Source organism: Indicator indicator, chromosome 18, assembly GCF_027791375.1.
Source record: "Indicator indicator isolate 239-I01 chromosome 18, UM_Iind_1.1, whole genome shotgun sequence".
Classification (NCBI taxonomy): Eukaryota; Metazoa; Chordata; class Aves; order Piciformes; family Indicatoridae; genus Indicator; species Indicator indicator.
This window is the reverse complement of record NC_072027.1, coordinates 10,342,667-10,401,506: the sequence shown is the minus strand read 5'-3', so window position 1 is coordinate 10,401,506 and position 58,840 is coordinate 10,342,667. Positions and strand designations below refer to the sequence as shown.

General features: G+C 37.2%; 1 protein-coding gene across 1 annotated transcript; it reads right to left on the bottom strand.

Moving 5' to 3' along the window:
- Window positions 1-35,280: 35,280 nt before the first annotated feature.
- GABRA6 (gamma-aminobutyric acid type A receptor subunit alpha6) lies at window positions 35,281-56,173 on the bottom strand. The gene is made up of 10 exons (XM_054389390.1): window positions 56,136-56,173; window positions 55,749-55,867; window positions 55,375-55,442; window positions 53,889-54,109; window positions 53,699-53,781; window positions 52,967-53,110; window positions 52,372-52,524; window positions 47,817-48,076; window positions 38,746-39,000; window positions 35,281-35,331 (listed from the first exon to the last, which is right to left on the bottom strand). Exons 1-10 carry the CDS (start codon window positions 56,171-56,173, stop codon window positions 35,281-35,283), a joined length of 1,392 nt encoding a protein of 463 aa, XP_054245365.1.
- Window positions 56,174-58,840: the final 2,667 nt, after the last annotated feature.

The following is a 58,840-nucleotide window of genomic DNA, read 5'->3' as shown; positions in this document are numbered from 1 at the left end:
AGTGCTAGCTGTGCTGGCAGGGACACCTAAGCAGGCCCTGGAGGGGGACCAAACCTTGTTGTGCTCCTGTGTTTCTTGGTGGCTGAGATGGGTTCATTTCTGTGCAGTCTGCTTGGAGATAACACATCCTCTGGGGCTTATGAAGCCCTCTGGCTTACCTCAATATTGAGCTGAGGCCAGAAAGTGAAGTCTTTCCAAACTAATTATCAATATAGCCACAGTCTTCTGTGGCCTTCAGCCTTGAAGCATGTGACTTATTTAAAGTATATAAATAGTTCCTGTCAAATCAGAGGAGCTGGCAGTTGTGTTTTACTAAACTGAAGTACAAATGTGGACATTTTCTCTCTTTCATTGTCTTCTATTTTTCTGTTTATAAAATATATAATTATAATTAGTTAGATCCCCTGTGCAATGTGAAAGATAAATGACAAATATAAAATTCATAGGAATTGTGCAAAGGATTTTAAATATTTCAAACTGTAGTTAAGATCTGACGGTATATAATCCATACTGTATGACAAAGTGAGAAATGGTTATTTCTGCTGGGACGAGATTTCAGTATCTCCAATCCAGTTGTGTTATTAAACAAAATCAGACATTCTGTTCTACCATTGAGCATAAGAGAAATTATATTCACAATAGTCTTGATCAGTATCTGTTCACTGAAGTACCTGTGGGCTTGTGGTGTGTATGTGTTTAGCAACATATATGCATGCATATTGGTCTCATTTTTTATCTTTGATTAATTCAAAGTAAAAACATGACTATCTGGTCTGTAGTCATGAATAACTATAACTTTATATGGTTCAATAGTCATAGGTACAGGTCAGAGCGGTTTAACTTTAGCTAGAAGAAAAGCCTTGGCTGCAGAGCCTCTGGGACTAATTGTGAAGAAAGTTTCTTCTTAGTGGAATAGAAGGGTGGCCACTATGACAACCTTTGATATGCTAGTAAAGTAAAGAGCTGTGGTTTTAGTACCCTTCTGAAAACTATAGTTCATGTGGAGAAATCTGAAAAGATTTGTCAAATTATTTTGGCACTTTAACGTTGCTAATTAGCAGGTAAAATACACAGAGCCAATAGGTTCTCTCCCACTAATTCTTCCAAGTAAAACGTAGCATATGATGGAATGCTGAAGCCTAGTCCAATGTCATCTGTAACCATCAGATCACCAGAATCTTCTGTACTGATTTTGAGATAATAGTAGCTATCTGCTTCCCAGGATTTACCTTTGCCTACAGAGCAGAGGAGGGAGTAGTTCTTCAGTGAAGTGCTGCTAGTGCATCAGCAAAGTGCAGGCACAGGGCAGTCACCTCAGCCTGTAATAAGATCTTTTCTCCATAAAAAGATGGAGAAGCTGGATGCAAACTCACAAGAGTTAATAGAAAGGGTCTAAAGATGTCCTGGCTCTGAATACATTCCACAGGGAAAGGAATAACAGGGAATCTATTTTGCTGAGAACTGCTTTATTTTAAGCATATCTTAAGGGGAAGGCAAAACCACTTAGCAGACAAACTTGCACGGAGTGCCCTTGCTGAAAATGTTTATGCTTTTTCATAAAGGGATGCTGTGCATGCTAATATGCCGGTGCAGTGCTCAGCTGGTGGAGCTGAGTGAAGTGAAAGAGTGAAAGACCTTGTAGGGAGGTTATCCTCCTTTGGGAACATCTCCTTTCAAAATGCCTGCCATTTTGGGCAGCCTGATACATTCTGAAAGCAAAAGATTTTTTCTTCAGAAGTCTTTCCGTAAGCTCCAGGGAAAAGTTATTTCTAGCAGGGATGATTAAGCAGTATCCATCAGAGAGAGGGAAATCAATCCTACCTTCAATTTGGTGGTGATATTTTAACACAGGGCTTGTAAAAGCCCCTGAGAGAGCCCTCTGGTAGAGACAGTGTTCCCGTGCAGAGTGTGTAAGAGCTGGACTACAGGATAGTCACATAGCTTATGCCTGCTCACACCAGTAGAGGAAATTTCTGTTTCTCTCAGTTAGGAAGGTGTTTAAATTCACTTGGCAGTCTAAGCACATGAGTTCTTTTTGAAAGAGATTTACTGCTGAAGGTTATGCTGTGCTTTTTATTAAGTCATAGAGTTTTAAGCGATAAAGAATTCCAGACAGTAATACTACAAGTAATTTCTACTGACCATGGTCCACTAGAAAATGTAAACCTGATCCTCCTTTTCAGACAGGGTTAGTTTACAGCAATTCTGTTAATCTGTTCTATAAAGGGGGAAAAATACTGCAGCTCTCTAATCGCCACATATCAAATATTTCCTACCACATCTATTTATTATTATTTTTATATTAGTTATTATATTATTTTTATATTATCTTCAATCTCCACTCTCAATTCTGAAATACTTTGTATGAAATGAGAAAGAACAGAGGAAACTATGAATATTATTATAGTAAATGTTTTGCTAGGTGTATCATTTCAAGATTGAAGCTACTTTGACAAGCAAGAATATAGGTTTATAGTGCTTATAATTAATTAATTTAATCAATTTCTGAAGAGTATTCATTCTGTACAGTAACAGCCTGGTCTGCCTTGAAATACGCAAAGGAAGAGAAACAACAAAGAATCTCCACATTAACAGTTGGAAAGCAAGTGTTATTAATATGCATTTGAGTTTTATTTGAGAGTTTTCAATGTTGGGGAAGAGTATTTCTACAGGCTTTAAGAGGGTATTAAAGCAAACAAGGAAGATGGAATCTTGAAATGGAAAATTAGTCACCTCTAAGAATGAAACTTCCTTTTGAAAATGGGAATGTTAATTATTAATCACCTCCAGACACTGGCTCCCAGAGTTTCTATGCATTTTTCTTTATTTGGTTATATACATTTTGTCTGATTAATCAAGTATATTTTTCTATTATTCTCACTCTGAGAGAGAGACAGCAGCTGATTAAAGGGGAATTTATCGGGTGTAGGACAGCCGCTTTTGACAAAGCAGTTTAAAGAGCACCAAAATAACAGTAACTGTTGCATTTAAAAATGTCCAAAACATAGTTCAGAGATTTTTTTTTTTTTTCCTCCTTGGTCTCATGTGCATATTTATTGAAGACTGAAAATTTCCAGGCAGAATCAGATCCCCTTTTTCATTTTTCCTTGTTTTGGTTAAAGAAACTGAAAATAAATAGAGGGAAGAATTTTTTACACTCCAATTCAAGTTTCAAGAGTCTTTTAATTTTCTAGTCAATAACATTGTCCTGCCCAGCAAGCAATACCCTTCCTTCCAGCCAAAAATGACATCACTGATTTTTTCTTTCTATTTTTTCATATCCAACATAAGCATCACAATGGGCTACGAATGACCACGCAAGCTGTCTCCAGGTAACTACAGCTAGTGCCAAAGGAATGCAGATGAAAATGTATTCTCTCATCTCCCTCTTTCCTTTGTATATCAAATTTTTATGTTATGCTCCAAGTCTGACTCAACTCAGGCAGGAGGGTTTTCTAATAGTGAAAATATTTAAGTGCATTGATCTGTGGACTGATACTTGATTAGTGTTTGAGATTTTTTTAGTAGGAACCTAAGAGACCCCTTATGACAGAAGACCTACATGTTTTTGTTTCTTTCTTTTTAAATTTTCACACTTAATTTGTTTGAGTCTGTGTATGAGAGGGGAGATTTCTTTAGGTCTGTTGTTAATTCAGTAGCTGATGGCTGGTGAGGAAGTGTGCTTATACAGAGGGAGGTACAACTACTTTTGGAAGCAATCCCCCTCAATTACCCTGTCCTTTGAATTTGTGGAATTCTGCACTAATGTTAGGATTGTTTGTTTAATCATCTGGGATTTTGAGAGTTGATTGTCTGTCCCTGTCATTGCCATAAAGGATCACATGTAAGAGATTCAGTGAAAGATTTAGTTGTTATTTGGTTCATAAGAGCCATCAGGACCACATCAGTCAGGGTTGCCTCTAATACACTGGAAGCTGGAGTAAGGTCTGACATGACACTGTCCCAAGTCTTCCTTATGGATTGGGAAATCATAAGGATTCTCACTAGAAACAGATTATTAGAAAGGAACAACTTTAAAATGGGAAATGCATTTAGCTCCTTAACTTGACATAGGATTTTGGCTTTTTATTGTGCTATGAGACTAAGATCAGATAACTTGATCTGATTTCTACAAAAACACTAGGAAATGATTCAATAAAAATACCACATCTCCGTTTGGTAGTTATATCAGCGTAACAAGCAGTAGCAGTCAGTGCTAAACATAATATGAAAAATGACTATGGTTCAACTCACTCTTGCTGTATTTCTATTATACTGTTGGCTCTGTATTTATTGCATGCAGTGGCACGGAGTGGCACAGCAAGAACTTGTCTTTTTACTGCAGCAGACCTTCATTTGCTTTGAATGTTAAATCATTTCAGAATAAACAGCAACTGAAATGACTGAAGTGAATGTAGTCTGCTAAAGAATTTTGCACTAATGATTTCTACAAAGGGAATTTGGCCTTGTTAAAAAGTATGTAAACAGTAAGAAGCAATTTTAAAGCCCTCTGATGTCAATTGAAGCCTTCCTATCTCAGAAACTCATATATGTTTGCTTTAGAAAAGCAGCTTCTCTACAGTGGAATGCTCACAGCAATTTCTAAAACAGCAAAGCAATTAGTTTTCTTAGTCTGAGGTTGCTGAGGCTACATAAAAGGAAAACATACAAGACATACCTAAGCAATGGGTGGGGAGGAGGTCTTTTATAGCAGAAAATCAGCTTTAGCTTTCAAATCTCTCAATGAATCTTAGCAAGCTACAGTCTAATAGCAAAATCATAAAAAGAATATTAAATTTGCCATGTCATCATAATGATTTCTATAGTCTTTTATCTAACTAATGATAATAATTCACTTTAATTGCTACAAGAAATGAAAAACTGAACAAATATTTAAATAAATACAGCTTATCATGCTGAACCTTTTAGTGAAGATAGAGTAATCTTTCCTCACTCTTGCAGGGGACCATCTTACAACTTCATGCCTAGACTTGTAGGATTTTCATATTGTGCTTCTAGGAATGACACTGAAGACAAATTCATGTATTCATCACATACAATATGCAATAAAAGACCTGAGGGCAGTGCTTTAAATTTCAGGCCAGACTAATTTAATTTTTTCAAACTCCCCTAGATGAGCACAAGTTTATCCAGGCAAGGAAGAGGTGCTCTTCTGAAAGGAACTGAGTAACTCACTCTTCACTTGGAACACTATTCATTCTCAAAACCAAAGAAGACTGTTTGGTTATAATACTCCACACAGGATGTTCCTCTCCTTACCTTTTGTCTTGTAACCTATTTTGATGGACCCGTTAGCAAAAGACATTTTGTGTTCAGCTCTGAAGCATGCCATACCTGAAAGGCACAAGGGTAGAGAAGCTCTACAGAGGGACTTGGACAGGTTGGATTGATGGGCCAACTTTAGTGGAATGAGCTTCAACAAGGCCAAATGCCAGGTCCTGAACTTGGGTCACAACAACCCCAAGCAACACAACAGGCATTGGGAAGTGTGGGTGGAAACCTGTCTAGGAGAAAGAGACCTGGGGGCTCTAATTGACAAGCAACTGAATGTGAGCAAGCAGTGTGCCCAGGTGGCCAAGAAAGCCAATGGCATCCTGGTTTGGATTAGAAATGCTGTGTCCAGCAGGAGTAGGGAGGTGATTGTCCCCTTGTACTCAGCTCTGGTGAGGCCACACCTTGAGTATTGTGTTCAGTTTTGGGCAGCTCAATACAGGAGAGATGGGAAGGTGCTGGATTGAGTGCAGAGGAAGGAAATGAAGCTGGGGAAGGGCCTGGAGAATAAATCTTATGAAGAGCAACTGCAGGAGCTGGGGCTGTTTAGTTTGGAAAAGAGGAGGCTGAGGGGAGACCTCACTGACCTCTACAACTACGTGAAAGGACATTGTAGAGAGGCTGGTGCTGGTCTCTTCTCAAAGGTGATTAGTGATAGAACAAGAGGGAATGGTCTCAAGCTGTGACTGGGTAGATTTAGACTGGATATTAGAAAACTTTTTTCAGGGAAAGAGTGGTCAGGCATTGGAATGGGCTGCCCAGGGAGGTGGTTGAATCACCAACCCTGGATGTGTTTAAAGGTCATTTGGATGTGGCGTTTGGGGTGAACCTTGTGGAGTAGGGTTATCGACTGGACTTGGTGATCCCAAGGGTCTTTTCCAACCTGAATGAATGTTTCTGTGAAAAAGGCTTCAGAGGACTGTGCTTACTCCTAGGTATTCCTCAGTATTCAAAAATAGTTATTAAAATAGTCATTCTGGATCTGCCTGATAACTTTTTGCATAGGCTTTAGAGATGCACAAGAATAAGACTGCAGACTGGAAGTTTGGGAGTTTTTCTTCATCTTACTCTAGCTCACTACCAAACAGGTGCTACATCTGGGCTGGTCAGCTAGACTCCCAATGATTCGTTTCTGTCATGTGATTTTTTGTTTGCTGCTTCAGACAGCTTCCCCAGAATGGAAGTCATTGTACCTAGAATGAACCTGCTATTCCCTAGTGTCTTTGAAAGGTGTCTAAACACCCTGTTGAGATGGAGCTGGTTATAACATGTCTAATGAAAGGTGAGATGATCCATGCATGAAGGAGTAAATATGCCAAGTATTCATGTCAAGTGCAGTACTGCAGCTCTTCTGCCATAGAACATGTTCTTGTGAATAGTCTGATAAAGATTCTCATAGTGCTCAGAGATGATGGAAATACAAATAGAATTTCTTAAATAAAGAAGTTGTTGCCCAAGGCAAGCTTTTATTAGCGTTTTTCTCATCTTAGTTCAGTTCAGTGAGTAAATTCATTCCTAATGGTTCACAAAGAAGTTACTACAATACATGTTATCCCCCTCCCTGCTCCCCAAGCTACCTCTCCAAAAGGCTAGTATGGTGCTCATTGTCACGTCTTCCCAGATGCCCACCTTCTGCAGTTGACACAGAAGGTTAAGCTAGTGCATGGTTCATTTGCTGAGCTGTAGTGTCTTACAGCAGTTGAGGACAGGGGCATTTAAATAGTGAATTTGTTTCTCTTGTACACTACTTAACATAATAATTGAAACCTAGATTATTCTCTTCATAACAAGAAATGTCATTTTTTTGCTGATACACCATTTTTAGCTGAAGAGTCTAGAAGGTCCCAAATGTTATGCTTTCCACTTTTTTTTTTTAATGTAATATATTACATAATGTGTTTGCCTGTTGTGCCCTTGGAAGAGGACTTCTTGTTCATTGATTGTTTACACAAAACAGAAATGTACAATTCTCTGACAATGAGAATCTAACTAATCAGTGTGACATTTGCAAAAATAATCACTGATTACAGAAGGGCACATAGAGACTGAACTCAAACACCACAGTTATACAATAACAGCACGCCCACTAGAGCTATGAAACTATAACTTACAGTGACGTTCTCAGGGAGAGGAAAGTTTGACTTTGCCCTTTTCATGCATGAAGGGAAGGTTGTTCATATTGGGAGCTTTAAAAACATGCTTATGGGTATGATCTCAAACTATTTGTGGTCTATTTTCTTGCTCCAGAGTGAAGATGAAATCTGTAAGAGTAATCTTTATGCGTTTGTATTATCTTCATGGGATTTTTGGAAGCAGAAAGTCTTGACTGAGTATCCAACTATAGCTGTGACTTACTGAGATGCTCAGGCACTGAAACCTTGCTTTAACCAGACTGAAATATAATCAGAACTCAGCCTATAACTAATAGCTATTTCTAAATGGCAGTGATGGCATTAGGTTAGTTCCCAGCTGCCACTCTTGGCAGAACAAGATGTGTTATATAAGATACCTGTGTACAAATGCATAGTAGCACATAATGGAAATTCAACACTTTCAAGAGGTGACCTGGGAAAGATGGTCACTACAAGGGATTTCATTATTACACACTTGCATTGAGTATTGGAAATTAGGGAGTTCAGAATTATTTTATTCCTAGTTCTATTGTGCAGTTCTAACATGCTTCTTTTAACCTAGTCATGGCCTGACGCATGTCTGTACTATGAATGTTAAACTGACTCAAACTTCACAAAGATATTACCAAAGTTAATGCTATGTGGGAGTTAGGCTTTTCTCCGACTTTTCCCTTTATCACTGTCACCAGACAGGAATACTGTTCTCTCTTTCACAAAGGACTGAGCCCTATATGGTAATGGAAGAGTAGAGAAAAAGGCATTTTATCTCTGTTTGGTTGCCCTCTTGTGCAATACAGGGAATATTAGACACCCTCTTTTTCCTGTGTATTATTAAGGAAGTATTAAGATTTCACTACCGATGAGTGATTGGGAAGGACAAGTGGTTCTGTTGATGTAGCTATCAACTTTCAACACATGAAAAGGTTAAGAACTTAAGGTGTCTTACAGAACAGATTTTGAAGAATCTGATATTCCAAATCTCTATCTGGCATCAATCGCAACAGAAACTCTCTGAATAATTTGCATAGCAACTGTTGCTAAGAAAAAAACCTGCAGCCTAACCCAAAATTCTGATAAATTCAAATCCTATCAGCGTTTCCAGCAGCTGGAGAAGACTAAATATACATAGTTCAAATGGCTGGCTTCCTCCAGCAGTGGTATTTTTAGATGTTTCAAAGAAAAATAATGATTCAGAACACACAAATATTCTTGCTATATATAAGCTTGCGGGGAGGGGGGAATGGCCATATCAAAGCAACAGATCATCTAGCTTTCTGATGTGTTATCTGACCATGGGTATAATTGATAGCTGAAGCCAAATGCACTCGTGAAGTAATTGAGCTCGGAGGAAACTTCTCCCTCCCCTAGGCTCAAGCAGCCTTTACAGTTGTGAACTGTGTGTTTTCACAAAAGCTTCTTGATCAGACCAAACTATCCCAAGTTTATGAAGCTTTCCCTGTTAAGAAGTGAGCCCAAGTCACCATGGAAGACAACGCAGAAACTCAGTGTTCTCCTCACACACCTCTCTTGGCTGTTTTGTTGGCAAGTCCTTGAAACAGTATTGTGTCTCCCTTAAGAATTCTTCCAGTGAAGTGGTGGGAAAGTCCATCTCCATACCATCTGGAATGAAATAATGAAAGGTTAAAGAAAAATACAGGGATTCTTTCCTTTGTTGGGTGTGGGGGGGAGGAGGGAGCGTCAAGGGAAATAACAAAAACTGCAAAAAACTGACATCACAACCCACCAACCAAGCATAACCCCCACACACACATTAAAAAAAAGCCCCTTCCTCCTCCTCTCAAAAAAGGAAAAACACAAACACACAAAAACCCCAAGAGCAAAACACACACAGAAAAAATCCCAACAACAAAGCAAACAAGCAAAAAAATCCCAACCAATAAAACCCAACCCAAACAAAAAAATCCTGCCAAAACTAAAGCACACAAAAAGCAAACAAACAAACCAATTCCAAACCAAAACAACCATAAGCAAACATAGCATACAATGCATTGATAAAGTCATATGTGTTGACTAAAAGAAAGGACTAGAGTGGTACAATATGCCAAAAACACTACTGAATGAGTCACAGTATCACAGTATATCAGAGGCTGGAAGGGACTTCAAGAGATCATGGGGTCCAACCCCCCTGCCAAAGCAGGATCACTTAGGGTAGTCCACACAGGAATGCATCCAGATGGGTTTTGAAAGTCTCCAGAGAAGACTCTCTTAAGTCTCTGGCCCTTTGGTGTGACAAACCCATCCTGTACAACATCTAGGATCAGCCTGTAGGCTGGACCAGATAAACTGGTGACTGAGATGCCCCCCAAAAGGGACTAAATATCTCTACAGTAAGTTTCTCTGGTAGAATCTCCTGATAGTTAGAGTCTTCATCTTCCGCTAAACGGCATGTTCTTTTTGTCTCTAGCAGGCATGACCAATCTGTTTGTTTGTAGAAAACGGACAAAGAGATATAAATGATTCGTAGATCTTTTTTTTTTTTTTCTGTCAGAAAATAGTAATCTCTCCTAAATGCATAAAATTACTTTTTTTCTTTTTGCATAAAGCTAAACCTGTATGCACAAATCTATGTGTGACTGAACTCAAGGTTCTTTGCTAGTACTTAATAGACCCATGGCTGAAAATTTTCTAGTTGTTTTTGTACTTCATTGGAAGTTATGGTTTCAGTATAGTAAAAACCCCAATATTTTATTTATAAAGTTCCTGGGCTTTGCCTGGAACATTACAAATAGTCTGATAACCATACCTGCTAACCAAACACAAACTGCTTCAGAGCATATCTGACCTTATAGCCCATCTAGTTTGTCTTATTTTCATGCAAAGTGAGTATAATTTTTCAAAGTACTGAAGGAAGCAGCAGCCACAACTCCATTTTCAAGTCTCTGACAAAAGAGTTTCACATTGCACTCTGTTCAAGGCATCTTTTCAAGAGGGATTTAGCCAGAGTATATTTTTTTTTCTCTTAAAGTTGCTGGGTCTAAAGTCTACAAGAATTCAGAGGCTTTGTGAAGTATCTAAATCTTGGAAATTTACTCAGTGAACTTTATGTATCTTATCTTCAAAATGTCTAGGTTCTCTTTAATTTATCATCTTGCCAAATTTTCTCTAGTTGCTCCTTTTCAGGTTGAACTGTTTTCCTCCATTTAAAAAAAAAAAAAAAGGCCTCACTGACTTGTCTTTCAGGTGTTTCTGCAAAAGTCAGAAGAAACATGTGTGTGGCTAGTCCCCTTTTCAGTGCCATTTTAAATACTGCAGCAGCTGAATGATATCTGTTTGAATGGGTCAAGCAGACTATGCCTGAACTGCAGGACCCAACACCACTATTTAGCTGGGCACAGGTATCTGCAGATCACAGTGAAAACTGACATGCCAATCCTCCAGTCCCTTGTGCTGCAAGGAAGCAGGCTGCACAAGAATGGAGATGAAGGTTGAAGTTCTCCTGAGAGGATGGGCGGAAACCCAGCACTTAGATATGCTCCAAATCACACCTCCTGGTCCTTTCAGATACAGTCAGGAGTCTCCAGCGTTTGCTCACTCCTGCTAAGCACCCAGCAGTCCTCAAAGGTAACATCTTTGTGTGGTGGTGTGGTTTGAATTTATCACACTTGTTACATAAATTCAGATCTTCTGGCACAAGTTGTCAGCCAGTGCAGAAAACTTCTGCAAAAATTTCAGAACTCATCTCTGCATCCATAAAAAATAGAAAATGTTTTTTTTTTCCTTTGCATGAAAACTCCTGATTCCGTGGCACTGGCAATGCCTTATGAAAATGAAGCCACTTAGTTTTTCTTTTTTTTTTTTTTTTTTTCATTTTGCAGCCAATTAACATGTGATGGTGTCTCTAAGGTAAGTATCAGAGGATACAGCCTGGGCTCTGTACTTCCTCAGGAAGCAGGAGATATCACAGTCAAATAGGTATGACAATTGGCAGTTTGGACAAGATCTAGGTAGTCTACAAAGCAGCAAAAGCATGAAGCACAGGGAAAGAACAAGACAGCAGGAATGAAAAGGGAAATTAAATATAGCAGAAAGCAGAGTCTGGTGCATCTGCAATCCCTGACAGGTTTGTCACCATTGTCAGACATAAACTGCTTTCTGAGAAAAGATTTAGGTTTCTCCTCCAACTTCTGTCCTCTACATTTCTGAATGAAATGCACCCCCCGCCCCCCTTTTCCCTGAAGACATACATCCAATACATATTTGCTTTTCAGTTGAAATAACTGTGTAGTCAGAGAATCTCATGGGATATAGATTGGATGCATAACTAAGTTTTATATCAGAGGTTGCAGACTCCCTTAGAGTACTGCATGTCTGAATGATGTGCAAAGCCCATGGAAAAGGGACAGGACTACACCTGTCCCTGGGACTGGGCTGTGTGTGCTTGTGGGCCTGCCAGGGACTCTGCATTCCCTTCTAATTCAAGTGCCAGACTGACCTAACTGGTTTTTGGCTATGATTGTCTCTGCTCTCACAGGTGTAATTCTAGGAATATTTTCATTAAGAGCAGCATGGTGACATATTGAAGAGAATAGAAGCAAAAGAATAAGTAGAAAAAATAAGAACATTATGACCAGCTAGTAGAGGATTCTGCATCTCTTAAGTTCTTGACAAGATCAGACTGATTTAACAAGAATCATTTTCCAGCAAATAAGTTGCTCTTGGGTGCTTTTTCAAGGAGCAGATAGCTCTGTGTGAAAATAGGAGTCATTAGCTGTGGACTGCCTTTAGATAATCTTTTTCCTGCCTTAAGGATATTTATGTCCATTTTTGGAGTAGAGTTTGGAGTGCTTAACCTAAGTGCAAAAATAGAATAATTTTTCTTGTTGTGTTATGAATGAGTGCTTCTCAACCAGCCAGCCTAGAGACTGGGCATTTAGGGAAAATGTGCTGCATCCTGAACATTGTGATGAATTCCCAAATGCAAATACTAGCAGTTATATATTCATATGCAATGACATGATATATAGAGTTGAAGGATTTATGATGTTTTCTCAAAATACTTCTGGAGCTTAGTTTCTACTAAATAAGACCTTGGTGCATCAAAACATGATTTACCCTAAACACCGAATGTGAGTCCTCATCTGCTGTCTTGGTGCTTTCTCATTGGAGAAGTCAAGTTGGTCAGCATCTTATGCAGGATGGGGCACATGCTGAACCAAGCCATTTGAATGTTGTCAACTACTGCCATCCTTAGGATCTGGAGCTGTTCAGCCTCTTCCTGGCCGCAGACTTCCCATTCACTGCTCTCTGGTCCCAACTGCCTTAAGACAACGATCAGGAAGGGCAGCAGGACAGCACAGGCCATTTAATCCTGACCCCTGCAAGCCAAAGCAAGTGGTAATTAAGGGCTAGAGCTTGGCTATTTGTTTGTTTTCCTTTTAGGTGTCTTTGAGGGTAATAAATCCCTCTCTGGAGATAGTCAAGACCTGCCTGGATGCATTCCTGTGTGATTTGATAGAGATTATCCTGCTCTGCAGGGGGGGTTGGACCTGATGATCTTTCCAGGTCCCTTCCAGCTCCTAACACTCTGTGAGTCTGTGAAACTATTATTACTTTCTTAATGCTGTAAATGAGAAGATTTTTGTGCTGTTGGATGAAAATGATTTATTAATGAACATAGTAATTGCAACAATATTCAGCTTTTTCTAAAGCTGAAATAAAGGTGATAATTTTATTCCGAACAACATAAATTCTTGGAGAAAATGGTAGCATGAGTATGGCTTGAAAATGTAGTGCAGCATTAACAGGGAGGACTAACAGTTAGGTTAACACTGTTCTCTTAATACATGTCAACATTGTTCTCCTCAACATTGTTCAAAGTAAAAACCCTACCCTTTCTCCCATAATAAGAATAGATTTTCCTTTTTATTACATCCATCTGGAAAAAAAATTGGGGACGCTGAAATATAACTAATAACCTATTAAGTTCTCAGCACTGCATTTCCTGGCTATTCAAAATGCCAGTGTTTTCTAAAAGGAATATTTTAATATTCTGCAATGCAAACAAGGTCATAATGTCATGCAAATTAACTTCCAGATTGGAGAGGTCTCCCATTCACACGTTCGTTATGCTCCATTTTCATGGATGCTGATGACATCAAAGCATTTAGCTAAACTCAATGTTTTATTGCAATAGCAATGCAGTGAAATGATAATGGGTAATATACCCCCATAATCACGTTGCTTACTGGCATATCAGCAAAAGAAGTTTCTTAGTATGAAGCTGACATCTTACACTTACTGAAATTAATAGTGAAACTTTTGTTAGCTTGGTAGTCTGGAAGAAGTTTCCAATAGTAAAAGCTACATTGAAATGTCTTTGTGGAATTAAACAATGTAATGTTGTAATATTGAGCAATAAAGCACAAAATGTCTTTAATAGTAAACTTTATTAATCAAAGCTACAGGGGGGCAAAATGAATACCAAATAAATTACAGGCGTTTTTTTTTTCTTTGATGTTTTGCTTTATTTCTAATGCTGCATATGATAATGACTTTAAGAATAGGAGATTAGTAGCTGTTGATGAGACTTCTTTTCAGGTTTTAGTAAAGAGTTTTGTGATTTCTCCAACTCACCTGTTTACCAGAATCCATACAAATCACACTGCAGCTGTGAAGAGTAAAAGAAACTTCATAAATATATGAGATGCCAGTGAGATATGTGAAATCTGTGTAGGTTTCCTATAAATTAAGCAGAAAAACACTTAATGAACAAATACAAAATGGTGATAATCCTGTGTAAAAAAAAATCTGCTTGGGAAAGTCATTTTAGAACATTCCTCTCGCTTGTAACCTGAGCATCACGGACTTGGTGCATAGGGAGGTACTTTAAAAGATGAGTGTGTTATTTGAATAGGTCTTGTAATTGTTGTATGCTCTAGTCCCTGATTTTTACCTTAGCTCTGCCTGCTTAAACACATTTGAATGCAGAAGAGGTACTGCTAATTGCTAAACCAATGTCATTAAAGCCCTTCTCAGTCAAAAGGCTTGTAATAGGTTAACTCTGGTTTAAGTGTTTGAAGGATGTCTGCACAAATGAACAAGTCCTACAGTTTGGACTTCTTCATGCAGATTAATTACTTCTGCTCTGTTCTCCCAAGCTCTGTAGTGACCACATGTATTTCAAGAAAACAAAAGAATAATTGCTTTGGAAGATAATTATTCTTGTAAGAAAACATCCCACAGTGTTCCAACACTGAATTAAAAAGCATGAAATAAAATCAGATTTATGTGCTACCCAGAAACTGTTGTGTAAATATTTCTTGAAAGGGTGTTTTTAAACTAACAAATGCTTTTCAATATTAGGATGCAGTTCCTAAGTTTTAGTGACCAAATGTAACTGTTGAACAACTGCAAATATATACATTGCCTGCTCATTGCATTAAAAGTTAGGAAAATAAAATTATTTTCACTTATAGGTGCTGGAAGTATTTGTGTAGAACTGGACTTTGATTCTGATCATTTCATTAGAAAAAAGGTTTCAAAATGGTGAATTTGTTTCTTTGTGTTCCAAGTCTGAGCACTTGTTTGGAAATTCTGACTAGGACTAGGCAATGCCAGCTTTGGATAAATAGCAATATGAAGTCCATAGTGTACAGGACAGTGATTGCCTGATTTTGTCACAAAGAGCAAGAGCTATGTTGTTCCAATGAAAGAAATGGAACTTCTGAATAAATATTTTGTTTGCTAACTTCATCATGTAGTGTCATTGAACCCTTATGGTACTTACAAACTCTCTGCTTTTTATTAACAAATAAAATCTTCATGGAAATTATAATGATTTAGTGTTAGACAAATGCTTTATTCCCTCTGTACTAGATGCAGGATGGCACTAAGTTAGAAAAGTTATAATGAGTATTTCCAACATCAAGGAATTCACTGATGATTCCACTGCTGACGCAGCTGCAAGATATTAATTTCTTTCAAGCCTCAATTTTACAAATCTTAAAGAAATTGGAGGCTAGTAAAATGGCTTCCTAGAACTATGAAAGTGGAAGATTTTGTCACCTCAAAAGAGGGGAAATGCCAAGAATGCATAGAATTTACTGAAAGTTTTAAGTTTGAAAATAAATACAAGAAAATAAAATTGAATAAGTGAAAGAAAGAAAAAAGTAATGCCATAGAACCTCTCTGGGTGATGGCTTTGGCTTACAATGGCAGTCAGCCACAGGGTCTGAGAGGAGATGAAAACCTTCTGAAACTTCTTCAGTGTGACACAGAGCACATTTCATTCTTCACAGCAAATATGGAGAGTTTTTGCCTTTCAAAACCAGCCTTAGTTTGCTTTATTATTTTCTAAATCTTGTCCTCTTCTGATAGCCTTTTTCCTTCCAAAGCTTTTTTCAGGATCTCAACAAGGCAAAAGACTCATTTTATACTTACAAGGCAAGAAATTCTTGACATTGAACCTGTAATGTGTGTGCTGTGAATATTTCCCCAGCACGTATGCAGTTGCATGGGAATTGTATTGTCAGCAATCTTCAGGGAAGGTTTCTACAGTAGTGAGCACCAAGAAAACAACCCTGAAACCTGCTGATGGGGCATTATTTCAGAATGAACAGGACTGTGAGATGATAAGGTTAAATGAAGGTGGAGAGGTCAGGGGAGTTGCACTGCAACCTGGTGCTCAGACTGAAGTATTAATGCGAGCCAGCATGGGGGGATGTATGTAATGAAAGGTTCAGAATATTATGAATAGCATGTTTGTCTTTGGGTCGTACTTTTTGTCCTTCCGAATAATGCAACCCAACTTCCCCTTTCTCCAAGTCCTTTTCATTATCTGAATTGAATCCTAAGTGTTACATTCAGAGGCTCTTCGCCTTTACTTAGAATTCCTGAGAGGGAAGCATCTCTTGCCAGACAATTTTCAACTCCTGCTAGAGCAGGGCAAGTTGTTTATCTGGTTTTTACTTTTCAAATGGTTAATGATAATGAACTGTAATTGAGAATTGCCTTGAGCTCATTAATATGCATGTTGTCCTCCATTTATCTCCCTTCCTTTGAAATCACCTTCTCAAGGTTTTGAAATAATGTTTGGTGTTCTTTTATTTATTTTTTCCTCCCTCTTGCTAATACTTTCAGGTTTTTATTTTTATCCTTTTTTACAGCTGCATTCTTCTAATGCTTTCTCTGAGTAAGTTTCTGATTCTCTCATTTATATATTTTTTCTTTTACTAGAGACTTCTTCATTTCTAATCACTCTGTTCTAGGTTTTTAAATGTATTTCCAATATATGAATAGCAGTAGAAAAAGCTCCTTTACCTAAAATTGTTACAGCTTGCTTAGGTTCTTCTTGCTAATACATCTGCACTTGCTGTCTTAAGACACTACCAACAACAAGTTGTTCTATTCCTAGCTTTTATTTGGTATGCAATAATAAAGTGTCTGCCTGACATGGTCTTGGTTTTATTTTTCAGGAGAGAGGGCTTTGTTATTGTTGTGTGCAAGTGAACTCCTGAAGACTTTCTTAGCCATTCATACTGTCTCCTCATCCTGTTGGAAGTGCTGAGTTCACAGCTAAATTACTTAGGTGTAGCATGGACTTACATTGCTCATCACATCCCTGATTCTGTATAAATTGAGGAGTGCTGTACACCTTTGAGAAACTAATCATTAAGTGCATCTGGGATACTGTTGGCTGCAGGTAGCCCAGACTCATTCCTCAGTCATCCCACCCCACTCCTTGCTTTACGAGTCAGTGGTGCATCCTGAGGATGATCCGCTGGACCTGCCCTGTGATCATTTCTAAAGCTTCTTCCTTTTCTGAGTTTCCATGAATAGCAAATCTGCTTTCTGAAGCAATGCTTAAGGAAAGTGGGAAATAGGAGCTCAGCTCTGAAAGCCTCATTAGTGTGTTTCAATCTGAGTGATCCCACATGAAAGAGTAAGAGGACTGTATCATTAGTAAGAGAAACAAATTTTGTTCGTGTTCATTCACAGTTAAATGGAGAGCTGAAAATAATAATAGATGAAAACTAATATGAAATTGTGTTTATTCTAGTTCTATTCACTCTAATTTTAGTCGCTCTTGTTGAGGACACTTTTGAAACATTGATTTTGGAAAGAGATATTCCCATCTTTAAGAAAGCCAACATAAAGCAACAACAGAACAATCCTGAATAACTATTTTCATATGTTACATGGCTTGTTGTTTCCTGAAAGAAAAGTTTAGTCTTATGGTCTTAATGACACCACTTCATTGTCAGCTGTCCTCTCTTGGAAATAGAGTTCCAAACACTGAGAACCTGAAAATCTGATTCCAAGAGCATTTGACAAGCCCTGCTCCAAAGATGGATTTGACTGTGGATACTCCCTGATTCAAAGGAGGGATCATTCAGAAATGTTAAGTCCTTATCTAATGAATTCTACCTCACTTTTTAAAAACTTGATCCTTCTACTTTCTTTTCTTTTGCACAACATCCAGGCTTTTGATCTACTAGCTATGAGGAAGATAATGGCAGAAAGGGCTATGTGGTGTTCTGTCAAAAAATTACTTTTCCTTACTTTAGTATCTCTGATTTAAAACCTGTTTTTTAAAATACTAGTAGGGTGAAGGAGGTAACTTATGTGACTGTTCTCAATGTGGCATTTTGTTTCATACGAAAACTTTTAGGAATGACCAACTGAGAATATTCAGATGCTATTCAGACAGGAAATCTGAATGCAGAATTACGGTCGAGAAGCCTTGCTGAAGTTGCCCAGTCTTCGTTGTCACAACTGTCTATCCTATTTCATACAGAGAAGTATTTCAGGGTCCCAAACTGCAATAAAGGGTTCTGAATGCCCTGTATATTTGTGGAGAATACCCATGCTGGAAGGACCCAACCCAGGTGTTACATGTTCTACTTTGAGTACCTATTTCAGTACCTAGCCAGTGTCATCACTCGGAAGTGAAGCTGACAAGGATTTTAGGGTATAATTATGCAGAGCACTATGAAATTTCTGTCCAGATTCACTTGTGGCCAGTGAAGGCAACAAATAGTGGTGATTTCCTAATTCATGAACTATCATGAATTGTCATGTACCTTCTGACTGCTGTGGAAAAAAAAGGAAAAAAAAATCTATGTGAATGAATCTAGCCTTTGACTTTAAATATTTCCTGATGTCACTACTTCTCTGTAACAGCACTACGACATTTCTTTGCATCAAATTACTGGATATCATAACCCTTGTCATTACAGTGAGCAGAGGCTGAGAATTGTTTTGACTGTTGTTTCCGCTCTGTAATGCAGACTCCAGTTTAATACACATGTACATTAGTCACACAAAATTTCTAGTTGTGCCAATTGCCCTGCTTTTGCAAATGGAAAACAGGCAGAAAAGTGCAATTGCATAATTAGAAAATATACATTTGTATCGTTCCCCCACTGCTCTGAAAGCAACTTACCACGACTCTTGCAGGTGGAAGAATAGATGTTTCACAGTTGACCTCCATGCTGCCCCTTGGCCAGCTGGCAGGAGAGCTCTGTCATTGCCTCCTACTTGAGTTCACAGATGTCCCTTCTGAGACGTGTCTTTCCACAGAGGGTGATCAAACTGTGCCAAATTTGGCACTGCTATTCAATACAACAGGGCAGTTTCGTGTCTGTGAGCTCCTGTTGATAAAAAACCTGTAACTGTGTCTAAGGAGTCACATACAACGTGACAGAGACTCAAACAAGCAGTTATATGGATTGTGATACATGGTGGAACTCCCATGGGGAGTTGCAAAACACAGAAGACAGTGCTTATGCCATCTCTCAAGTTGCTGCTGCCTGAGTGCTACTCTTTAGCTCCTAACAGCCCTGCACAGGCCAATATCTCACAGGAATCAGCTCCCTTCTATCCCAGCTGACTCAGTTATGCACCCTGTCCAGCTTTGGAGGTGGATTGAAAAGGAAGGGCAAAAGGTTTATGAGAAATTTCAAGAGTGAGAAGGACAATTTGTAAGTACTTGTGATTCAAGGAGGATGTGCATCCTCCCTCTTTTATTTTTTGAGAAGAAAAGGGCAATATTCAAAAGAGGATCAGGTGGAAAATAGCTGTTCTCAGGCATTTATGGCATCACTCTGTGAGCTGCAGATCAACAACGTTGTAAACAATGGTTTCATTTTTCCAACCATGAACACCTGTAATGCTGCTTTTCCTAGATGTCCTATATAATGCTCAATTTTCTACAATTACCTAGTCCTCTGCTTTTACAAAAATCACGCTGAATGGGGTTTGTAAATTGCTAAAACGTCAGCATTCTGTGAAACGTGAAATACTTGTAAGCCAAGGAAATTTTCCATGGAAAATGGACATAGACACCAAAAAATGCCAGACAACGTTTCTCTTTTACAGTCTTTGACTGAAAAGTGGTGTGAAATCAGGCTAATTTATCAAGAATTATCATATAGTGTGAGGAATATTGATTGCCAGAAATACTGGAAGTATTTTAAGAGTAGAATTTAAGCAGAAAATATCTTCTTTTATATATAATCCTGCACTATTTACTCCAGGTGAACAATATACAGAGCAATTCAGGATAGGTGTTGCTTACCAAAGTCATCCTCTTGATTACTGCAGCCCCTCTGTATCTTATAGAAAAGCCTATACTCAGATTCCTCAGTCCTCATCTTTCTGCTTTGCCTTCCTTTTTCTTCTTGTTGCACAGAGGCCACAATGAAGAAAGCCTTTCTTGTTTACAGCAAATATATTCATTTCAAACAGCACAAAGTGGTCAGTCTAAAACAACTACAGGTCATTTTTAAAAATAGCTGGGGAAAAGTTTTTTTCTTTTAGTTACAGAAGGGGGAAGGACTCATGATAAAGCCAGATATGTTCAATGTAGAAAAAGAAATATTGCACTGATCTCTTTCATCTTTCTCTCTGTTAGTGGGTTTTTAAACAAGCACATTTTTTCAATATTTTGGACAGTATAATAAAGAGGGAGTCATTTGAAAACCTTTTGACGTGTCAAGTTAATAATTTGTTCCTTGTTAGCACTGAGACACTTCAGGGTATGTGTTAGTAAGCTATTGATTTGCGATTTTTCCAGGTTGTTAAAAGCATTGCCATTCTGGCCTCTTGTCTCCCACCTGAGGGGTGCTCCAGTAGGGTACTGCAGCAGCCAACTCCTTTAAGGATGAAAACCAGGCTGGCTTGGTACGACTTTGCTTTGTAGGACTTTAAAGGTAATCCTTCTCAGAGTGCTGTTAAAGAAAATCAGCCACCAGATGTTTGGAGGACATTTGGGTCAATCAAAGATTATACCATCATATCAAGCAAATCAAGTGGTTCAATAAGCATACTTTTCAAGATGAAAGGATATTTCTTCTAGTTTGGTTTTGTTTGGTTTGGTTGTTTGGGTTTTAATACTAAATGAAAAGTATATGCCATCCAGTAGAACGACATGAGTAGCCCAGCTGAAATAGGGCTGAGAGACAGAAGGTCAGGCTTGGAAAGATTTCTTTTCATACAGGGTGCAGAACTTAACACAGCAAGTAAATTATGTCTCTTCTATGCAGGTTCAAATCTAAAGCAGCTAGGTCATATATGCAAAATCTTGACTTTGACTACTAATTCTTGCTGTAAGGAAGTTCAACCAGGATCAGTCAGGGCAGAAGCATGTGAAAGAGGAGTAAGCCTTTGCTTTAGCTGAGGAGATGCTACCTCTCCTGCAACAATACCAAGTATTGCACCATTTCAAGGTGGCATTGTTCTGTAGGTTTTCCTGACTCCCCTGAAATTAAATCTTCCTCAGTGTGGCTAGGAACAGAAAGGGTTCCGGAAAAATATAAATAAATCCCTTCACCAACTACTAGAATGGAGGAATCCCAAAGCAACTCATTCCCCTTTCTTTTATCCACTCCTGTGCTACTAAGCACTGCAATGGTGTTTATCTAATAACTCCATTCTCCTTGAGGCATATTTTCTATTAATAGTAATTATCTATGACTTATAATTTGTCTTGAATTCTCCTTACTAGTGCAGCACTTGAACTGATTATGTACTCCCACTATTAGAATAAAAAATGATGTGACTGCATTCTTAATAACAGCTGCATATAAGTGTGTGCATAAAAATATCATATCTTCTGAAAGTGAGAGGTGTTTCTACCCACAGTGAGGTGGATGAATGTTCACCAATTGCAGAATAAGTGGGTTGAAGAGGCTCCTGACATTCTCTTTAATAAGACAGAACGTCTCCTGACATTGACTTCCATGATTTGGAATACTCCGATTATTCGTATTGTATTTACATATTGTGAAAACTCAGACAACAAAGAAGGATTTGGGGATTTTTGCTGTAATAAGCATGTACTAAGGCAGACCTTGTTTTGAATAGTTTACAATATATGTAGAAAAGACAGAAAATATTATTGTGTGGAGTCTACAGATGTAAACTCTAGACAGATCATGAACTTCTCAAGGTCATATGTGAGATTTTTGAAGACAAAAGGAAACAAATTTAAATGCCCACAATCCTCGTAGCATGTACTATTCAATATTTCAGTAGCATGTACTGTTAATGTTCTATATCTTACTGGTTTCCTTTTAGTAACTGAAAATTTGGTCCATATTGCCATACCTGTGTCTGGGTTGTGGTTACAAATTGTGTATTAGATCTTCCCTTTTTTAAATGCTTGAGTAAATCCTTTATTTGGTAGGTGCAATCCTTTGCCTCTTTAAAACAGGAATTTGAGTTTTGCTGAATACACAAAAGTAGGTTGGAAAATTCCAGCTGAAAGAAGAACAGGTGGACCTTACTGTTCTGCAAAAGGTTTTATTTTGCAATTGTATGGCACTTAGAGTTCCTTGTATGGTTATTGTTAGTCTAGGAGTAAGTATAAAACATACTACAGAGGAGGAAATTTACTAATTTTCAGTTTTGTTCTCTCTTGACTCAGTGACCTTGGAAAGTTGCACTGTGATCTTTAAAATCAGTAATTTTGAATGTCTTATGTCAGCTGAGTTGTACATACAACCTTAAAAGAAATTAATGAGAGTTGGAATGTTCCAGTGCATCCAGTGGTGGTTCTCATATTGAGCTGGTAACCCTGCCATCTTAGTTTTCTCAGAAGTTAATAAACCTCTCCCAATTACTGTTGTCAAAAAGGAGAAAGCTAAAACAAAATTAATGTTTTTAAGTGATTGCTGTAATTGTAAGCATTCTTTAAAGATTTATTAGGAAAAAGTATCAGGCACTTTGGGCCTAAATCTTTCAAGGTATATGTTTGTAAAGCTCCTTGTTTCCAAAACAGGTACTAATTTGCATTCCTACATCTGATTTATAGAAATATCAATGCTATTTTTACAAAGGGTATTGTTTTTTCTCATTCATTGCTGCTACAAGAGTGGTAGTGATGGAAGAAATCTCTCAATATTTGAATATGCTGAATGGGGTGAGGGGTGAACCATACAAGCCTATTTGAATATCAATAGGTACAGTATTCCCACAGGGATGGAATTCAGTGATGTTGAGCCCACCCAGCAAATTAAATGAGAAACATAAATTTGCATAAAACTGTCTTGAACAGATGTTCATCAGCAGAATGCAGGCATAGCTTTTTTTTTTTTTTTTAATCAAAAAGTATAGTACAAACATTAGTTTATTGACTTAGGGAGGGGGAAGCTAAAACTACATCTAATAAAAATGTAGAGACCAAAAAAAAAAAAAAAACCAAACAAAAAAAAAAAAAAAAACAAAGAGAAAGCACTTCCATTTTCTTTTAAAACAAAGTGACCAGTATTGCATTTTATTTTGTTAAAGTAAATAGATCACTCATAACTGAAAATGAATTAGTAATACTACCTGTAACTGCACCATCTGGTGCTGTCACTAGAGTATGTTCAAACTGCTGTTATATTTAATACATGTCTAATCTTACATGGAACATTGTATTCTCATTGACAGTCTCATCTTAAAGTTTTAACAGAAATGCACGTTTTCAGAATTGCATAACAAAAGCCATGCCAGGTGGAGAAAGAAACAAAGATTAGAGCTGATTACAAGAGAGATTATAATTACTTAAAAGTAATTCAGGAGCATGCAGAATTTAGATTTGAAAACTTTCACAATTTTCTCTTGTACCATTGGAATCAAGATGTGAACTACATAGCCAGCTTTCTTCAACTCAGTATGGAGTTCTCATGCTCCAGGGAAATCCAACAATGGGACTTGACATTGCTGCAGTCTGGAAAATCCTCTACTTTAAGGATACAGAGAAAGCAGCCTATGTTATATTAGAATTTATTGATGAATATAGAAAATAAATTTGCTTTGTCTAACACTTGAAAAATTTGGCAGTTAAATCTCAGAACTGCTCAGCGGAAGTAGCAGATAGCTGCTCACCTGCCCCCAGTCTTTGCACCTCTGTACTAGTAATAGTAGTACCTAACATTCTTAATAAGGCCACAAAGTGAAAATTCCTCTGAAAGGTATGTTTACATAGGTGTTTCCATTGCTATCTTCTCATCTTGAAAAGCACCTCTGACAAATTCTTATGTTTAGTCAAATGAGTGAAGCCCCCTGAGCTCTGTGAACCTTGTTTACTGGTAATTAAAATAGGACTTTCATACAAACTTCTAGCTTCTAGTAGGCAAATTCAAGTTTTTCACATTTTGCATAGAAGTAATGAGATGGAAATGCAAGACCAACAAGCCTAAAGCAGGAATACTATTCTTGTTACAAAACTCAGCGTAAAGTACGTGCAGCATAGTAACCAGAATTGCTTGCAGTGCTTGGGAAATTGCTTTTCCAAATAGTATTAGTTTGGCTTGGAAATTTTGAACACAGGCTGATTTCCTCCAAAATACTGCATTTTGTACCCTCTTTCTTTGTCTCATTGCAAATGGTAGAACAATACTGCCAAGAGGTCTCCACAGTTAGTTTAGCATTATGATACAGCTCATTACCTGCTCCATTCCTGCAATGGCAGGGAAAGTCACTCTGCAGAAGCATTATGTGAGATGGTAAAAGAAGTTATTCTTCAATGCTATTGAGTAGCTATCAGAATTTTATGAACTTGGCCTGTTTGATTCTGGAAGCTTTTCTGGTTTTTCATTTTGTGTTGATGATGATGCCCACACTCTCCCCCAGTTTCCTTCCTGCCCCCTCCCCACCCTTTTATACTCAATTCCAACGTCAGGAATTAACATGAAAATACTGTTTTCACTGTCCTTATGTCCCCATACTGGGAGTGAAATATCCCATATTTAACTTCTACTTATAGATGTAGAAGATGATGGCTGCAGTAAATTAATTTTCTGTCACATTAGTTAGCACTAAGGAGACATTTTAAGTGTTCCTAACCAGAAGCAAGAAAAAATGTGCCTGATAAGTTTTGCAGTTCAGGTGAATTGAGTGTAAATATGCATAGCTTTAGAAAGTATCCTGTCACCACAAAGGCTACAGCAATTTAACTTCAGCTTAGAAAAGAAACAACTGATTTATTTTTTTAGACAGATTTACTTGCTAGAACTGGTTCTGGTTGGTAATGAACTGCAGGGTTAAGCTGCCATGGTACTAAATAATGTATGATAATAGGTGAAAAAGTTCTGATAAAGAGTAGATACAAAAGGGTTTTTCTCTGGAATGACAGTAAATCCAAAGTATGAAGTGGTTTGGTGAAGAAATGTGCAAAATGGATTCCAAGTAGATTAAAATAAGGTATAAAAGACATGTTTAAGGAAATACTTCCTTGGAACGTTCTCAAAGTGACATTTGCAGCCAGTAAGTTACCCAGGGCTCTTTCTGAAGTAAGCCACTTTGCTCTTAGCAACAGAAAATGACAATTCCATTTTGAAATTTCTCTAAATATTTCCAGTGAGAACATACTGGTCATAAAGAGATCAAATAAAGTTAATGGGTATTATTCAGACCCAATTTATCTCAACCTAATTTGATGGCTGACTGGGAACTCAACAAGACTGCAAATCAGATGATATTTAAGTGCTGAACTTTTGACTCCAATGCTTCATGACATACTTGAATACACTTTTATAGCCTGCATAATAAAACATACAGTCACAGTAGTAAAACTAGATAGCTTTGGTATTTTAAATATTATAAATATGTTTCTGACAATCTTGTAAACAGTTACTTTTACAGTAAAATATTATATGTGTTCAGAGGAGGGCTACAAGGATGATCCCAGGGCTGAAGCACCTCTCCTATGAGGACAGGCTGAGAGAGTTGAGTTTGTTCAGTTTGGAGAAGGCTCTGAGGAGACCTTATTGTGGCCTTCCAATATCTGAAGGGGGCCTACAAGAAAGCTGGTGAAGGACACTGGAACAGGTTGCCCAGAGAGGTGGTGGAAGCCCCATTCCTGGATGTTTTTAAGGCCAGGCTGTCTGTGGCTCTGGGCAACCTGATCTAGTGGAGGGTGTCCCCGCAGGGGGGTTGGAACTACATGGTCCTTGGGGTCCCTTCCAACCCTGACAATTCTGTGATTAAAATCTTTCCTTCATGTTGAAAAATATCCTTTTTTTCCCCTCCCAGGTCTCTTCTCAACCACAGATTAGTTCTCACTTTTTATACATAGAATTCTTAAATAAACAGTATTGGTGAGTTCAATTACAATCCAGCTGTAGCATGTGGAGGTATTTAGAGGCTTCTCAGGATATTTTGCCCATGCAACTGTTCTGACTGGAAACATCTCCTTTAAATACTACATTTTCTGCGTAATTACTTTGTCATAAGGTTAATTAATCTGTGTATTCGCCTGGCACATACGGTACAGAAAACAACTCCAGTTAAGTGCACCAACTCTCTTATTGACCTGAAAGACTGTCTGGGTTCCAGCAAACAACTGGCATTTTCATCAATAAACTCTGCATTATGGGTGCTTAACTGTGTACATTGAAACAACAGATGAACACAAGTGTGTCTATAAGGTAAATAAAAGCTCCATAAATTAAAGGGACATCATAAGTATTTTAAACAAAAAAAGTGAAAAGGTACAAATGAACTGTTGAAGAAACCGTTGTGGAAAAGAACCTTTAAGCCATTTGTGCTGTATTGTAAGACAAAGTGGCAACATCCAGTTGATCTGAGACATGTACAAGGTTATGTAATAGTGAATTAATATTGATTTACTATAAATGTCTGTATTTGGACCTGATCACTGACTTTTACAAACTTCTTTTCTGTGAACATATATGCATTGGATTGGCATTTGTTTAGAATCACGGGATGTGTAAATGGTTTCTTCCTAATCCATGAAAACTTGGAATGTTTTGCCTTTTGTGCTATTTAAAGTTGCTTATCTCCTCTTAAGAACTCGATATGAGATGAAGTAAATATAAGGACAGAAACAGCATGAAAACTGAGGACATGTGGTGCTAATGGAGGAAAGTTCATTGGCAGTATTGCAGGTGCCATATGATACAATTTTTAGTAACAGATAATGCATGTTTTAACAGTTAAGATAGGAATAGATATTACATAAATAATGCCTTTTGTTTTTCTTTTTTCCTTGCTGTGACATTTAAATGCTAAGGACTCATCTTGCTCTCCCCAGGAAAAATAGCACTATATTTAAATAGTATCAAGTATCATTTCTAACATAAACATAAACCACTGTTTGTGGCAAAAATGTACTATTAGAATCCTATTAATAGCCTTGGATGCAAACTAATACTAAATGAGTAGTAGATCTCAAAGTAACTGTTAACTTAGCTTGTGCTGGTATAATGCACCATTGATCACATCCATAGCACTTATAGTAAAAATGTGTGTCCTGCATTTTATCACTAATTCCACTGTGATCTCTGTACAATCATTAGGAAAGAAGTAAATCCCTTGAACGTCACTTCTTTTACTTTCCCAAGTCCCTTTCAAATGGGATACATTACAGAAAACTGATTCTGATAGATTCTCATTTCTTTCTGTTCAAACTGTTTTTCAATGGAAAATTGGTCTCTTCAGCAAACAAAATTTTTATCCACTGTGGAATGTTTTCTGTGGAAAATCATCCACCTTCACTAGAGAAGGTGTGGTAGGGTTGGGGATACAATTCAGATACAGACCTAAACTATATTAGCCAGAAGGACTGATATGAGGAAAAAAAGATGATTTGGAAAACTAACGTTTTAACAAAATCACAAAATAATTTATATGAATGCTCTGGTTTAATCCATGTTGATCAAAATCTCTCAGGAAGAAAGACAGGATCATTTTTGTGTGCACTTCTATGTTTAAAATGTCTATTGCAAGAACCACTTTTGCAATGAGTGTGATCCACAGCCCTGTTGTGGTTTTGTTTGCTTGTTTGTTTTTTCCTATGGTGAATGCATTCAACAGCCTCTATGCTTCATACAGATGTCATCTGAGTCTTGGAGTGGGACATGCTGCACTTCACAAAAATAAAAACCTTACTCAGAATTCTTCCTAGACATATGATCTTGTCTTCTGCTTAAGGAAAGCATTTGCAGTAATAATAGCTTCAGTGGAGATGACACATCAGTGGTGTCACTTAATGGTGACCATACATTGACAAATTTTTATTTAACTACCTAGAAATATATGCAGAATAATAAGACACCTGACAGAGGAAAACTGTTCCTTGACAATTTCTGAAGGAATTTTTTACTTTTTCTAGAATTGAAACTTCTTTTTCCCTGAAAAGAATGTAAAGCAGAGTTGTGCTGACTCAAGTGCTGTTTGCTTAGCCGTTTTGTTGATGCTAATTTTCATTTGACATTTTTGCTTTTATGTCAGCTTAATTACACTTACCATCAAATGTTTGGACTGCACTCCTCACATCTGAGTATTATTCATTTTTCAATATTCCAGTGCTGTGAAGGAATGAGAAGGCCCACTGTCCTTCAACACCATGCAAAAATTTGCTTTCTTCCATATTTTCTCAGTAATCATGCTAAGACCTTTACCATCTCTTCAGCCTTTAAGGCAACATGAATAGTGGGGTCAATAAGGAATATGGATCAGATGGTGAATGGGGGGGGGAAGTCCTTAATTTGTCAGGATGCCTTTTCAGAGATGATTACAGATGATTTATTTTGCATAATGTTAATGGCCAAACTGACCCTTACAGAAATATGTAAATAATAAAAACCCAAGAGTTTTACCTTCTTTTAGTACTAGAATTGTAAGTTTCTAATTACCTTTTTTCAGTTTAGTGTCCCCAGGAATTGTGAGGGTGTCATGAGAGATGTTTTGAGATTGCTGCACTGTTAAATGGAACTTGTAGAGGCAAAAAAGTTTTAGTTTACACATCACTGGCCTAATTATTTTCCTGATGTTCACTTACTAAAGTCATGACTCCTTGGTCAGCCCCCAATGAAATGATACCTTGTGAGTTTATAAATTATTCACCAGTTTGAATAAATTACTTACCAGTTTTAAAATGAAGGTAGGATGTTGGAATCATATGGATTTTAGCTTCTAGTGGAGCTGGAAATAGTGTTTTAAATTCACTTACCTTTATTTGCTGCTTATTGTTCCCGAACACAGCACATTTACCCAGTGGTTCTAATTTCTTTCAAGTACACAATAATACTCTTGTGACTGCTCTGTAAAGAACTGCTAATGAAGAGATCTCAAACACAGAGAGTGATTTTCTGATACAGAATTCTTGTATGCTAGCAGAATAGAAGTACAAATGGGTACACTGTATATAGAGCTTCTTACAAAGGCATCTGTGGTCTTTCTGGCTTCAAAGTTCCTGCACCCCTGAGGGTTTTGTCCATTATCCACTGTTATAATCTCTTCATGTTGCCTTCATAGGGCACAAAAAGGATGGTTTGGGGTTTGTCTTCATTCTTTAAAAAAAAAAAGGTATTGTAATAGGCATTCCTAAGTATAGCATTTAAAGATACATTTGCCTTAATTCATGTAATTACTGGAAGTTGCAGACATTGCTTTTCTTTAACTGTATTTTTTAAGGCATCTCAGTCTATGGTGGATGGAATTATGTAAATTTTTGTAGTAAGTTGGTCCATATTTAAATAATATAGTACTATTACAACTGAGCTATCACATAGATTTAAAACTTGGTGTTTTAGAACAGATTCCTATGTATGGCACCGTTTAGTCCGTTACTTGTTTCACTTTGTTCTTAGTCTGCTTCAGTGGAATTAATCCAATTTTAAGGTGTTATAAGTAACATCAATATAAAGTAGGAATGGCATAACTTACTGCTTTGTCATCTTGATTAAAAAAGCAGGAAGACTGACTTCAGCTGTTGGACATGTACACTGACTTCTGTCTGCACAGGCTCTGGCCACCTTATGAGAAAAGGACTTTTATGGTGGGAGACAGATATAATATAACCTTTATACAGATTGTACTTAAAGTGTTTATGTCTGAATGACTTCAAACCCCAGACTAGATGGGTGATTTGCTTATTTCTTAAACTGATAATATTGTGACAACAAGAACGCTATGGCTGCTGTACTATGAAATGTTTTTGACTACTTTACAGAGACCATATTTGGCGTTGATAAAGTCTTACTCTGCCTGATTCAGCAGTTTACTCCTTAAAATGAAACTTACATAGGAATGAAACTAAATGAAATAACATTCAAAAAATCCAAAGGTAACATTAAATGTACTGATTCTCCATGCTAAGTCTGCATTTAACAGATATGAAGATAAGGTAATATTATGCTTTTAGTCCATATTTTGAGTCCTGGCTGCCACTAATGGAATCTCTTTCATTTATGGAAGATACCTATCACATACCACCCTGCTCACAAGCTCTTTCTCACACCAAGAGATTGGATGCAATTGAGTATTTTTTTCTTTACTGTTGTAACAATGTTTTATTTTTTATGTTTTGAATTAAATTACATAGCAAAAAAGAAATCTTGCTCCTGGCAGCATGTAGTACAGGAATCAATTCAATAGATCAGTAGGTAATTCAGAGACTGCATTCTGGGTTTCTCATGTTTGTATTCATAACACTAAAAATACTCTTTATTAACTCTCATTCAGCTACCCCTTCAGGCTGTGTAGCTGATCTGGTGTAACTCAGTAGCACCTTGTAAGTGGAAAGCTAGGAAGTGTTTCAAAGTACACAAAGTACTTGGGTAAACTTCAGAACTGATAAAGCTTAAAAAGACAACTTTTACTTCAGAATAGACTTGACTTGCAAGCACAGCTATCTCATACCAAGCAGTTAACATCGGGTTTTACGTAAAGACTGAACTAGAAAGAAATCAGAGGCTTTTACATATCTAAAATGGAGGGGGCAGAAGTATACCAAGTTTTAGCCTAAAGCATGTATCACTTAATAAAACTTGACAATGCACATTGATTACATTTATTGACCAAAATCCATCTTTCCATCTTTTTGTTCATACCAAGATGTTTCTGCCTTATAAAATAAGTTAATTCCAGTGAAATTCAAATCATTGCATAAAGAATTAGTCTATTTCTGATCATTTCTAGTCTCTCTCACCATCACAATCCAACCTTTTCCACAGACTCATTTATGGAACTAAAAATTCTTGAATATAATCTCCTGATGAGATTGCAGATGTTATGCATTGGCTTAATAGCTCAGTCAGTTGAAATTTCCTAGTTTTAACCAAAGCAAAGCTGGCATTCAGTTAATGAAGCTTTTTAAATTTACAGGAATAGCAGATATAAGCAGATTCCAGTGTAGAGCTTCAGATTGTTAGTTTTATTTAAACTTCTACCAGCTCTATGAAAATATTATTATAAACAAAGCAGGTATGAGATGAGGAGAAAACCATTTGCAGTAGTGTTTGAATACATAACTACATTTGCCCTAAAGAATGCTTATTTGCTCCTTAAGGCATGTAAAGAATCTAGTACCTTAAAACTATTTGGACATTACCATTGTTTATGGACTAAAAAATAGTCTAGTCATAATTGAGGTCACATCTTGTTTTCACACACTAGTGAAGTCTTTGATAACAACCTAAATGTACTGCATAGCAATATAGTAAAACTGCACGTTACATGGGTTATGAAGTTCTGTAGTGCCTTGTTTTACTTTGGATAACTACATCAAATATACAAGTTAGGGTTTCTCCTCATCTGTGTTTGAAAGACCATGTATTTTGGTTTTGGACAGGATTAAGCATAGTTTGGCCTTTGAGTGGGTTTGGGGCAGTGTGGGGGGGTTGTTGTTGTTTTGGTTGGTTGATTTTTATTTGGTTTTGTTTGTTCATTTAAGAGGACTCCCAAGATGCATGGAATTCTGTTTCCTACTTTACAATTGTGTGAATGTGTTTGGTTTCTTTGGATTTCTTTGTTTCTCTTGGTTAAACCTTCTATTTCAAGAATTGCATCTTAGAAAACAGGGCTGAGTCTCATTTCTGCTTTGTTGCTAACTTCTACTTCCAATATACTTCGCTGACACTCAATTGCGATCACCCACATCACCAAACTGCTGTCTGGAAATGAATTGCAGATCTTTATTCTTTGTATTTGAGCACCACTCCAGCCATGGCTGAGTGATGATTTTGTTGAAGTAGTGATGCAGAACAGAATAGTTTACTCCCCAAATATCTACCCATTCCACCTCTGGATAAGGACTTTTTCTTCAGAGGTTTCTCTGTAAAGCCAGGTGATGGACAGCATTTATGCAGAGAGTTGAAAGGCTTTGATTGCTTACTGATTAGCGGAAAATCATGCAAGAATGAGTTTCATAAAGAAGGCAGATGAGAAGTGCTCTTTTTGTCATGAACTGGAGGAGAAATAAGAATGCAATGAACTAAGCAATGACAAAGTCACCTCTGAGTTTTGTTTGCATAAGAGAAAGGCCTTGAGTTAGTAACATGACAGAATACCACAAATTATCAAAACAATGGAGAGTATGCTGTATCAGATGAGTGTGGAAGACTTTCATCTGCACATTTCTGGGGCTCATCTAACACACACTTCAGCTTCTGGTGAGGACTGGCCCTGGAACACAATAGTGCATGATCTCAGGACTGATGTAGTGTGTCATTGTATGATTTCTGCATCTTAAAACTGCTGGGTTTTTATTTGTTTAGAAATGAGAAAAGCTTAAGTGGGGAGGGGTGTTTGAAGAAACTAGATCAATAATAATGAAGACTAATATGTAACTGAGGTTTCTATTGTGCTGTAATTTTTGTAATTATGTCCTTAGCTGTTCTATTCTATGCACTTCTGATAAAGCAGAACATGCTAAAGATGAAGTTAAGCTACACTTTGTACCTTTGAGGGGTTTGTAGGCTAAAACCAGAGCATCCTTTTTACTGGGATACACAGAGTCAGGTCAGTGTTGAATAATGGATTACCAGAGTGCAATAGCTCAAGGTAACTCCTTATTTCCTCTTCTGCAGGGTCCTGCTTTGTACAAATTCCCATCTTACAGCAACTTTAGCTCCTGCTCTTTCTATTGCAACACAGTCAAAAATATTGGAAGAAAGTCATATCCCCTAATTTCCTTTATATTAGTATTAAATAGAGAAATAGATTATTTATATTTTCTACAGAAATATATATATGTATACATGCACACATAAACATATATATATATATACACACACATATATATATATATATAAGAAAAAAAAAATATATAAGAAAAACCTCAATCTGCTGTTTTTATGGTATTGCTTGTTTGGTTAGTGTTTGCCCATAACCAGGATTGTTAAGAACTGACATTAGTTGTAAGCAATTACATTTATTCTAAGATATAACTTGAGGTTATAAACACTATTATTAATTACACCTGTGTCTCTACAAAGCATGTAATAGAAAAAAAAATACATATTCCCTTCCTATCATACAAACTGATGTGGAGAACCAACTCTTCTCTTTTCCACATGAAAAGGTCCTTTGAAAAAATGATAAGCAGTCTTTGTGGTCCTCTTGAAATATAGTGTTAAGTTCTGATACAGCTTCCTAATCTGGAAGTTTCCACTTTTTTATACATTGAATACTACGCTCTGAAAAATAGTGACTACTTTGTAACTTCTGCATCAGCTGCAAAATTTAAAATAAAAGATCAGATATAACATTTAGCTTCTCTAGTGTCACTTTTCTCCCCCATAGCTTTTAAACATTTTTATTTTGTACGTAAGATATAGATATTAATATACTCAAAATAGAGAATTAGAAAATTAAGTCAGTGAAGAAAGAATGAGTATAGTTATATTGAATTATGTCTGGATCCCTACAGCACAATTTTTTGCAAAATAAGATTTATTTACAAATTATAAAATACTTGCCCAGTGTCCATATTTTATTTTCTTTTTAAGTAGTACATAAAGGCTGCAAATGGGAAAAATTGACACAACTCTAGTTTCAAACCACAATTAATTCAGTGCACTTACAAATACATCCAAGTGTACCAGCCTGCAGCCAGTCAGGAAAAGGAAATTGCAAACATGTCATCTCTGTGCAAACAATAGTTATTATTGACTCAAATCTACTTAAATTGTCCCCATCTAAGATCTTCAGAGTTTTGTACTTCAGGGAGTACAAAAAGTGATCTCTCATGATCAGTCCAATAGCAAAGGAGATATACTCCTCTTAAAATAGGAGGAGGAAAACAGCTGCAGCTAAATCATCAGATAGTTTAAATTGTTATAGTGCCAATAAAGCAGTTGGCAACTTACTGGAATCAATTAGTTACCCTCTAAATATTTGCTCATAGAGATGAAGACGTTTGCTTAGACAAATCAAAAGACCCTGAATTTCTTGAATCAATGCAGCATTTCATGTTTCTGTTAAAACTAATTTTAATGTACTAAAATTAATTTCAAGTTAGGAGACCTTAATTTTTACTTGGCTGCATGAAAAACTCTGTGCTTTTGACTCTAACCAGTGTCCATCACACCTGCAACAAAGCTGGCTTGGGTTTGAGTTCATTAGGCATACCTTCCCTAAATACATTCTTAAGAAGCATTATTGAGAGAATATACAATTAAATAATAGATGAGTACAAAATATGAGAAAGAAATCCTGTGACTGTGTTGAGAGTGACAAAACACTATTACCTTTAAACTCTGAATCTGGGGATAGTACTTTGCCTCTGGAACAAAGTTCTATGGAATTTGCTACAGGCTGTTCAGTAGAATCACCTGATAAAATGCAGTTTGTTGCCTATCCTAGGGATCCAAACTTGTTTCCAGAAGTTCCCTGAAGCTGGAGGCTTGCATTTAGCTTGATGGTTAGCTGCATCTTTCTGGATATTCAGCTTTAGACCTTGAAAACTCCCTGACATTTCAGTTCTGCATTTCTAGATCCTGGCAAGAAACTGCTCATTATTAGTCTGGTTGGACTTCCATTCCATGGTCACTCTTGACAAAAAAAGTTACACTACATAACTAACCAGCTACAGTACATAAGCAATAGTTTCTATTTCCTTCTTCCTTGTATCTTGTTATTATCTCAAATTAAAAGAGATGAAAATGAAATTAATCAGAATTCATCATTCACCTTTTCTCTGAAAAAGCTATGAAAACATGATGGGATTGAAGCTCCCTTTCACAGGATTTCGTAACATTCCTTTGGGTCATTTTCAAGTCCTGCACACCAGCGCAGCTCCTAACCTTTCAGTGAAACCATGTCAAATTACATCATTCAGAATCCAGCCCATCAAAAAAATATCCTGTTAATTATATCACTGTAAACATTCAACTCTTTAGAACAGAATTAAAACAAATGCACATTCTTTTCTTTGACTATTAGACAAAATAATTCAGCAACTTTTGTAGTAGAAACAATTTAAGAAATCTTACAGTAGTTAGAACCCTGTTCAGTTTGTATCTTTTTCTTTTGTCCAGAGATTCTTTCCAGGTGATGTCCAATATAAATAGTCCCCATTTGGAAGTTGAGTACACCTGCAGATAGACCAACCCTTTAGCTCTAAACAACCTTCAGTGATTTCTTTGAAACCTTGAGTTGTTCCTCAGTTGGGCTGATAGTCATTACGAAGATGCATTGCAGTAGGTTCAAAAAACTAGAAGAAAAACGTAGAGAGAAATTTAAGCTATATGTTGTTAACGACTATGTTAACCAATAAAAACACTCAATGTCTAACTATCTCAGCAGACTTAAAATAGAAGTATATTATAAGGGAGAATCCTCTTAGAATTTGTTGCTCATTACCTGGATCATCAAAGCTCAATTGTGAGTATGTATGGCAATGATTGTTTTCTCCTGACCTCTACTTTTCCAGTGTTTAAACTGAAACATGATATAACAATCAACACTGCAAGCTTTATAAATATTAACATAATGAAGCTAAATACTTTCCCAGATTTAGTCTGGAACTTTTCCTGATTTGTCACATAGCTTTGATCTCCTTTCAAGAACCTCTTTACTGGGCTAATCTAGACAAATTGTACTGTTTGCTACTGTATACAGTTTTTTTGTGAATGGCAGATATTACTGTATACTACATAAGAAAACACACTTATAGAAACATTCCTGTTCCATTTTACATGTATAAAACATGGGGATGTCATATCTTCACATTTTCCATCTAAATTAATTAGAAACTGACCTTAAGTAGTGAGGGAGTAAGTCCTCTTAGCATAACTTTAATGCTTCTTTTTTTTTTTCAAGTTCTAAATGGCACAGTCATATTGCTACAGTTAAGCATCTGTCAGCATTACAGTTTTAAAACCTTTAGAGAGAAAGGGGGGCTTATGGTACAAGTATCAGCATTTTCTGGGATATGAAAACTGACATCTGTTATTTCAACTAGGGATTCTTTCATATACATATTTTCAATTACCTCATTTTTTTCTACTTTTATGTTGTCCTTTAGCTGTAGTAGGGTTTAATAACATGCTGTCTAGTAAAATGCAGGCAGAGAACTGTATTAGCTTCATTTCTATACTTTCACTGATATAACTGTTGTCCTGCAACACTACTGCTGCTCCACAATGCAAACTAGTTCACATTCAAATATCATTTATGTACCAGGTTGCATAAAATGACTGCTACTTAAATGTTTTCCCACTTGTTCCAATTGTGCATGGAACCACGTATTTCAGTATTAAGGCCAGAAGATAACTTTTTTTTCTCATCCACACATTAAAAGCATTCAGTTAAAGCACTTAATTTAAACTTGGATTTTTTTTTTCCATTCAGAAAATGCTGTTATTGTTATTTCAATGAACTAATTTTTTTTCAGTTTTGTTTTTTAAACAAAAGCCAAATGAATTCAACAAAGTAACTCCAAAAAAAACCAGAAAAGCTAATTCCTGAAATATTGCACAAAAATGCACTTTCTAAATGAAATTAAAGTTCCTCATCAAACAATACTCTAACAATATTTAATCTTTTGGGCTTGAGTTAAACTGGCCTCAAAGCACACCTTGCTTTGCTCATCTAACTTTTGTACCTCCTCTGTCTGAACAGAAAGGCTTACATATTTGTAATGTATTTTTTAAATACAATCCTGTTTTTTCTTGAGAGTAACAACTGGTAAAGTGACACAATATACTGATTTAGAAGCCCAGCAATGTATATCACAGTCATGATTAATTACAACTGAGTACACAATCAGGAAAACAGAATTTCTGAAGAAGAGCTTGATCAACATTTTTACACAATTGTTTACATTCTTCATCATTCAAAACATCCCAGCTGTCAGTACTCTTCTGTTTTCTAAATCTTGATGCTAGTTTTCTGTCAATTTTTCAAGACTACTTTTGAATTTGTGGGCATGTTGGTGAGCTTGCAAAAGTGGCATTTTAAAAATATTTATAGTCAGCACTATGTCCTAGACTTTAGAAGTATTTTAAAAGCCTAGTTCTAATATAACAGTTAATATACAAGGCTTGGTGTAAATATTTCATCACTACCAGGGGAAATGGTAACTATGTTCCAAATATTTCTAGATCCAAAATGTGAATGGTTGAATAAAATCACTGGAGTTTATGGCAAGCTACATAAGCTGAGGACCCAGCCTCTAAACAGAAGCTGTAATGATTATGCATGAGCTTTTTTGACGCTTCCCTCCTCTGATTCAGATAAGTAATTTGCACACGTAGTCAGTATTTTAATAGCAGGATCAGTAACTCTGACACAGATGCTAAATTTAGTATTGGGCAAATTTTGAGTGGCCAGGAGTTAGCAGCTGTGACCTCTTGAGAGAGACATCTGCAGGAACATTTGTAAGAGATAGTGCCTCCTATCTTCCTGCCCTCCTGATTTCATATAAACTGCTTGGCAGCACACTCCATCTTTGAGAGACAGCATTTTACAGATCGTACTAGGAGCAAAAATCAGCAAAATTAGAGGCTAGTAGCCTCTGCTTCAGGCAGAGGCAAGACACCACCAATCAGCCGATCAGCATTGTCTTGTTACTTTGAACTGCAACATCTCTTGGCCATCCACGAGATTTCCCTTGGCCTGCTTTACCTCTAATCTAGGAAATAAAGGTACAATCTGCTCACCACTCATACCAAATTGCCAGCCTCTGTTTTTATTGATGTAAGGACTCTGTGCAGTCAGTACTATCTAAATACCATCATTATCTCTCTAGCTGGACTAAATAAAGCTAAATGTACCAATCACTGACTGCAACATACAGTGAGATTCCAAAACTCTATGGCTACGAGACAAATGAATATATTTTTTAGCAAGAAAATGGGACACCATTAGCTGTATTTAGGCAAAAGGGGAAAAATTAGAGAACTAAAGCACTGAAGACTTAAAGTTTAATGACTAATCACTAACTGATTATTCTAGACATGCTCAATTTGCAGGGCACACATCTCTTCTGAACCTCATGGATATCTAATGACATGATCACTCTCTGCTTGATTCAAACAAATATAAGCAAAGAATTTAGCAGCTTTATCTGAGTAAAATAGTTTAGCTGTATGAAGAAACAGGAAAAATTAAGAGTTTAAATTTATATAAATAGGGAATCCAGATTCACAATCTATATACTGCAGCTGGCTATTCTTCACACTATGGGTATAAAGTGGATAACAAACTTTTTGGAGAGACCGTTATCTTATTACTTCACTGAGCAAACCTTCGGAGATATTAAAGTTCTTATCTACTTCACTGTATTGCTTCAACAGATAATTCTACCATTCCTTACTGCAGATAGGAAGATTACAAAATGGAAGATTTAAGATTAGTTTGTTTGAAAGTGGAGTCATATGTTGTCTTACACAAAGTGTTCTGCTCAACACAGCACAGAGATAAGTGTTTACATTTCTCATCTTCAAATGGCCTTTCTGCTGTGTATTGAGTGCCACAACTGCTAGACAACAAAGCTGATTTATTATCAGTAACTTTCCTCAGAAAAGACTGATTAACTGGAATTGCAAGAATAAATGAAAAATTAAATTAACATGGGTCAAGTAAACATATCATCAGTAAGTATTAAAAAAACTCTTCTACTCACTTCCATTGTGTCTTTTGAAAGATAAACAACCCAGTACACCAGGTTGAATCCTGCAAATGCCACTGGAAAGAGGATCCTAGAATACTGGTCTATTTTACTTGTGCCTCCAATAGCAGGTGGTGGGGCTGGTGGAGGAACAGACACTGGTTGACACTGGGATGCAGTATTTGATATTATGCTGGCTTCAGGAGACTGGTCTGTCTGAGATGCTACAGAGTTTACCCGCTTCTTCAGGTTACAGTTGGAGTCAGAATGCTGTACAAGAAAAAAAAAAAAAAGAAAAAAGGGGAGGGGAAAGGGTGATTTTTGCATACAAAGTCTTAAGCTTTGTGATCACTAAGCTTCTCTCCACCTTTTTACTCAACTTTCTAATTTTATTCTGCTTCTCTGCTATAGAACAAGCTAAGAATATCACAAAAATAATGTAAATAGAGAGAAGTATATTTGTGGCCTAAAGCTTTGTTTTAAAAGCATGAAAGAATAGGTGCCTGTAATTTTAGTATGGTAATAAGCAGAAGCTACAACAGAGGAAAAGAAAAAAAAGATGGAATGAAAAAGCACTCAAGTTTTCTGTTTTTAGGGAATAAGAGAAATACCTTAGAATTTAAATAGCAGTGCTAATGTACAATATCTTAGATGAGATTGAGCTTAAAGCTTCATCAGTAAAGAATTGCAAAAATTATTTTAAGATTATTGATGAAAAATCTTGTGCACAAAACTGCACAACATGCCACAATTTTGGGGTTTGAGTAAGTAGCTTTTTAGGTCAACAGAATTAAACAGTTAAATGACTAACAAAGGAGGTTTGAGACAATGTAAATGACCTACGACACAACGACATACCTATCTATTGTAAAATGAAATAGTAACATTTGAATAGTTTTAAGGTAGCAAAATGCTGTTAGACACAAAATCTCCAAAGTCCTTCTTTGGAAGTGATTTAATGACAATCATTCACTTAAGTGTAGCCCTATCAGCATTTTTGGGATTTCTCTTACAGAGTTTCTATGCATGGAAACAAATTTTAGTCAGAGAAATGAGGAGGTTGTTCAAAGGAGAAGCAGCATTTTCTAAAGTACATTGCTCATTCTTGTACTTGGGTCACTTTCTACATAAAAGACTAGGCTAACACATCTGGTATCTCCTGTTACAGAGTTATAACAGGAATTATGCTTTTAGCGGTCCATGTTACTGCCAAGCTATCAGAACAAGATACTGCTCAACGTTCTGCTCATGGATGAATATACTGGTATCCAATTGAAATTAGGGAAAGATGGATTCCTCACAACTGACTTTAGTCTCAGTAAAAGGTGGAGAGAAAAGGAAGGGAAAAAGTTTTTTTTCTGCTTTATCTGTATATATGTTTTACATATTGTACTTTTTGTTCCCCCAAAACTCATCAACACTTCCAATTTGCCACAGCCCTCCTCCTTCCACTTTGCCATCTACACATTACATGGTTCGTGTCATGTTTTGAACAGATATTAAATGGCATTCATAATCTGAGGCTGTGCCTATCTGGAACACAGATGTTTGTTTTTGCATTTTTCAGTAACACAGCAAGCAACAGACAGATTTAAATGGAGGATGGTCTACAGATGTGTTACAGAAACTGAAAGAGGGTTATCCATGTCCACTTGCACTAATCATTATAATAATCCCACTCTATAATCAGACTGACTAACCAAGCCTGGGCTAGTGCTTTCATTCAAGTTGCTATTCCATTTTGCTGGTATGCCCTACTTTGAACTGAATTGCAGAGGTCATAAGGTGGCTTGTTTTTCACTTCACTGCAAGGTAGCTTTTTATCTGCCATGTTCTGATGTATGGTGAATCAAATTCTCTTCTGGATTATTCAAGCATAAATCAGGAGTTACTGTACTGAAGTGATGGAGTTAACAGTAAGCAGAACAGATGTAGCATATGGTCTGTGTATGATATTCAGTACTGAAAATATTTATTATGTAGAAGTAGTAAAATCATTGTGATGATCTGCATAGTATTTGGAAAAGTAATGCTGGTTTTTATTTTATTTGTAATATTTATTAAGTCTTATTCCTATTGAAGGAGAATGGTTCCCATGTGATTTCATCTCAAGTTGGAAACAGGGAGATCTGGAGTGAACACGTATCCTGAGAACCGGGGGAGAATACTAACTAACTTGAACATGCTCCTACTTTGGGGCCAGTTTAGGTTCATTTCTATCAATGAATTGGTATTAATAACTTCTCATTACCTAAAATAGCCTATTCTGATATTCATTAAAGCCACATTTTTTTGTCATGCTCTTCACCTGCTGAGGAGATAATTTAGAGTTGGTTTAATTAAGGAAGTCCCTGAGTAGTTCTTTACACTGCCTTTAACACCCTCACACGCCCATCAAGCAAGTCAGGGTCAGGATTATATTCTTGTATGCTACTTCTTGTATATCACTTCTTGTAAACTACTACCCATGATATGGAATTCAAGGTCCAACTTTATCTCAGGAGTGTAATTAAGATGTTTCTCAGTGTGGTAGCTGACTGTAGATCAGACTTGCAACCCCAGCTGCTGCCACAACTCATATTTTTCATGGGAATTCATTGCTAAACCAAGAGGACAAGACAGTCAGACAAAGTCATACCATTTTTGATTACAGTTGAATCCTGACAAGCAGCTACAATGATCTGTCTACTACATTTAAATTTAACTTTTTCTTTTGACAGAGATTACCTAAAATGGCATCATGAAATTTAACCAAAGCACAGAAAACAGGAATGAATACTCTATTTTGCATTGTTCACAAAGTCATTCCTTCAAACACTAAGGACTGTTTTGCAAGTAGCAAAAGCAACAAGAAGCCTGAGGCTTGGCACACTATGCCATAATGAAATGATGAATTTTGTTAAGTTACTGAATCTTGATTCAGAGGAGTACTCTTGCACTCATGTGGAATATTAATCCCATCAGGCAATTAAACCTGTCACTACATATGACTGCCCAGTGACACAGAACAGATTACAAGATCACTATTTAATGTGAGATTCTACAAAACCAGACTAGGAAAGATTGGAATGCATACAGGCTTCTATTAAGCTTTTGCAGATCAGCTACCTTGTCCCCTAGAAAGTTCTCAAAGCAGTCTCATCTATAAAACCACTACAAAGGTACTGTTGTCTCACAACTCTCATCAACATCACTAGAATTTGGTTATGCTCAGAGTATCTCAGGAGGCTCTCAGTGAATTGTTTGGCTTCCCGATTTTTAAAAATACAGCACTTATAACCTTATAGTAAAGAGAATTCTTTGGGTTTGGGTTTTTTCCCCTGATTTTTATATGGATGCTAACAGTGACGTATGAATGCACTTTGTTCTGTTTTCCAAGAGATTTCTGCAATTCACATTTGTAAAGTTCTCTACTGGTCTGAGTTTGTTTGTACTGCAAATGCATATCCTCACTATCGTTTAGTTTATGACCTAGCAGTAACATGACTATCTTATGTATGCACTTAGATACTGGCTAACTTTAAACAAATAAGTATCTGTATGTCCTTACTTATCTCTCTTTTACTCACTTATGTTTCTTTTTCCTGCAGGCAACGTACTAAAGAGAGGCTCATTAAGCAAAAAATGTATTATTCCTCCTTTTCTTTACATTACTTGACTAAGGATTTTGACCATTGCTGACATTATGAAATACACACACAAACAAAAACAGAAACCAAAACCTCCACAAAACTAGTACTGAAACACAACATCTGTACAAGGCAAAATACTAAATTAAATGCCTAACATTCTTTGTCTGTCTCATTAGTAGATACTTTGAGCAATGTCAGTCATTCTGACTTAGCTCCTAAAGAGAGAGTTAAGCATAGTTTAGCATTTACATTCAACAGTGTGATCTGTAAAAATTGTGCTCAGTTACTCAACAATCCATATGCAGCCACAGGAAAGTTCACATTATGTAAGATCTCCTTTAGGGCATGCACTAAGGCACCTCAATCTTTACAGTCCTGTGTAGCTTGAGTATCCATCTCGTGCCAGAGATTCATTACAACCTATAAATTTGACATTTTGTTGCATATTTCACCTGTGAAATCTAATTTTTAAAATGGGTATGGCAAACATCTATAAACGGTGTTCTGTATAATTAAAAGCTGAATACAGTCATTAATAGTCCTAGCTTTAAGCATCTCTTTAGGAATTCTTAGTTTCCTTTCCTGGAAACATGGGGAAGAACATGCAAATTTAAGTTTTTTTCATGCTTTGCCCTAATAAAAGACTTTACGTTAAATTAGTCACTTGGAACATGGAAAAGCCATGTTCAAATTCTATCTTAACATTCAGAGATTGAAATTCACCTCTCTCAAAATATAGCTTTACCATCAGGTGAAGGTGACTAGGTGAAGAGGCTGTTACCTTCTTACTTCAAGATGGCTTACTTTGCATGGAAAATCGAAAGACCCATTAGAGGCAGAAAACAACTTTGAAAATCATAGCATGCCCACTGCATTAAAGCTACTACCATATAAACCAGGTAAGCACTAAAGACAGCAGAGACTGAAACACTGATCATTCTACTTTCAAAGTGAATATACTGCACTAGAGCCCCATCCTAACATTTAGATGTAGCATATCAGAAGAATCATATAATTAGCACAGAACCTCTGTCAAATGTGTTTGTGTTAAACAGATTTAAATGTTCAAAGTCGTGTACCAGTGTCAGTCCAGAACAATCCCCGTTGTCTACCTTTACTTAGTGAAATTTCTGCAGTATACAGAAACTACTTTGAGTGTCTACATGAGACAGAACCACACAAACAGCACTAGAGGTTAGGTTGTGGGTTTTTCCTATAATTTAACTTTAGTTTGTTTTCACTGCCCTCCTACAATAAAGGTATTGGGATTAGACTTTACTGTTGAACAAAACAAGGTCTAAATCCAATGAATCTAGAATTTTTCTATTTTACTGTACGATATCAGCTAATTCTAAACCTTCCTTACTGCCCTGCATTGGCTTTGCCAATTGGACAAATATTTAACTCAGGTATAACCAAATAATGAGCAGATACTTTCTTTGCTGGGATGACAAAAAAGTCAATGTAATTGAAAACTGTTGTGTGCTTTTTGATAGTCTATTTGATAATTTGCAATTTTGGAGGATCAGGAAGGTCTCCCTAATTCAATTCTAAATGTCATGTTCTTAGTCAAGCCTCAATACATTTATCTGTTTCTTGGATGAACTCACAAAGAGTAGTTGATAATTCAGATGGTAGTGCTCTCCTTTCAGTTACATTAGGATATTCATTAACGACACTCAATATATTCTGACATCATTATAGAAAACTAAATCCTCTATACTGAAGTGGCATATGGCTTGCTCTGCAGTTGGGCAGGGTTGCTAAAGACAACAAGAATCCTTTTCTGCCCAAGCCACGTTGGTTTGGAAACACAGGGACTAGGCTGTCTTTAGGGAGAGCTTCCGCTCTCCCAGCAGTATTTCACTGCTCTGTGCTGTTTTCTGTAAAACAACAGGTCCTTTAGAACATAACTGTAATCAAACTACCACCCTGTAGCAGTCTCTTGCCTTTTACTTGTCATCTCCAACATGGAAAGGGTCTCTTTTGATCCAGGGCATGTACTCCCTGACCATATCACAGAGTATTACTTCAAATGATGCACTCCAGACAGTATCACCAGTTCTCCTTCCCCTGTAACTTCCAGTATTGGGCTATTTCTGGATAAAGAAAGCCATAATGATGAATGTGAATACAGAATGATGTATTTTCTATTGATATAGAAAATACACATATGATATGGATTAAGAAAGCTAAATGCCACAATGTGGAGGGTTTTATATATATATGTGTGTGTATATATATATATATTGTTTCCTTTTACATGCTAGAAAAAGGTTGGCCATCACATGAATAAAACCAGGTTTCTGTCAGGGTCCAGATGACTACTCAGCTTGTTGCCATCATATTTTGGAGTGGAACACCCATAGTTTTGTATTTCACACAGGGATTGCCTGCAGCTGACAAAGAGAGCAAGCCAAATTCTGCCCTCAGTTAACTGAGGTAAATAGAGTGGCTTTCCTGGAACCAGAACACGCATGCTGGGATGTCATCAGTTAACTGAGTACAGTCAGGCCATTCTCTCCCTTACAGAAACCAGTGTAGTCCAATGACTTTAGCAGAGTTTCTCCTAGTTTCATTAGTACAGTAGAGCACAACTTGGTCTTCTGCCATTTTTCTTTTCTCAGAGTACAGGGGGTTTGGCTACAATATAAAAACCCAGGAGAAAAAAGGTTTGTTTGTTTGAATAAAGCAAAATTTAAAATAGAATTAACTAGAAATGAGAGGGAAGAAGGCTTTCAGATCATATTTTGAAGACTTTTGATTTTTTTTTTCAGGAAACATTAATTTGGAATTTAAAAAGAGTTGAATATATTCTGTAAATACTTTTATTTTGATGAGTTTATGCTCTCACTCAAGCAGCAAATATTTCTAACTGGCTGTCTTATAATTCTTTTGAATTTTCCTTTATACTTAAACTGTCTCCCTGGGCTTTTCTTAGGCAAAGCATGAGAATATGATTTATATAAATGCAGAAGCATTTAGATACACTGTTCACTGCTGTTCATCCTATACCTTCATATAGCTAAAATTCTCACAACTTTCATGCACGTGAAAATCACACTAGCTTTACAAGTGGATGAAAGCTAGTTGAAAACAATTTTCTTGAGTAAACAAGAAAATTGTTTTCAACTAGCAGTGTCTCTCCTAGATGTTTATTTAATTCTTAGATGATTACTTTTTGCTTTTTTTTTTCTGAGAAAAACTACTAAGTAAGTATCTAGCAAAGGAGAATGAGAAAAGTTTGTCTTCAGTTTGGCTCTTTGCTTGTTTGTGGATGAAGCTCTTCATAAGGAACTTCTAGTCGTTCAATTTATCTTTTATTGATTGATTCAATAGGAATTTTAGTTTATGCTTGGCATGGTCTGCTATGGTACACAGACCATGTAAATCTCACTCACAAGTACTGGAGGAGCCACAATCACCCAGAGTATGTTCTAGTATACCTGGGCAGAGGGTTATTTTTTAGAACAGTTGTCTTCTAGAGACTGGGGAGGGGAGCAGGGTGAGGGTAGTGGCTCCACAGCATCTGCTGTGAATTCACCTGCAGTAGCATGTGCTGAGTAGGCCAACTTGTTTTCATATCACTTAGCAGGGACTTCCCTATGATCAACTCAAACTTGAATAAGGAACTATGTGCAGGAAATACCAGAGCTATTATTACTCTTCATTGTGTAGCAGCTATCAATATTCTCCTCATGCTACATAAATCCAAGTAATCTCTTTAGTTTGCCATCAAAAAAAAAGTCAACAAAAGAATTAAGTTTTAGTACACTTTAAAGTTCCTTCAGTCTTAACAGTCATTTTATTATTTTACTCCATTGTTGCAATGTTCTGCTCTCAGTCCAGAGTACTTCTCAGTAAAATATGATACTGGCAAGGGGGGTGGGGGAAGTATATCCTAAATATTGGCAAATGCTACTCTCTTTTTCTGTTTTTTGTATGGTTTAAATGTAAAGGTTTACTAGTTAAAATGAATGTAGATACGAACATTGCAAATATTGCTAAAACTAAATGAGCTATTCTGCTTTCACTTCAATGCAGGCTGATACAAACATTTGCTTCCAAACTCCTTTTAAACTTTTTGGACTTTCATTTTTATCTTCTTTATATAGCTGTGGTTTAAAAATTTATATATTTAGTGAAAATAAAATACCTTCATTACATCTTACAATGTGCTCAGATTCTTTCAATATTAATTTTAAGCAGCTGCAATATGGCTTACAAGCATAACTGCTTCCCAGTTAAAGTGAAGAATGTTTGTTGATTAGCTCTAAATTAGGAGCAGTAGCAAGATGCTGTGGTTTCACTACTATATGGAACTCAGCCTGTACCTAAATGTTGCATCTTTAACTATTGTTTACAAGCATATGTTTCAAAACTTCTACATGGTGGGTGAGGTGCTGCCAGAATATTCAGTAGCTCTTAGATTGACTTCCTTATTGAACTACAGGCTCAAAGATTTTGCAAGTTTCTCAAATTGTGGTGGTAGTAAAACTGATTTTAAAATCGGGAGAGCTATAGAGATAAATACATCATTAACATATGTTGTGAGACGGCATATATTATATAGCCTGAGATGTAAAGAATAATATTTACAAGCAATTCTGGCATAATTTTTTGATACTGGGAGGTCTTCCTGTCTTTTGCATATACTCCAATCTATCTTTAATCTTTGTATTTATGTTTTTCACCAAGCTTCCACCAACACAGATTTCTATGAAAGCAACAGATGCCAAGTTTATGTAAAGGCTAATTCCTCTTCTTCCAGATAACCCACTTAATACCAGTGTACTACAGTGATCACATAATCATCTGGCCAATGCATAGAGAGTCATAGAATGGTTGGGTTGGGAAAGACCTTAGAGATCATCTAGTTCCAACCACCCTGCCCTGGGCTGAAACACCTCCCACTAGACCAGTTTGCTTAAAGACCCAGCAAACCTGGCCTTGAACACTTCCAGTGATGTGGCATCCACAACTTCTCCAGGCAACCTGTTCCAGTGCCTCACTACCAGTGAAGAATTTTGTTCTCTAAGTAACCTTAACCCCTTTCAGTTTAAAAACATTACCCCTTGTCCTATAACTACATGTTCATTCCATTGTACAGTGCCTGCAGACTTTCTGAGAGAACCACAGCTGCCTGATTGTATTGCCTACAGTATTGCTCAACAGAATACTTCAACAGAAGTATTATGGGTAACAGAATAATGGCTTTCCTTAAATATCTTACCAAATAAACATCTCTCTAGTAAATGATATCACAAATTTAAATAAACAGTACAAATAAGTGAAGTCTTCATTTTCTGAAGTAAGAACAATGTCTTTGAGAAACAGACATGATCTGGTTACATAATCTCTTTCAGGTTAAGATCACTTTAATATTGTTTTGCATTCACTACTTCAGCTGCCTCTTCCTATATGATGCTTATTATCCGAAAAGCAAGCAATTACCGAGACAATCTCGTCCTCTGCCGGTACAGTTGCTGCTGATAGTGCTGCTGCCAGTGCTGCTGCCCTGGCTGCCTTCCTCATTGCTCTCTGAGTCTGAAGATTGGTAAAGTAGTTGACAGCTGCAAACTCAATAAGTGCAGAGAAGACAAAGGCAAAGCACACAGCTATAAACCAATCCATGGCGGTAGCATAGGACACCTTGGGCAAAGAATGGCGTGCGCTGATGCTTAAAGTGGTCATTGTTAGAACTGTAGTGATTCCTTGAAAAGAAGAGATAGAAAACAGGGGCATTAGAATTTTGCTTCAGCCCTGCTACTCTTAAATTCATATATATTTTTAAAAGGCCAACTTTTTTGGTTTTAGCTGTCATCCTATGTATGAGCTAACCAGCAAGACTCATGAGTATTTGCATTCTTAGTAATTCAAGTACACTGGCTTCAAGATCTAAAGGACCTGAACAAACTTCCTTAATACATTGAGCAGACTGAAAATTAACTACATACTACACATGGTGCAGCTTCTTGGAACTGTGATAACACAAGCTCAAACTATGAAAAATACTTTTGAGGTGTTAATAGGTGGAACATTTGGCAGAAATCTAGATTAACGTACTGTCATTTCCTAACAGCAATCCTCTTTCTCCTGTTGTTGCAGAACCCTCACTGCATCAATCAAATCATGCATTCAAATCAGTGGCAGGCTATCATCTAAATATTTCAACCAATGTCTTTGGTCCTCTGTGCTGTTGTCTTTAATCACTGGATACATTCTTTCAGATTTACTTACAGTATCTTGATTTGAAAGCACCCACAGTTACAAAAATGGAAGGACAGAAAAGCTCCTTCTGTAGAGCTGCTTATCTATTTTTATGTAACAAATCTAGGCATGCAGCTCATAGGCCCCATAGTGCTCTTCAAGTGAATTCATGAATTTATTCTTTCTGGTTTGGAGTGTACAGTATTAATAATGTAGGAAATGTACTTACTTCCCACTGTTGCCTGATACAAGCAAAAAGTGCAAGAACTCATTCATTAACATGTTAAGCCTCTGTGACTCATGTTTGGTTATAATTATGCCTGCTAGAATGTGGAAACTGCAGATATTTAAAGACAGTAAGGGGGAGAATACCCTCTTCTAGTCTCTTCTGAAGTTGGGAAAGGGTAGGTGGGAAAGTAGAAAACGTTATGATGCCACATTGTGATGATGAATCAATGTGCTATGAATGATGCTCAGTGGAAAGGATGCAGTGTCATTGCATATTGCAGCATCAACACAAGGTAACTTGATTATTTTCAGGTTTTTGCAACTCTTTCACATGCTGTAGCTTGCAAACTGTCTAAGGCTAACTGCATCCCAATGTCACTACTTAAGAGGTTTTAATGAAACGCAAATAGGAGACGGTATAAAGGTATGTAGGATCTCTCATTTCTCCCCAAACTGCCAGACTCATTTAATAATGTGAATCCGAGCATGCTGAGATATACGTCACTTTCAAAGTCCAGAATGAACTTCTCAATATGATGTGTGATTAGATTAGAACCTGTCCATGTGCTAGTTTGTAATAAAAAATGATATATTCTGTGTCTGAATAAAAACTTTCTGCAGGAGGAATTTAAACACAGGAATAGGAGTCCCATTCTATTACAGATACAGATAAGACTTCTCTCAATGTGGAGTGAATGTTAATGAAATTCTCTGCAGTGTGGAAAACTACTTTATCAAACTGAATGCCAAATTACTGTTGGTAAACTCTGTAACTGATGATTGTTTATCCTTGTCTTTCCACTCTGAACACTTCTTGGTGAGTTCTGAAGAATCTGTTACATAATGCAATTATTGAACTACCAAATCTCTTTCTATTAAAAATTAAACTAACAAAAGAACTCAAACACCTTTCCCTATCTGAGACTTTATTATAAATAAAATTTAGTGACTAGATATTAATTTAAAATTCCCAGGGTGACCTGCTAGGAAAGGAGAAGCTGAGCTGACTACTACCTTTTTGCAAAATAACAGATGAACTTTTTGCCAGGAATAAAAAAAGATTAGATAAAGGCATATAAAAATGTGAAATAGCCACTGCTGAATCAGTTTCAGAGCATACTTAAAATCAGACCTCCAATAACTATGTTTCTCATTCTAGGAAATTTTTGAAAATGTCATGCTTCATAAAACTTCACACATACATATTCACATATATACAGAGCTATGCACATAGCTCCACATAAAATAAGCAATTTCATGCTAGCAATCTACTGTTCTTTAAAATGACACAATTATAGAAAATGGAAGAGTGCCTCTTCAGGTCTCCCATTTCTCACTTGCACATCTGTAAAGAGCAGGTACTTATGACAATTAATTTATCTTTGCAGAATGTTCAGAGTATTTATTGTAATATTATCTACAAGGGTATCTGACATCCATTTTGGAGGCAAAGAGAGTTGCTAAATGAATTTGCTCTCAGAAGCTGGTTTTGGCATACCATTGTTATCCTATCAATTTCTCTTCTCTAAAACTTAACAATTTGATAGCTAAGAAGAAAAAATGGTACTGTGGAATTCAAGGATTTACAATATAATTTGGAAAGAAGACATTTCCATATTAAACCTTCTCCATTTAAAAACTTTTCTTTCTATTGGGCCTGGAAGTCTTTTTTGTCATAAAGAATTTGCCCTCTTTTCCTTTTATGAAGGTATTCAGAACCCATGGGATTTTGAATTAGTAAGGATTATAAATTCAGACTGTGACTGGGAGAAATAAGAATGGAATGAGGACTGAATTATTCCTTAAAAATGCAAATATCACTAATTTTGCACAATACTGAGAAAGGCACGTATTTTACTATTTTTATAAAATATTTTCTGTTTCTAATACTGTATTTACTCTTCAGTGTGACATCTAAAGAGTTGCTATTCTGGGGTTTGAACTCTATGCAATTATTACTGAATCAGCTGAAGACTTATTCAAACATTATTTCAAGCATACAGAATTGACTTCCATTGCTGTAGAGGATGTAACTGTATATAGTCCACCAATGCAACATAAAGCCAAATCAGGTACATCATACTTGGTGTGCAAATTCCCTATATACATTTTGTGCTTCAATTGCAATAGACATTCTTGGAAAATCTGCTGCCTGGTATTTTAGTATTTTTAAGCACTTACAGAAATCCCAATTGCCAGAAAATAATACTTCTAAGTGCTTAATGATGCCAAACTGCATCTGAACTCCCAATGGGGATTCAAAGAACAGAAGTTTGGATCTTTCTTCAGAGGCACCTGAGGAAGCTGTGTTCACTTAACATTCCTACAAGTTTGCAATGCTTTTATGAATACCATTCCATGCAGGTAGAAAATGCCCATTGACTGAAATAAAATTATACAAATTCTGCAGCCTGCTAACTACAGTTACAGACTCATTTTGAATTATGAGACTTGCATTGTTTATGCTTAGGGAACATAAAGCTGCTTTTTTTTTTTTTACTGAAGTCTCAAAAAGGTAATTTTTTGTATAGAAATACTGGGTTAAGAGAAAATAGGATTACAAAGCATGTATGTATGGGTAGTGGATTAATGATTTTTTTAATGAGTTTTATTGGTTTTGCTTAGTTTTTTATGATAGTTTTTCTAAAGACAGCAATTCAAGTCAGCGCAAATTTACACCTTAACAATGAATGCCTTAACAGTTTCAGAGCCTATCGATATTGAAGTAGGAGGTTTGTGCCAAGTTTAACAGCAGAGCACATACTAAATATTGAAACAAAACTCAAAGCTTTGGGAGCATTAATTCAAACTAGATAGAAAAAAATGCCCCTGCTGTGCAATATAGCTTCTCACACTGCAACTCCAACCTGTACTAGGGACAGGATTCATCTCACCTAACTTGATCCGTCTAACATCCTTTGCTAGTTGCTTAGATTGTCTTTGTACACAAGGGGAAGAGAGCGCTTCAGAGTAAGTGTTAATATACCTTATGTCAGATGAGATTAATTCCATCCCATGTGATTTTTACTTATTTAAAGCTTTCACTAAGATTGGTTTCATAAGAGGATAAATCAATAGAAAAATTCCTCTTTACAAATGGAGACATTGACATTTACTCTGAAACTGTCTCTTCCTGTATACAAAAAAAAAAATGTTACAAACAAACATTCAGAGTAAAGACTGTCGACCCTTACGGGCAGATGGGATATTATTTGGTTTAATTCTAATAATTACTTTTGTCCACCAAAACCTCCTAGCTTTTTTAATCCCCACTGGACTACAGTAGTTGTTTGACACAACAGAGTGAATGAAATGGAAGACAAAAGAACAAAACACAAATACCAGCCACAGTTCTTGCTGGAACAGATTCTTTGTTGATCCAAAACACAACTTGAGACAGGACTACAGTCATGATGCATGGAATGTATGTCTGAATGAGATAGTAGCCTATTTTCCTTTGAAGATGGAAATAGAGCAGCTGAAGTGAATATTCACCTAAAACAAACAACGAAAGGAATGAATGAATAGTGTATGTGATGCCCAGCTGTTCAAAGACCTTAATGCAGCATACCAAAAACTGTTCTGGCTGGAACAGATTCCTTGTTAATCCAGAAAGACACCTGAGAAAGAATGACTGTCATAATGCATGGAGTATATATCTGTATCATGAAGTAGCCCATCTTCCTTTGCAAGTGGAAATAAACTGTCATGATTACATATTCACCTGTTAAGAGACAAGGACGGTACCATTATTTTGGTAACGTATGAGTAAACGTTATTGGCTTAAACCAAACATACTATGTTCAGAGTAAAGCACTTAGAGGCCTCCTAGTGCATAATAAAAAATAAGCTGATTAAAAAAAAAAAAAAGAAAAAAAGGAAAGTGGCCTTACAGAAAGAGAGGAGAACAATATTAATTTTTATGTCTTGCTTTTACTGGGGTGGGGACACAGGGGAAATTCCAATGAATTGCAAAAAAAATTGTATGCTTACAGGGACTGTATTTAACAGCTGACTTTTAAGAGACAATGGTCAGATTCTTTCCAAGTATTTCAATTTTTAAAATGACAAAAGATAATTAAACTAATTCAGTTCTATATGGAAAAAAAAATTATTTTCAAGATGTGTTTTACAATGTTAATAGTTCACACATGGCAACAGCTTACCTGTGTTAGATTTAATTGTTTCACTAGATACAGTTTGTCCTATGAGGTCATACTGGAGGAGACTGGAAGACTCTTGTGGTACTTCTACTGAATGCAAAGGTCCTTTTTTCCATGTATAAATTATTTCACTTTTTGGATAAGCATCTGAATTACACAGGGAAAAATATTGTTATTAATTTATGTAATTGTAAAGCAAAAATAAGTAACACGATCCCTTTTGTGTCTCAAAATACCCTAAAAACATGCATCTTGCTCCAGCAAGCTCCTAACCTCATTAATGACAAAATGCAAAGAAAATAAACAATAAGAGAATGGTTGAGGTGGAGCCTGATAGGTACTATATTTTGTTTATTTGCGGTAAAACACATATTAATTACCACAGATCAGCTAAGTATTTGCAAAACTAGAAGCAATATGGGAAAGGTACCAAAGCTTTTATGTCTTGTTGAAGGACCCACTTTGACTACTAGACATGTAAGAATAATAAATAATAAAATATGCTTCAATCGTCACCCTTCAGTGAATAAATCTAGTTCCATGTGAACAATCTGAGTCTCAGAGAAACTAAGATTCTAGTATATAATAATACAATTACACATTTCAGCTAAGTCACTAAGTAGTGTCCTGGGATCTCACTTGTGATCTGCTCACATATGTGTTTGTGATCTGCTCACATATGTGTAGACCAAATGTATTACTATAAAAAAACCCGAAAGAGACAGAAAAACTTACAGCTTCCAAACTTCAATGGACAAGCATGTCCATCCATAGGGAAGTTCACCAATCGCATAGGACAATCAGCATTAATGGTTAGTCTAGAATACATTATAGTAGATGACAATGAAAAAAAAATGGTATGCAGGTACACCGCTGAAAGAATCAAAGCCAAAGATCAACCAAAAGCAGAAGAGTAGGTTCTCACCTCATTGTGTAAAGAATAGTTCCATTCTGCATAATTCTGAAAAGTTTGTTAGGAGTTGTCATATTATGAGCAATTGATTTTTTTCCATTTCTAAAAAATGTGTCTGGTGTCCAAATCTTACTGACCATTAAATTGTTCAATCTCAAAATTTCAGTTGGCCCACTAAACTTCAACCTCTCATCAGTCCACGTTTGCCGAAAGAAAACATCCATTGTGTATTCCTATGGAAAATAAATAGGTGGTTGACTTACATGTGAGGGCCAGCAGTTCCAGGCTGCTGTATGTATGGTAACTCCATGAAAGAACCTAACACACAAGTCAATGGCATTTCATTTACTGCTTAAACACTTAATCCTATTACCATTAAGTAGCTACTAACAAAAAAAAAAAAAAAAGTCTATGAAAACTTATCATATTTTATTATTAAAGAATAATTAAAAAATAATCAGCAAACAGATAATTTTATATTAATAAGAAAAAAATAATTTTTCTCTCAGAGACAATAATTTACTTCAAAGTGACTGTGGTCTAACAAAATATAAATGTCTAATTTAGTATCTTTTCAAAGTGCAAAAAACAAACTATCAATGTTTAATTGCCAGGCATAAAAAGACATGCTCGGTGCCTCTTCTACAGCTTACATTGGATAGTCACAGAGAGAGTGAGTCACATCACAGTAACATTATGATACCAAGTTAATATTACTCTATGTTATTTTCCTTAAGGATTCTTAGCATTATTCTCAGAAGCCTCTCTATAGAAGTTGCTGAGGAAATGGAGTTAAGCCTTGACCAGAGGCAAACTGTGTAAGAAAGAAAGGTTATGCCTTCTCTTTGACTGATGAACAGAGATGGAAAACAGTTTTATTTGTACCTTGGGGCCCCCGGTTCCTTGCCTGGAAACCAGACTACTGGCTTGGGTGAGCAGGAATTGGAGAAAGTGTACAAGGGCAAAAATAGTGACCAAAGTCAATTTCCAGAATGAGAACAGCAATGTCCTCACTGCCATGGCTTAGTATTTTCCTGGGACTGCTGCTGTAATTAACAATGTTCACCCAAATCTGAAGCTACCTGAATCTGGCGGCACCCAGCAGGACAAGCAGCAGCAGCCTCAGAAATAGCACCCTTCCCCTGCAACTATGAGTTACGTTGTCTTCCAGCATGCAGCCTTCCTGCACACCTGTGTCGGGCCACAAATATTTACAATCCTCTTAAGGAGACTGAAGAGGTATCTTTACTCTCCTATCCAAGCCCTCAACGGGGGCTAGCGTTGCCCTCTTTGCCCAGCCTCGGGCCGGGGCCGCAGGCTGCCCCGGCTGACTCAGCCGGGGAAATAGCTATATGCAGCTCCAGCCAAACTGCTCTGCTGGGCCCTAGAGATTGTCAAGAAGATTAAGCTTCGTAATCTGCTTTAATGACGGTCAACTCAGATGCCACCGTAATGAATCCCAGGAAAGCAGCACAGGGGCGGCAACCGGGGCCCTTACCATCTCCACATCCGACACTGGCCCAAAGCTGGTCACGTAGATATCCGTTTTGACTTCGGTCACGGCGCCTGCGGGACACAAAGACGAGCTGGATGCGGAGCGGGTTCTGGGCTGACAGGACGCGGCTCTCCGCTGCGGGACGCCTCCGAGCTGTGGTGCGAGTGCACCATCAGGGCCGCCCCCCGACGGGCTGGAAGCTGGCGGGACGCGGGTAACTTTCCGCCTCTGCCCCCCGGCTCTTAGGTTTCACCGCCTCAGGACGGGACCCTGCCCCCGCACCCTCTCGGGCAACCGCTAACCAGGAGTCGGCTCGCTCCCGCCCATCCTCCCTCACTGAGCCGTGTGCCGTCAGGCTCTCCCGAGTTTCCTTCTACCTCCAAATCCCGGTCGGAGCCTGTTGTCGTAGCCGTCCAACAGCTTGTCGAGGATCCGAGTGATGTTTTCCGAGTAGAGGTCCGGCCCGTCGCCCTGGTCCCCCAGCGCCTTCTCCATGCTGCCAGGAGAGGCGAGTCCCGCCTCAGCCCTCGAGCCGGAATCGTGCCCCGTCCCCGCGCGTCAGCCCTCGGGCCGAGCTCGTGCCCCGTCACCCCTCCTCGACCCTCTCTCCTAACTGGCGCCGTCCAAGGAGCCGGTCCCGAGGGGACAGCAGAGGAGGAAGAGGGCCCATCCCCTCCTCGTCCGCTCCTCCGGGCAACGGCGGAGCAAGGCGAGGCCTTTGGGGGTCGGTGTAGCTAAGGCCAGGCTGGAGCTAGCACACTCACCTCACAGCGACGCATACCCAGGCGATGAGCAGAGCCATGCCTCAGGTATGTGTGAGGACAGCTCAGGTGCCCTCAGACCCGTCAACTGGAGCAAGTGGCTGTGCTCATCCTTCCCCTCTCGGCCAGGGACTCCGTCGGTTTAGGATATCGGAGAGTCTAGCTGGGTCACCCCCTTCCCCGCGGTCCTCGGCCGCCCTCTGCCCGGGATGGGGAGGTGGGGGGTGTTTGTGGCCGTGTGCGTCCTTTGGATTCGCCACCGCCGTTCAGCCTCATCTGACTGTTCCAGTGGAGGAATTAGGGTTTGAAGGGACGGTGCACGGTCGGAGAGCAGTGACAATAATCGAATAAGGCATTAGGGGAGATTAAAAGGAAGAAATCCACTGCTAGTTTTGGCATGGAATTAGCAGGGACCCGTTAGGAAATCTGGAAAAGCGCTGGCATCTTGCTGATAGAGATTATGTTAGAAATGGCCTCGGCTTTTATTATGTTTATGGTTCACAGAGAGATTATTATGCAGCTTCTACATCATTAGAACTTTGGGGGAAAAAAAAAAGCGGCCAGCCACAAAACCCAACAGTTTCCAGTTTACTGTGTGTTTTGACTTCTCTCAACAGATTTCTCCATGATCAATCCTGCAGAAATGTACAGAGGGCTTGAATACCTAAGCATATTAGTATATGAACATTGAATGGTAAAAGTTGGGTTTGGTTCAGGTTTGGGGATTTTATTTTATTTTTTATTTTTTTATTTTTTTATTTTTTTTAATACTAAGCTGTTTGGATGGTTACATACACAGATTTCACTCGGACTTTAAACCAGAGCATTACTAGGACTTTTGGTAGAATTGGAGCTCTTTACTTTTAAACCACTGGGATTGTATAGCATTACTAATTTTGTCCTGATAAGTACTGACTTGATCATTACTGTTCTCTCCTTCAATAAGTGTATTAATGTAGTCTGTCCTAAAGGAAAATAAGTTCAGTCTGCTCCAGCTTTTTCTGTGACATTTTTGCTTCTTATAAAGCCAATGAATGATGTAGCACCTATGTCACTTAGCTACACTGTAAATAAAGCAATTGGATCAGTTTTCTTTTGTCATGGTAATACAAAGGAACAAATACCCGACATTAGACATTTTGAAGGCCCAGCTTGACAGAGTGCTGGGCCATCTCATTTAAACTATATCCTTCCCCTGAAAGATTGGACTAGATCATCTTTGAGGTCCCTTCTAACATGATATTCTATGAAAATAACTAGCCCACAGCAAATGAATTGCTTTCATAAAATATTTCATAAACCACATTTATGTGTTACCAGCTTCAAAAGAAATATATTTAATTATCAAGCAATAGAAAGTATTTGCCTGAAATGAGCAGAACCATGTATATTTCAGCAGTAAATCTAGATGAAGTCCAGCACTGAAGCTCTGTGCTCAAAATTTGTGTTTGAGAGATTGTAATGCTACGAAACCAAGAAAATACAAGAATGTGATTAAAAGTACAGAATGTCCTCTGTCATTGAGTTCATTTCCTGGTTGTCATGAGCGGTAGCATCATATAATCTGCATAGGTGGGCTGAATGCACACAGCCAGAACACTGTCTTTGCCTTTGAACAGTTGTGAACCCAAGCTCCTGAGAAGCTTTGGTGCCCTATGAATACACCAAAGATATCTCCATGAATTCATCATGAGCTCAATATTTGTTGTTACTTGGAAACATTTATCTGCATTAATTTATTCACAGACAAAAACATCACAGATATGAAAAATCACAGGTTTGTATGTAGATAGAAAAGGAAGACACAGAAAAAGTAAATCAGCAAATCATAACTTTCTGGGGATTATGTTCTTCAATCTGGTCCTGATTTAAAATGTAACAGTTTGAAACTTTACACCATTTTTCAAATATGTTTGATCTTAACTGAGATGTTTGAGGCTTTTGTGTGCATCACTCTTCTCAGAATATTAAAACTTCTTTTAGTGTATAAACACCATTAATAACCATTTTTGCAAATATGCTTACATTAGTCCTAAATATGTAAATACAGTTTAAAGTTTTAAGTTTTTGGATTTGTTTGTTTGTTTGGGCTTTTTTTTCTGGCTCCATTGGATCAGTTTATTCATTGTTAAGAGATTGTTCTCTCATGTATCCTCTTAGAATAATGTCCCTTTCCATTTCTGAATAAAAGAAAAAGAAGTCTTGGCAAAATAGTAGTAGGAGTGTTCTATTTCATTCACAAAATGTGGAAGAGGAGCAACATGTCTTGGCCAATCAGCATTCCCCAGCATAATTGCACAGATCCAATTTGTCTTCTTTAGAAAGGTTTATTTTAGTAGCTTCTTTTAATAAGTATCTCCTAGGTATTAGAAGCCTAGTGCTACATTAGGTCACCAACCACTCCTTATTTACTTCACTTTGTGGTGTTGTAAATTAGACAACAGGTTTTCTGTTAATCTTATAATTTACATCTGCATTTTGTTCAACAGCATCCTGTGCTAAATTAGACTCCTATTGTGGAAAAAAGACAAGCAGTCTATGTCACTCTCTAAGAGCAGACTAGGATGTGAGTCAGAGAAATGGAATATTTGGGTTTTTTCCCCTGGAAACTAGGAGAGTAACACATTTACTTTTTGGACCCACAACACAGCAACTATTCTGGGACATCTGAGATGGTCTTATAAATCTTCTATGAAAGCACAGGGTCT

Coding starts and splice junctions, on each gene's coding strand:
- GABRA6 (XM_054389390.1), bottom strand. CDS start 56,173: ATGGCTCTGCTCATCGCCTGGGTATGCGTCGCTGTGAG. Junction 55,443..55,748: donor GCTCCGACCGGGATTTGGAG/GTAGAAGGAAAC, acceptor TGTGTCCCGCAG/GCGCCGTGACCGAAGTCAAA. Junction 53,111..53,698: donor TCCATTGAAGTTTGGAAGCT/GTAAGTTTTTCT, acceptor TGTGTAATTCAG/ATGCTTATCCAAAAAGTGAA.